The following is a 72,089-nucleotide window of genomic DNA, read 5'->3' on the forward strand; positions in this document are numbered from 1 at the left end:
TTCTCGTGCAGCATCTGTAAGCATAGATAGTAAAAGCCAGACACGTCACCATCTGTGCAAACGGAGCCTACTCCCAGGGTTTGTATAGGGAGTGGAGGGGGGGTCGTTCAGAACATTTAGGTCACAAGAGCGTGCATCGTGCTGCTGGCGCGACCAGGCAAGCAAGTGTTTTCTTTACAATGTCAACCAGAAACTTAGTCCCCTGTTGGAAAAATAAACAGGTAAATTGAGCTGGATCGGAACAAGTTAATGATGCTGCTGTGCAGTTCGCCAGTAAGCACATAATCTGTCACCCTGGTCCAATGGAGTGTGGGCGCGCGCGCCTGTAACTCAGGGTTGTTTTATTTACACTGGCTGAGAACGGAATGTACTGTAGACGGCGCTGCGCTACATGCACTGTTGACCTTCGGTTGCAGTCTTATGATACGGTTTGACACGGGCAACAGACTGCCCGGAGCGTGTTGCTGGCAGGCAATACTGGCATTCAGGGCTTAAGAGGGCCGGGTCTCCGATCGGTAGTTTCGAATGTGTGCCTTCTAGTTGCTGCTGGTGCCAACAAATACCCTCGCACTGCACGGCATGTTTGCTGGTAAAGTGATTTGGACTGAGGGTTAAGTGGTTAAACTGATTGAACTTATATCCTGTAATACATTTTATTTGTCGTCATCTAGAGCAGACGTCACTGCCATTTCTCCAAGATCTGGCTTCCAGGTGATGTGAAGTGATATCTGTGAGCTAAACAGCAAGTGATGTCATTTCTGATGATGTCACATTAAATTGGTTGTGGTTTGGAAACCTGAGAAACCTTCTAAAGTCATCCACTGCTGCCTTCACTTAGCTCTTTGTTTGTTCACAGGAACATTTTACAGCTGTAGTGTAGAAAAGGCACTAGACATGTTTTCATTGAGGTAGCAATTACTAATTATCCAGCAGAAAATACTCCAGTTGGGTAGACATTTTCAGCAAAACTGTGGACTCTTCTTGCAAAAAAAGAGGTTCCATTATGGACCTGATGCTCATTTCTCAGAAATTAAACCCCAACGGGAAGCACTTACAAATATAAATATAGCAGGTACCCCAGTTGAACCTCCACTTCTGTAAAGCACCAATGAACCTACTTTCTTGAGATTCGCAAAGGCAAAGCAAGTGTGTTACCTCTCGTATATCACATTGCAAAACTATATGAAATCCTTAATGGAGGTGAATTCATCATTGCTCTATTGGAGCACAATCTGATCCGTAGTGACTGTGATGAGTGGTTTCTTTCTTGTCATCTCCTGGTGAAAGCAGAGTTCATGGTTCTCACTTTTAAATACCCTAAGTATGCAAATGCCCAAAATCCATAGCACCACTCACACACCCACACACAGACACATAGAAGCGCTCATGCACCCACTCACCGACCCACACAGGAACTTACAGGCCCACTTACAGATCCACACAGGCACTCACAGTCCCACACAGCCACTCACAGACCCAGACAGGCACTCACACACCCTCTCACAGACTTGCACAGGCACTCACACACCCACTCACAGACCTACAGACACACATGCACTCACACATCCACTAAGACATTCACTCACCCATTCACAGACCCATAAGTCACTCACATTCACTCACAGACTCATACAGCCACTCACTCACCCACTCACAGACCCATACAGCCGCCCACATACCCACTCACCACCCCAAACAGCCACTCACACAGCTACTCACACCCACCAAAACACTCACATACTCACTCACAGACCCATACAGCCACTCACACACCCACTCTCAAAGGTGACAGGCTACAGTTAGGAAATCGGAATAAAAAAAATGTAGAAATTCACTGAGAGTGGCGGAGGCAAGATGGGTGCCGCTCTGTTGGCCGAGTGCGCTCTCACATCTAATCTACCCCCCCTCCTCTGAGTCCCATGGAGCGCTATGAAGCGCTATTCTTCACTATAATTGGTTCAATTCAGCCTACTTCGGTAAAGAGAGGATAAGATCCCCCCCTTCCCCCACTACAGAGACATGCTTTGGGATATCCACCTTTTCCAGTGGTGTGTGATCCCGCTTACCTGACTGGCTCTGTGTCTTCTATTTGCTTCCTGCCGGAGCTGGGCACATCCCAGCTTCTCGCTTGGCTGTCATGGCGTCGAAAAACTCCTGAGAGCCAAGACGTGCAATACAGGAGATTCTTCCGGGTCAGGGAGAGCCCCAGAAGAAAAACAACAAACCGGAACAACAGCTGCTGGGGAAGGTGCTCTGGCTTCTGAAAAGATGTGGGCTGCCGGATTGCCCAAGAAAACTACCCCGCGATCTTCCTCCCTGCTAAGAAAGGAAAGATTGCTGGCACCAAGCACGAGGAGCAGTTGCAGGGAGAGGCTGCCCCAGCTGATCTAAACAAAGAGGTGAGCTCAGATAAATTGGGTGGCTCTGGCACAAATGATCTTTTTGGCTCTGGCCAGGAGGGGGGTTCTGATCTGGATGCTGTAATACCATCATCTGCTTTGGACCTAGGGATATATCGGAGTTGACCAAGATGGATGGGTGTAAACATCAGATGGTGGGTGCGAGAGATGTCAGTTCCACAGACCAGGCCGAGACTGATACCGGTGAATATTTCTTTACTTTATCAGACCCTTCAAATTCATCAGGACACAAGTCATTTCAGTTCCTAGAACTGCGCCTAGGGGGGTGATAGAGCACCATGTGGTTTTGAAAATTGTAGGGGTGCATCATAATCAAGTATAGTCCGCACCTACCTATGTATCTTATGTTGTAGGAACAGATGATAATTAGAAGAGTATATGCACTAACGAATAATGCGAGTGTAATGTTAGAAATGTATTTTGCGTTAGTTACAAGAGTTCATGACTTTTAAAATGTAACTGCCTAGCGTAAAAAGCTTAGTAAATTAATTTTGTGAATTGTAATGCATTAGATTTAAACGTGCACCTATCAAAGTTTGCACATGTAGAAATGATTATACATATATTGAATGTAATGAAGTATACCGATTGTAGATGAAATGTTATTAATGTGTGATTTATAATGTGTGAAGGCCTTATCGAAGGTTCATGTATTGCAATGAATGGCCTATTCATTTCTTATGGTAGCTGAATATCGTAGGCCAAAATGTATTTTCCTTGGGAATGCTCTCATTTGGAAAGTCAGCAAGAATGATGTGCGTGCAAGGATTTTACTTTCTCAAGCTTCTGTTGCAGCTGCAAGGACATCCTACTCGTTAGCTAAGACTAACCTTTTGTTTTAGGAGTTAGGTATGGAGGAGCATTTGCTATAAGAGTCTTCAGGAATGCAGATAATGAGAAGCCGATACTTTCGGTGCTGAGGGAGCCTGGGATTCAAGGACGTTCCGACCATTATTGGACGAAGTACAGGTTTCAGTGGAAAATCACCTCCAGGAGGTGTCCAGTCAGGAGACGTGTGGCGAAGGCGTGTCTTCTATGTTGTGCATTTTGTATTAGGGACAGTGTCCAGAGGGAAGAGTTAGGAGATGAGGCAGTGAGGCGTTAGAGGGCAGGAGCAGGGGAACGATACAGAGGGAGAAGACTTAGAATGATGCTGTAGCATTGGTTATCGACCCATGCAAAGTGAGTGTTCTTCTTAGGAAGTCTTCACGAGCTGACACCTTTTCTTGATCTTGCCTTGGGATATATTAAGCAGGGATGTCCCCTTAGTGGTAGAGTAGGGACAGACTAATCAATTTCTTTATAGCTATCCATGAAGACTGATTTAGGTATTGGAGCAGTTATCTTTTGCTTGATATTTTTAGAGTTCATTAATCTTTTTATGCTTCAACGAGTTAGATTACTGCATACATTAAACTTTGTATTAGTTCCCATGTATTTTCTTAACCTCTTCTTGAGGTGCTTGGATGTTCAGTTATTTTTGGCTTTGTAATAAACCCCCTACATTTAATTTGGAGTTAGTGATTTTTTTAGAGTTGTGGTTGTTTAGTTATTGATTTTGTTTGGATGGATTGATTTATCCCCTTTACACTTCACAGAAGATAAAAAGGTCCAGTCGGCCGAGGATTCTTAAGAGTGGTAAGAGATGGTAAGATAAGATAAGAATCCGGCGTTATTAGTTGGTAGCAGAGGATGGTTATCTCTGTAGTAAGGGGAGATCTAGTTTAGGGTAAGTTACTATCGAGTCCCCCTAGAGCCCGAGTGATGGTGATCCAGTGGATCGTGAGCGGAGGAACGGCGCTGATGGAAGCTGATGGAGAGTAACGGTGCGGCGGAAGCAGCAGTTCGTGGGAGAATGAGTATGAACAGGGTTGTGTATCTGTTAGATTGCGGTGTTGTGTTGATTGTGTGCTGTCTTGCTGAGTTGGTGTGAGAGTCGAGAGATTGTGGTTTCGGATTATGAGCGCGCGCGGTCCGTGAGGTTTGACTTTGATATCCCGGGATATGAGATTGTGGTGTAGAAGACACCCAGAGTTGAAATTGTCTGACCAGAGATTGTGGGAGTCTTGAGATGTCATAGACTGACCCACCCATGATAGGGAAATGGGTGTGTGAGTGCGTGAGTAACTGACGCAGATCGTGGGTTACTATATGTGGAATATTGAGTGTTTGATTCCTATCAATTAAGTCCGAGGCAGTTGTCCGGTCGTTTCGCGGACAGACGATTGCCAGAGTTGAGGTCGACAATTTCGCGAGACTGTCCGGTCGTTTGGTGGACAGATAGTCAGAGAAGTGATTGTCCAGTCATTTGGTGGAGAAGACGGTTATTTCAGAGTGTGAAAGAGATGCGTGAAAGAGTGAGAAGCGAATTGTAAAGGAGGGAAACTGCTGCACGCGGAGGAAGAGTGACGTCAGAGGGTGCAGCGCTGCGATAGGTCGTTCGGTGTAAAGCCGCACGTACTGGTATTGGTGGATTGACATCAGGAAGTAGAAGGAAACGCTGGGTGTAAAGAGCTGATAAGTTGATTCCACCATGAAAAGTTTAAAAGATTTACGAGACATGTGTAGAGGAGATAGAGCGGTGGTTACTCGGGGAGGGGAAGAGGCTCCACCCGAAGATACCCCGGCTCATTACATGGCTACGAGTGTGGGTTTGCATACTATACTGTGGCTTGAGAATTGGCATGAAATGATTGAAAAGGAGGGAGAACTGACTTTTCCACGCTATAGCACTTTCAGGTTGGAGGTGTTGTGTCAGTTGAAAACAGTGATGTCCTCATTGCGACCTTTGCCTAGACCGACGCAGTTTGAGGTGTTGCACGCATGGATAAGAGCAGCGTATGACAGGAAGAAAGACAGAAGTCAAGAAAGAGTGAAAAAGTAGATCAGGGCATTTCAGGATGCGCGATGGGATGTCTTGGAGAAAAGATGGAAAGTGGAGACGATTGAGGGGCATAGATTGTTCCCGTTGATGGTGAAGGTGGGCGACACGCAAAAGAAGAGTACGGAAGAAGATGACAGCAACACAGATGATGGCTTGCTAGAGAGGCTACTGCCAGAGAGACCACCTCCATAAAATCCAGACTCAGAAGAGGGAAAATCAGTACCAAAAGAGGGTACTGGGGAATCGCAGACCCAAACCCATGCGAGAGTAGTGGGGAAAATTTCAACATGAACAGAAGGGACGAGGATACAGACATCAGCAAGTACTGAGACTAACGGAACTGCAAGGTTACCGGATGCTCTTACAGTGCCGGTCACCATTGGACCCATAGTGTCCGTTTATGACCCGGATCAGGTGAGGAAAGGGAGCCAGGTGCAGTCAGCAGTTAGGGAAGGGATTATCCCTGAAGGGAATAGTACGGTGAGTGGAATAGCTCACCTTCCGAGACCTGTAGAATCAAGTACGCCATTGCCAGCCACTGCAGACTCCTCTAGAGGACAAGTGGATGTGAGATCAGAAAGACCAAGGCCCCTGGCTGAGTCCAGATCAGATCTAAGAATGTGGGAGCCACCAGTAAGAAACCAGTGTGACAGAATGCAAGGAGACTGGGATCGGGAGGACTCAAGAGGTCGACCAGTTCTTAGGAACATAGCAGAAGCGAACCGGTGTGAAGATCAGAGCAGTGGGAACGAAGAGTCGAGTGGCACATCGAGTCAAGGGACACTGAAAGTTGCTACAAGAGCAAAGATGTTGAACGTGGAGAGGTTGAAGGCAGAGGTAGACGAGATAGTTAGTGGGAATCTGCCTTTGAAAAGAATTTAACTTTATGAGCCAGACGAGTTACTGTTTGCAGGGAAGGACGTAGCTCGCAAAGCAAGGTCCGCACATGAGAAATTGACCGAACTAGCAAAAAGGTATGAAGTGGACCTGTCCAAAACAAAGATGTTGCAGGGAAATCACAGGTTGCAGTACAGTGATCAAGAATTGGAAGAGAAAAGAGTCATTGGGTTGAAGGCCCATATTCGAGAATTGATTATAGGGATACGTGCATGGAGCATGCGTGATAAGTGGGAGGAAAGGAGAGACGCCTCCTCCGGGGGGAGGAATGGTAGGAGTGGAGAATTACCCTTTACGGAGGGTATGTGCATGTGCCTTGGAGTAGAGGTGACTTGGCAGCATTCACTAATGATTTCCCTCGGCTGACGGAGAAACCTGTTGAATGGTACACGCAGGTTGATCGGTTTGTCAAAATCTCGAAGGTGTTGTGGATCAACCTGAATACATTGTTTGACATTGTTGTACCAAGTGATCTGTGGGCAGCTTGTAAAGTTGCAGTTGATTGGCCAACTTCTGAACCAGACAGATTCTATTATCAATGGTCCTTCACCTATGGTCATGAAAAAGTTTGAGCAGGTAATTACATGGTTGAAATCTAAAATCTCGCCTCAAGGTATTGATTGGGTTAAGATAGATTGGACTGTTCAGGAACCGAAGTAGACGGTGCATGAATATTATGAGAGGCTCTTACAAGCCTTCAAACAGTACAGTGGATTGGACACCTTAGACCCCAAGGACATGGGACAGTTTGTCTCGAAGTTTGTTTTGGGATTGAGACCCGAGGTTAGTCTCATGATTCAGTAACATCTGATTTGCTGGCAGAACAAACCGGTTGATGAGATACCGCGGTATGCCAGGTACTGCAGTGATGAAGTAGACTCGAAACACAGGAAGCTGAAGGACAAGCTGCTGCTTGTTCAAATTCAAACCGCTGATAAGGGACTCCAGATTCAGCCCAGTGGAGGGACGCTAGGAAAAAGACAGTGAAACAATCAAGGAAGTAATCAGAATGCACAAGGTAAGGGGAAGGGGAAACCTGTAGACCCCAAAACGGGAGTGGATGTGGCAACCCTGAAGAAGACCACAGCGTGTCATCTTTGTCACAAGATGGGGCATTGGAAACTCGAGTGTCCATTGAACCCAGAAAACCAGGTGCCACAGGAGGTAGAGGTAGTGCAAGTGCCTGAAGTTGTCAATACAGTAACGAGACCTAGATCCATGCAAGGGGGGACGATGGGCCCGCAGGTCCAAGTCCCACAACCTCCAAGGATCCCATAAGGAACTCAGACGTACCAGCAGATGCCTCTCTTTGAAGGGTTTGATAAGTACAGCCCAGACCCTTTGGCATGACGGTGCCTGGGGGGGTGGAAGACTGCATTCTTGGGGCAGTCTTGGAGGTAGACCAGAGGGGACCGTTTGTGGAGGCAGATGTTGATGGTCACCCTACCACCTTTTTGGTTGACACTGGTGCTACCCGTTCTGCTGTGAGATCTGCAGTAGTCCCTAACCTACCCCTCTCGGGACAATCAATCCAAGTCGTAGGAGTAGCGAACAAGAAAATGACAAATCCACTGACTGAACTGATTCCTGTGAGAATAGGAACCTTCCGAGACCGACACCAGTTCGTGGTGTGCGACTCAAGTCCAGTCTGCTTGCTAGGACGAGACCTTTAGTGCAAGTTGAATTGCACCATTTACTGTACACCCAAGGGAGTAGAAGTTCAGACGAAAGACGATGATGCTACCTTTAAGGTTGCGAATCAGCACTTGTGCATAGAGATGTATCCTGTGCTGACAGTGGAAGAGCTCCCACTCAATTTAAGAGACTCCGTTTTATTGGATGTGTGGGATTTCACGGGAGAGGACATTGGGTTAATCAAAGGTGTCGAGCCAGTTAAGATCCAGATTAAGCAGAATGTTTAGTTCCTGAGAACACCACAGTACAATTTGTCACCAGAAACGATCGCAGGGATCAAACCTGTAATTGACTCCATGATTAAGCAAGGAATATTGAAGGAGATAATGGGCAGTCCATGTAACTCACCCATTATGGGATTACAGAAACCAAGCGGGAAATTCAGAATCGTGCAAGACCTGCGAAAGGTCAACACGATTGTTGTTCCATGTTGTCCAGTGGTACCAAATTCACCAGTGATACTATTTCAGATTCCATGCCAAGCCGAGTGGTTTACAGTAATTGATTTGTGTCAAGCATTTTTCTCGATACCTCTTCATGAGAAAAGCCAATTTTTGTTTGCCTTCTGGCTGGAAAATCGTGTGTTAACGTGGTGTTGTATCCCTCAAGGGTATACAGAGAGCCCATCGATCTTTAATCAGATCTTGAAAAAGAATTTGGAGAGTCTTGTGTTGCCGCAGAATTCGGTTCTTGTGCAATACATTGACGATCTCCTTATTGCATCAGAGACTGAGGATGCTTGCAGGATTGACACCATAGCCTTACTGAATCATTTGGCAGAGAATGAACACAAGGTGTCCCCAAACAAGTTGCAGTACTGTTAGAGTGAAGTACAGTATTTGGGTCATCAAATTGCGAAAGGCAAGAGAAAGGTGTCACCAGATCGAATTGAGGACGATCATGAACATGGCAGTACCTACCACTCAGAGGGAGGTCAGAATGTTCTTGGGGATGATTGGCTATTGTCATCAATGGATTCCCAATTTTTCTCTGAAGACGAAGCCTTTACAGAGACTGACTCACAAGGATGTAAGTGATCCGGTACCATGGGACCATGATTGTCTGGTTTTATTCTTGGAGTTGAGAGAGGGCATGTGTCGTGCTCCGGCTCTGGGAATGCCTGACTACAACAAGCCTTTTGCATTGTTCTGCTGTGAGAGAGAAGTTTGCACATTGTCAGTTCTGACTCAGAGTCATGGAAGTGTCCGTAGACCAGTTGCCTATTTCTCAGCTACCTTAGATCCAGTAGCATCAGCATTGCCCGGATGTCTCAAATCTGTTGCTGCAACGGGTGTCAGCATTGAGAGATGTTAAAGCATTGTCATGGGTCATCCACTGATTGTGTATGTGCTGCATTCTGTTGAACTGTTGATGACGAGAACTACAACACAGCACCTGACAAACAACAGACTCACACGGTACGAGACGGTTATACTTGCTGCAGAGAATGTGACTCTGAGGAGGTATTCTGTTTTAAACCCTGCTACACTTATGCCATTGCCGAACACATATAATGAAGATTGTGAGGACCATGACTGTCTTGATGTGACGGAATTTTGCACCAAGCCCAGACCTAAAATTGGCGATGAACGCAGCCTGACCCCGATGAAATTTTCTTTGTTGATGGTTCATGCTTAAGAGACAATGTTGGGCAATTGAGAGCAGCATTTGCTGTATGTACCTTTACAGGAGTGGTTGAAGCGGTTTGTCTAGAGGGAGTGTACTCCGCACAAGTGGCCGAAATCATTGCTTTGACTCGCGCCTGTTTGGCAGCAAATCAGATCCGAATCACCATTTACACCGATAGCCAGTATGGGTACGGTGTGGTTCATGACTTCGGACAGCTATGGTCTCAGAGGGGTTTTATTACATCATCTGGTTCTCCCATTAGGAACGGAGATTATGTTAGACAGCTGTTGGAGGCTTTGCAATGTCCAAAAGAAAATGCTGTAGTGAAATGTGCAGCTCATGCAAAGGGAACTGACTTTGTCTCTCTAGGTAACAGATATGCCAACGAAGTTGCACGTTTTTGCGCTGAACAAGGTTGTATTTTTACTGGAGAGTATACAGGAGAGAGCCAAGAGAGAACCGAACTCAACATGATGTTAGCCATGGCAGACACTTGGGATGAGCTCAAACGCCTGCAGTAAGAGGTTTCAGAACAGGAGAGAGAGATATGGGTCAAAGTAGGCTGTGAGAAGGGAGACATCGACATTTCGGTTTCATGTGATGGTCGAGCAGTGTCACCAGATGACTTATTGAGCCCGATGGCAGGACAGATTCATGGTGCTGTGCATCTTGGAAGGGATGCGATGGTGAGAGTGTTCAGACAGACGTGGTACAACCCACGGTTTCAGACGGTTGCTGAAGCAGTGTGTCAGAGATGTGTTACTTGTCAACAGATGAATGCTGGAAAGAAGACTGTGGTTACACTAAGTCACATTGGGAGGTCGGGAAGGCCTTTCAATAGGATGCAGTTAGACTTCATTGAGATGCCTAAGTGTGATGGATTGAGGTACATTCTAGTGGTGGTGTGTGTCTTCTCACGGTGGGTGGAAGCATACCCGACAAGCAGGTGTGACACTCTCACAGTGGCAAAGCTGCTACTTAGGGAGCTGATTCCTAGGTTCAGTTTTCCAACCTTGTTGGAATCGGATAGGGGGACGCACTTTCACAGCAAGATCATGAAGTTGCTTTGTGCCACCCTAAATGTTGATCAGAAACTCCATTGCAGTTTTCGACCAGAGGCTTCTGGGATAGTGGAGCAGATAAATGGGACTTTAAAGGCACGGATGGGAGAAGTCTGTTCGTCCACTTCTTTAAAATAGCCTGATGTATTGCCTTTGGTGTTGGTGAGTATTCGCAGTGTCCCAGATAGAAGAACGAGTCTTTCCCTACACGAGATCCTGATAGGGAGGGCGATGAGAGTGCCAGCAGTACCGTCAGCCTCTTTGATAAACATCACTGATGACTTAATCCTTGACTACTGCAAAGGACTAGCTGATGTGGTCCGTTCTGTGTCTCAGCAGGTGCAGGCTGCCACTGTTCCAGCTTCAAGTGATCTATGCCACGATTTGTGCCCTGGAGATTGGGTACTGGTCCGTATGCACGTAAGGAAGAGCTGCCTGGACGCTCCGTGGCGAGGCCTGTGTCAGGTGATACTGGTAACAAACACAGCAGTGAAGTGCGGAGGATTGCCAAAATGGGTACATGCTTCCCACACCCGCAGAGTTTTAGCACCCTTGGAAGAAACAGCTCCTCTCACGAATGAAAATCCAGCTGTGGCAGCAGGGCTACAAGAGAGGGCAAACCAAGCTGTGAGGGTTGCTGGAGAAGCTGGTTGTTCATCAGACCAGGCCAAAGAGGGTCACGTTGTTCAGATCCCAGATATTGACTCTGAAGAAGAAAGTGACATTGGGAGTGGCATAGAGTCAGATTCAGCAGAAGGAAGTTGTGTGCAGAGAGACCGAGAAGAAAGCAGAAGGGCTGGAGGCGCAGAAGAAGCCTGGCCCAGGAGACAAAGAAGACTGAATCTGAGATTGGCACCAGAGAGAGATCTTGCCCCTGTGTCTGAGGTCTCTGAATCTGAAGAAAGCGAAGGAGCGCAGGATCAAAGCCTGAGGCGATCGAGGAGGACGAAAGTACCTTGCCAGAGATACGCTAACCCGGAGTGGACTTACACAGTAACAGATGCCGGGAGTAGTGACTTCCGGGAGACTGAGGTCCGTGAGTGTGGTCAGCAGGAATCCGCTACTGAAGATCAAAGTGGTATTGCTGGTGCCTGGTCTTGAAATTGAGGGAGTGCTGACACTCACGGTTCCAAACCCTCCATTTTTGAGCAAGGTGCGAATCTTGGTTTTGCAAAGACTCGTTTTCCCGACGTTTGAATTTGAACCATCAACTCATGAACTGGTAACTGTCCATCTTGAAATTGTGCATCATGTTTTAGCTGCAATTGGATCTGAACTTATTCTGGATTGTGAATAAACTGTGTTTTGTAAATAAGTGCCTAATAGAAGGTAACCTAGGCCCAAGTGGAAGAAGAAGACATTTAGGGATTTTCCATAGAAGTAGAACGAAAGTTAAGGAAGTCTTTTTGCACTGTGTAAATAAGGAGCTAAAAGTACTGTAAAGGGATTTTCCAGCCCTTCCGGAGTGGTGTTTGATTTGGTGAACAGCAACTTGAGGTGGAGAAAGAGACTCTAAGTGTTCGTTGCTGAACCCCAAAGCCGATAATGAAAATGGAGGCTGGAAATCCGAACCGCATGTCCAAATATATGATAGGTACACTCATAGGAGGAGTGATAGTTTCAATAGTTGTTGTTCTTATAGTGTCAGTTGCTATTCCACATGAGGTAGGAGTCGTAGAGGTGAAGGGAACGCCTACACCCAGTACTTCAACCAAGAAAGAGGGTATCATAGGAGCTGAAAAGGATTTGCTAGATCAAGATAGTTGTAGATTGCATGTAGATTTGTCTAGAGGTGACTTTAAGCTTAATGTGTATGCTGAGCTGCTATATGAATATGTGGAGGCGATGGATGCAAAAGATTGTTATGTGTGTATGCAGTTGCCTGCCTCGGTGGACGAGGGAATTAAGTATCACCATCTTCCACTGACGTATGGAATTTCCTGTAGTTTGTTGCTTAGTATGTTTTATGGAAGAGGTCGTTATGAGTGCTTCTTTTCGAATTACGATGCAGTGCTTTCAGAGGTACCAGCTTGCAAGCACCTGAATAAGTATGATTATTACAAGCAGGAGGATAGGATTGGGAAGTATTTCATTCCGACTTCAACCTTAGATACAGCATATGCTCATCGATATAATTTGACCTGTTCATTAACTGAGGTAGAGAAGACATTTGTAGACCAAGTTTAAGATAGATATAGAACACTAACAAAAACACGTGATACTGGGGAGAGTCCAGTAGATTGGACTGAGAAGGAGAGATCTCACAGAGCGAAGGGCAGTTATGGCCCTATAGCATTGGACCTGGTGCAGAAGGGGAAGTTGCGTGTGAAGCGTGTGCAGACCTACTATGATAAAGTCTATGTGGGACAAAGTACGTGTGATCATGTTTTCACTATGGAAGAGTCAGCAAAGAACTTTTTGCAAGGTTCGGTGCAAGTGGTGCCAACAGTATATTATGTGTGTGGAAAGAATGCTTATGTGAGATTGCCTGCGAATGTGTATGAGACTTGTTATTTAGGAATCATTTTTCCCAAAATTTGGATGGGAAGCACTCTAGAGTCAAAAGAGGTTCGAGTGGGGGAGCAGTGATTGAAGATATTTTTGGAGCAGTAATTCCAAGTTTGGGAGTGATTCTGAATGATGTGAAGATTAGGAGATTGGCAACTGTTGTTGATGAGTTGTCAATGAATACAGCTAAGTCGTTGATACTTGTGGATGGAGAGATGTTATCGATAAGGACGATGGAGATGCAGAACCATCTTGCTTTAGATGTCTTACTGGCAAAAGAAGGTGGGGTCTGTAAAATGTTGAAGGTTCAAGAGTGCTATGCTTATATACCAGATAACAGCAAAGATCTGAAAAAGTATGTAAGTAACATCACTGTGATCCACCATGAGATCCAGGATCTGACTGAAGAGGGTGTTTGGGAAAAAGTCGGAAAAGGATTTGGTAAGGTGGGAAGTTGGTTTGCAAATCTAGGGAAAGGCATTCTTGGTTATATTCTGAAGCCTATCAATACCATATTGGTTTGTGTGGTTTGTTTGTGGAGATTTGCCAGAGCTTATCAATGGTACAGAGCGAACCAGGTTAAAAGGTCCCTTAGGGAGCAAGAGATAAGGATGGCCAGACTGCAGGACAGTCACTATCAGAATATCAAGAATCTAGAGAAGTTCCGGCAGGGAAGAGTGGCAACTAGCCCTATTTAGGTTGGTTCTTTCTCCAGGGAGTTGGGATTTTGGTGATGACACTAGTCATCAAAGGGAGAAACTGATAGAGCGCCATGTGGTTTTGAAAATTGTAGGGGTGCATTATAATAATCACGTATAGTCCGCACCTACCTATGTATCTTATGTTGTATTAATAGATGATCATTAGAAGAGTATATGTAATAACGAATAATGTGAGTGTAATGTTAGAAAAGTATTTTGCGTTAGTTACAAGAGTTCATGACTTTTAAAATGTAACTGCCTAGCGTAAAATGTTTAGTAAATTAATTTGTATGAATTGTAATGCATTAGATTTAAGCGTGCACCTATCAAAGTTTGCACATGTAGAAATGATTATACATATATTGAATGTAATGAAGTATAGCGCTTGTAGATGCAATGTTATTAATGTGTGATTTATAATGTGTGAAGGCCTGATCGATGGTTCATGTATTGCAATGAAAGGCCTATTCGTTTCTTATGTTAGCTGAATATCGTAGGCCAAAATGTATTTTCCTTGGGAAGGCTCTCATTTGGAAAGTCAGCAAGAATGATGTGCGTGCAAGGATTTTAGTTTCTCAAGCTTCTGTTGCAGGTGCAAGGACATCGTCCTCTTTAGCTAAGACTAACCTTTTGTTTTAGGAGTTAGGTATGGAGGAGCATTTGCTACAAGAGTCTTCAGGAATGCAGATAATGAGAAGCCGATAGGCGGATGGGTCTACAGATTAATGGAGAGGCAATAAATAATAATAAACACCCAACTCGTGATAAACCGGATAGGAGGGAAGAGCCTGTGGGTCTATCAGTTACTTCTATTAACCTACCGCCAGAATGTAGCCCATATGTGACAGTTATGGTTAATGTCCCACAACTAGAGGTGCAACAAAAAGAAAGCTATGATACCCTAAAAAATAAGGTGGTGCATTGGTTGCACCAAAAATGCGGTTTCCCAGTGGGGCAGGCGGACCAGGTACTTTTTACTAGAAGCGTGAATTGGATAGGGCCCTCTAGAAAGACTCTGTATGGGGACTGTATCATTATTAATTTTAAGAACCCGTCCTGGGTGCGAATGTCCCTTGAGAGAATAGCTTTAAGTCCGCATACCGAACGTTGTGTCTCGCTCTACCCTCTTGGTTATTTTTATAGACATTTAAGTCACCCTCAGACAGGAACACCAGTGCTTGTAGTTCTAATTCAGTATTAAATTTGCAGAAATACCCTGATCTGCCCATACATAATAGATTCCATCCTCTCAGTACCCTAGACTGTAATGATTGACTGGATCCAACTAGTATATATGTAAGGGGGTTGGGAGTTCCTGGGTCCTTGGACACAGACTTGCCCTCAGTAAAGGGGTCCACCAAAGATCCCGATGGCTTCTCCATGTCGAACTGTGTAGCCCGTGATAAAATTGCACCCTTATATCAAGGAGAGCATATAACCTCCCAAAAAGGGGTTAATATAGATCGGAGTAATGGTCACAGTTCAATCGCAAATTCCTCTAGTAGTGCAATATTAGACGACAGTACAAAGGTTCTAGCTGGAGCCCCCATTAGTGACCCTACCCACCAAGGAACCATCCTACCCGCATAACAACAGGGAACACACCAGGATTATGGATATTCTATCATTAGTTGGAACATTGTCGGTATTGCAAGTAAGTCTGGTGTGTTAGGATGGAAGGAATTTGTTAGTTCATTTGATATAGTTTGTCTTCAGGAAACCTGGAGTACCGTAGATGTCTATTTCGATGGTTATGTAGCATATAATCTGCCTGCAACCCCTTCCCCTCGTGGAAGAGCAAAGGGAGGTTTGTTAATTTTATTAAAAAATAACTTACCGATGAAAGTCAAAAGAGGCATCAATATAGGGCATCATTCACAGTTATTATGGCTGCAGCATAGGGAGGTCCAGGATGTGCTCTTGATTAACTTCTATAATAATATTTTTGATTCCACCCGCTATAATGTAGTCATAGAATTAAAACTAGAATTAGACAAAATGGCCAAAAGGAAAGAATTTTATTTGAATATTGTTTGGCTAGGTGATTTTAATGTTGTTACCTGTCCTTTGTCGATGACCAAAGTATGTGGATGTCAAAATGAAGAGGGTAATGATTATCTGCACTTCCCACATACTACCTATGGTAACACTCTAAATGCACTAATGACAGAATTTGACCTGGATATTCTGCAGTGTGCTAAGGATGGGAGCGGACAAGAGATCCCAACCTTTATTGGAAGGTCTGCGCACAGTTGTATTGACCACGTCATAGTTTCTGCCAATATTGTAAATTTATGCTCCACTCCGCAGGTTGTCGAATTGTCTATAAGTGACCATAACTCAATCACTATGTACTTGAATATATGGGGGCGTAAGACAGCTGAACCATGTACAATTGTGAATTACATCATACCGACACGCCCTAATGGTACAAGACTGAAATGGAGAGGTTCCAGCTCCTGTGTGATGCAAAAAAACATTGTACAGACATGTAGTAATGAAATAGATGATTGTTTATCTTTCGGGATGGAACCGCCACAGATTATGTCTAATTTCCTTAAAATCTCCGCACATATCACTAATTTACTGACTGTGTTACTACCCAGGAAACCAACACAGGCCAGGGGCTGGTTTGATCACTTTTGTACTGTTTCCCTGAAATGTTTGAAAATAGCCCTCTCAAATAAAACAAGGGATAGTTCAGTTATCCATTTGCTAAGAGTAGAATATAATCTTAATATAAAACAAAGGAAGAAAGAGCTCCAAAAAGAGGCACGGGACAACCTTGCATTTGCAGCAGAAACCTCAAATAATAAGCTATTCTGGGAAACAGTGAATTCAAAATTACTTAAAATCGAATCAGTCCCAGAGCTTTTAACTCATGCAAGCTGTGAAGAATGGGTGGCCCATTTCTCTAGTATCTTTAGCCCTAGCGATATCCCCTCAGCAAATTTAAATACCCAATGCCTTTGGCCAATTATCTCGCTTGATATAACTTTGGACGAAGTCCTGACAGGAATAGGAAATAGTAAAGGAGACAAAGCACCGGGTGTTGACGGTGTCCCCATTGATGTGTACAAATCAATACCAGAACTGTGGGGACCCATACTTACCAGAGTTTTTAACGCAGCGATAATTGAGGGTTGCCCTTCCTCTTGGGGGGAATCCGTTATTATCCCTATTTATAAAAAAGGTAACAAATCAGAAGCCCAATCTCCCTACTTGACTCCTCAGTAAAAATCATGAGTAGGGTTTTATTGTTAAGATTGGAGGAGTGGGTTTCGGATAATCAAATTATGTCACAGGCACAATATGGTTTCAGAAAAGGGTTAGGCACGTTGGAACAATGTATTAATTTGGAGCTTTTAATCGGTAAATATACCAAAGCTAAGCAGGGTCGGCTTTTTTTTTATGTTTTATTGATTTAAGTAGTGCTTTTGATTTGGTTGATCATGGAATTTTATGGTCTGTTTTACTCAATCTAGGGGCCCCGAAACCAATTATTTATTTCTTGGCCAGGTTGTACGAAAACCTTTCAACCAAAGTTAGATATGGCCAGAAGGGTGAATGCACCCCCAATTTTAATGTAAAACGCGGCATTCGCCAAGGGTGTGTACTAGCCCCACTATTCTTTACTCTGTTTATCAACGAAGTTGATGCTATACTTAAGAGTATACAGGTGGATTTACCGCTAGTGGAAGGCAAAGAAGTACCAGTCCTGCTTTATGCGGACGATGCTGTGCTTTTATCAAGAACACCGGTTGGCCTCCAGAGGTTAATAGATGGGTTTGGAGCTTTTACCAACCAGAGGAAGCTGGTAATAAACAAAACCAAAACCTTTACAATGGTATGTGGCCCAAAATATAAAAGCTTGAAACCGTTTTTTATCGAGGGTAATAAAATAGAAAATGTGGATAATTTCTGTTATTTGGTATCTCTTTCTCATCGGATGGTAAATGGAATTATGAAATATCCCAGATTCGGGCCAAATTGAGGAAAAGTATATATGGTGTTTTTAAATTTGCCATTAATCTAGGGGATCGTCGTATTAAAGACATGATTGAGATCTTTAAAGCTAGATGTACATCCGTTGCCCTTTACGGGGCTGGGATTTGGGGATCAGAACCTTGCCATGATCTACAGGTGGAAGAGAACTCTTTTAAAAAAAAGCTTTTATGTCTCCCCGTCTCTGCCCCCTCTGAACCTATTCATTGCAAGGCTGGTCTTAACTATTTGAGTGATTTAATAGCATTGAGACCGCTTCAGCTTTGGCGTTCGATATGGTCTAAAGACGAGACAACTTTTACTAAGTCTATTATAAATGACTGTCTATGCCTGGAAAATTATCTAAAGATACCATGGTTGAAATATTTAACTCAAACTTATGGGGACAATTTTAATCTATCTGTTCTGGGAAAGAATAACGAGACACCAGTTACATCTAAACAGGAGTTAAAGAACATCTTTTTGTCACATAACAATGCATGTAGGAGGGAATTAATTAAGAAACAAACCACATACCAGTTTTACCACCAATATATGGATACGCTGGGTTTCCAATCCTATCTCTCTTTAGTTACAAGATCTTCCCATCGTTATGTATTAACCAGATTGAGATTAGGCCTCGTGCACCATCTGGTTGCGTTTCCTGTGATGAACCAGCACCCAGTTACCCCTTGTCCTTGTGACGGGACCACAAAACAAAGCACTTTGCACTTCCTGTTTTTATGTGATCTTTTTCTGCCTTTAAGGATTGTCTACCTCAAGCCCTTGTTTAAAAAGTATGAAACCAATACCATCAATGCTGCTATGACCCTACTTTTTGCACTCAACGACACTGATGTATGTTTTTATACTGCTACATTTATTTTAAGTGCAATTAAGATAAGAAAGAGTATGCTGTTCTAACGTGAACTTTTATCCTTCATTAAGTTAGGGACAGTCCTATTGCTCCTGCACTTCATGTGAAACGATACATCGCAACTAATATTGTGTTATGCTGCTATGCACTTTGCACTTTAGCTTTTGTACTTTTTAAGCCTTTGCGAGTTGATCCTTCGCTATCGCTACCAATATCAGGTTACGCTACTATGAGTCCATTGTTTACATCTGGAGTTTTGCTTTAACTTACGCACTATATACCGGACATTGAAAAGCACCGATGGTTCCCCCTAATGTAAATATGCAATGCTATTCTGTGCTTACTGTTCATTTTAAGAGAAGATAACGATATTCTGTCGGATACTGTAAAATGATAACTGTATGTGTTTTAATATTGTATGTGGATCTGTATCATGGTATTTTAGTATGTCATGTGCTATATATTGTGCTTTTATGGTTGTATGTCCCAACCGAATAAAGCTTATTTTTTTTAATTTGAATTTTTGTAGAAGCCAATACTTTCGGTGCTGACGGAGCCAGGTTTCAGTGGAAAATCACCTCCAGGAGGTGTCCAGCCAGAAGAGGTGTGTCGAAGGCATGTCTTCTATGTTGTGCATTTTGTATTAGGAACAGTGCCCTGAGGGAAGAGTTAGGAGAGGAGACAGTGAGGCGTTAGAGGGCAGGAGCAGGGGATCGATACAGAGGGAGAAGACTTAGAACGATGCTGTAGCATTGATTAGGAAGTCTTCACAAGCTGATACCTTTTCTTGATCTTGCCTTGGGAAATGTTAAGCAGGGATGTCACCTTAGTGGTAGAGTAGGGACAGACTAATCGATTTCTTTATATGTATCCACGAAGACTGATTTAGATATTGAAGCAGTTATCTTTTGCTTGATATTTTTAGAGTTCATTATTCTTTTTATGCTTCATCGAGTTAGATTGCTGTGTAGATTAAACTTTGTATTAGTTCCCATGTATTTTCTTAACCTCGTCATGAGGTGCTTGCATGTTCAGTTATTTTTGGCTTTGTAATAAACCCCCTAAATTTAATTCAGAGTTAGTGATTTTTTTAGAGTTGTGGTTGTTTAGTTATTGATTTTGTTTGGATGGATTGATTTCTTCCCTTTACACTTCACAGCAGATAAAAAGGTCCAGTCGGCCGAGGATTCTTAAGAGTGGTAAGAAATGGTAAGATAGGAATCCGGCGTTATCAGGTGAGTCACCAAACACTCCATGGAGTGAGACTAGCAGCACACAACTGGAGGAAGAGGAGCTGGGCAACTCAATTGGTGCATCCGGTACTGGTCAAGTACGCAAGAAGAAATTGATATCTGACCCCGAGGATCAAAAGGAATGTTGCGGCGCTCTCATGGGACTATTCTTTTTCCTCCAATTTGGGAGCAGACCCAGGGGATACAACGAGACAGGCTGCTCTCAAAACTTTGGAGAACCCTGATGATATCTCTCTCTCTGTCATACATCAAACTATAATGACACCTAGAGATGAAACTCGTGTAGAAAGCCAAAAAACACAAAGTGCGTGCTGCAAGCTGCAAAATTCGATACGTCGAGTAGCTAAACCATGCTTGGAATTTGGGTAAAGGATTATTGAAGCTGTGAATAGAATTTCTATGCTAGAGGAAGAGATCATAATGCAGAAAGCTGCCACTGATACTCTGGCGCATCAGAAGAATGACATGGCATGGAAGTATGAGGACAGGGCGAATCGTCTCCGCCGCAATAACCTTAGAGACCTTGGTTTACCGGAGGGCGTGGAAGGGCCCGATCCCCACAAGTTCATTGTGGAACTTTTTTCAGAAGCATTCCCCAAACTTACTCAATGGGCTTGGGACTTGGAGGTTCAATGAGCCCACTGGTTCCCTTTCAGGTGAAACACTAGTTCAGGACCTGGTCACTCAGCCCCCAGACCCAGAGCAATCTTGATCAGTTTAAATCATTTTTTGTCTCAACAAGTTTTGTACGATCTGGCATGTCCAGACAGGAAGAGAAGGGGGAAAGGGATTGAGTTCTTTGTTTGGCTGGATTACTGTCAAACGACTGTTGAAAAACGGTGGCAGTTATTATTATTATTATTATATATAGACTTATTAAGCGCACAGCTACCCGTAGGTTTCCCGGCGCTGGAGGCACAAAAAATGGCACAGGCCAGCAACAGTGTCAAAGCAGGTTACAAGGAAAACAACCAGGTTTTAACTCCTTTGCGGAATTTAAGATAGCAAGTTTCCGTCCGCAAAGGGATGGGAAGCGAATTCCAAAGCGTGGGCGCCAGATAGGCAAAGGAACGGCCACCAACTCTAGTACGCTTGAAACGGGGAACTGAGAATCTACACTGGGAGGAGGATCTGAGAGTACGGGAAGGACAATACTGATGGACTAAGGTGGATAAATAATGAGGGGATTTGCCAGCTTTAATACGATGCATAAAGCATAAAGCTTTGAATTTGGACCTCGATTCAATGCGTAGCCAATGCAGGTCGCGAAGAGCAGAGGAAACAGACATGGTTCTAGACAAATTACAAAGTAAGCGGGCGGCCATGTTCTGAACCACTTGAAGTTTGCGGGAAACCACCTTGTCGGCACCCAGAAGTAAAACATTTCCGTAGTCCAGCCGTGAGGTCACTAAGGCATGGACCACGGATTTCTGCGTGTCGAGAGGAAGCATCCATGTGATCTTCTTCAGCCACCTGATGATGGTAGTACAGGTGGCTGCGACTTTCACCACATGTTGCCTCAAGGATAGTTGATTATCAAGGAGGATCCCGAGATTACGTACAGTAGTTGCTGGAGCCGGCACAGGACCCATTTGCTGAGGCCAATGTTTAGGGCCTCAGAGAGACGAGTCTGGTCCAAACAGAAGCAGCTCCGTTTTATCGCCATTGAGCTTCAATTTGTGCGTTAGCATCCAATTGGCGATAGCAGTAAGGCCAGAGCGCAGAGAGGAGGAGGAAGAATGTTGATTAGAAGAAAGAGAGAAGATGATTTGAGTATCGTCTGCGTATGAGAAAATAGACAATCCAAATTGCTCAGCGAGGAAAGAGAGGGGTCTGACGTAAAGATTAAAGAACAGCGGACTGAGAATAGAACCCTGGGGAACACCAAAAGGAGCGTTATGAACAGAAGACACCGAAGAAGAGGAGAAGACCTGAAAAGTGCGATCCGAGAGAAAATTAGAAATCCAAGCAAGTGCAGAACCACATATCCCAACGGACTCTAGGGCAGACAGAAGTATGGTATGGGAGACGGTGTCAAAAGCCGCACTCAAATCCAGAAGGATGAGTGCCACCGTCTCCCCACCATCAACCCGACGTCTGACTGTCTCCGTGACACCTAGAAGGGTGGATTCAGTGGAAAAGCCCGCCCGAAAGCCTGATTGGGACGGGTGCAGGATGTTAGCTGATTCTATATGAGCGGTTAAGTGACGATTAACATGTTTCTCCAATACTTTGGAGAGGCAGGGAAGTAGGGAAATAGGTCGAAAATTTGTTGGGTTGCTAGGGTCGGCATTAGCTTTTTTCAAAAGCGGAACAACCATAGCATGCTTCCAGACCCTGGGAACAGTTGCCTTACTAAGAGAAGCATTCAGAAGGGTCAAAATGAGATTAAATGGAATAGAAGCTAAAGTGCAGATAAACTGCGGGGGCATGGGATCCAAGGGGGAGCCCGATTTGATTTCTGCCAGCAATTTCTGAAAGGTGGGGATGGAAATGAGTTCCCACTTATCTAGGAGGGGTGATGAAGCTTGGACAGGGTCATCCTGAGGCAGAGTGGAGTCATGCTTCTGTGAGGACGGGCTAAGTAAAGCCGAAGAAGCAGCTCCAAAGCCTGCATAAATGTTATCAATTTTCTGCGTAAATTTACCACAGCTGATACTACGTTTCACACTAAGGGAGCTCAGGCCTTCCTTCTTTATCCTGCCAAACTTAAGGTCATACATAAAGATCAAAATCAGTTCTTTACTTCTGAGGCAAAGGCCAAAGAATTCTTACAGGCAATCAAAGTCTAAAGACGTTTGATCAATGCCAGGTAGATGGGGGGGCATAAGTGATGCAAGGTGGTGGTATTTGTTCTTTTAATATCTGTTTTCTCTTTTCTTTATTGCACCATAGGGCAGGATAAATCAGGTGGGAGGGGGTGGTCGATCGGCTGGTGTCGTGAGGCTCTCCATCACATTAGACCTAAGGGTCTGTTTGCTTCCATGATTGGGGTGGTAGGGGGGCTCCAATTCGCAGGAGAAGATCCAGGCTGGGTTTGAGAAGGTCTTCTAGGGGTGGTGCAGCTGAAGAGATGTGGTGTGCCTTCAAGAGAGGCACATACCCTGGGGAAAACATAGGGTTATATTCGAGTTAGGGTTCACATTGCTAGCCTGTAAAAAGCAAGGTTCTACTATTAGAGGTGTGGCTATTCTTGCAAAACCAAATATACAGTCCACTGGCAGAGTGCTTGCTGATAAATATGGCCAGTGGGCTATAGTGGGACGAGTGGCTGGTATTAGCAAATTTGTAATATGTTCCGTTTATGGATCTAATGTTGACGAAGCACAGATATTAGACTTTATCAATTTAGAGCTGACGTCCTGGTCCATGCCGCTGATAATGTGTGGGGATTTCGACATCCAGTTGGAAGATATTACTGTGCGAGCAGGCAGAGATATATATGTTGGTCTGAAACCCAAAGTCTTCAGGGCCCTGCAGCAGCTCCTACATGATCATTGCTTAGTTGATGTTATTCATGTCCATACCAAAAGCTTGCTAGACTTGACTATTTTTTTGTAACTAAAACACATGTAGCAGATGCACATTTACAGGTCTTCCCCAGAGTTACATTGGATCATAATCCTCTGCTGCTGAATCTTGCAATGCAAGGTCTGGTACGACCGTGTGGGTCTTTTTCATTCGACAGGAAGCTATAGCTCAATGAGTCTTTTGTCAGCCACATATGTCAGTCACTGAATCAATCTTTTGCTATTAGTCGGAACTCTACCACTCATATAGTAGTCTGGGATGCCTTAAAAGCAGGGCTCCGGGGAGAAATCCTCAGTTTTGGTTTATATAATAAGAGACAGCAAAGGCAGTTAATTTAGGGCCTATACGAGGATCTCCGGAAGGCAGAACAGAATCTCATACAATCTCTTCAAGGGAATCTAGACATTACTCAGGCGCAAACTGATGTTGCCCGTTGCAAGGCCAGGATAAACGTGCACTGGTCTACGGATAATGCTAATAAATATTATCTTTTTAAAAGGGAATGCTATGAATTTGGGGAGGCTACTGACAAATGTTTGGCAAAAAAGAACAGGTGTAAGGAGGTCAAGTGCGCAATTATCGCTGTTGAAGACTCAGCTGATAGGCTGGTTGAAACACCAGCTGAGATTCCTAAAGTATTCAGGGCATTTTATGAAGATCTATATACTGAGGGCCAGAATGGTAATGAGAGACACGAGTCTTATTTTAAGGACCCACATAGAAGGATTCTTAGCCCAGAAAACCGGGAGTATTTGGAGGAGCCCATTACATTAGAGGAGCTTGTGGAGGCTGTTAGCTCTTTAACAGCAGGCAAAGCTGCCGGTCCCGACAAGTTGCCTCTAGAAATTTACAAAACTTTTTTACCAGAGCTAAAATTAGATGTGCTCACAACCTTTCTGGATGCACAAAAAGGGCAAGCTCCAGCATCCTGGGATTCTGCCAATATAAAAGAAACACAGAGAGAGAAAGGGATTTATAGTGGAGCCACTCTTGGTCCCCTTGTAATCAAGTGCCTCTCGGGTGTGCTTCAACGCCTGCTTACAGCGGAGCGTTTTTTTTTTGACTGTGCAGTGTGTGAATAAGTGACACCGTGATGGATAAAATTACCTTTACTTATCCTAAGTGTATTTAATAGTGGAGAAGTAAGGTAAGATTAAAAGGAAGGTGATAGTGGATGTTTTAGCTGGTTAGATTGGCCAGTATCATCCTTATAAAGTGATGCTCGGTCTACATGTTTCAGCCTCCTATCGCAATTTGCAAGGCTGAAACATGTAGACCGAATAAGTAATGTAATTTTATCCATCACGGTGTCACTTATTCACACACTGCACATTCCCCCCCCAAAAACTGTAAGCAGGCATTGAAGCACACCCGAGAGGCACTCGGCCTCGTGGGTGGGAACCCATTGACGAAGCATGTCACCAACTAGGTTCTTTTAAAACTCTTGTGTAACTCCTCATACAATGTTTATCATTTGGAATCACTCTGCTTTTGTTTATTGATTCTGCCAATATACTCATCTTTAAAAAGAAGGACAAATCTCCCATACTACCGTGGTCGTATAGACCAATCTTGCTATTAAACTGCGACGGGAACATTTATGCAAAGATCTTTGCCGCGCGATTAGCAAGAGTTATTTCCAATTTAGTGTCTGTCCACCAGCACAGTTTTATCCCAGGAAGAGGCACGGTCAATCACATAAGCAGGGTGGTCACCTTGCTGGATTTGGCTAATGTCCGTCATGCTCCATTTGGAATGGTGCTACTCGGCGCTGAATAGGTGTTTGATCGTGTCTACTAGAAGTTTCTATGGGCAACCATGTGCTGGCAAGGCTTTGGACCAGGTTTTATTAGTGCAATCAGAGCCATGTATAGATCTCCTGTGGCTCGAATATGTGCGCTTGGGCTAGAATCTGGTCCAGTGTTGTCGATATCTAGAGGGACCAGACAAGGTTGTCCAGGTTACCCTTCATTGTTTTCCCTTTATAGTAATCCATTTTTGAACCTGTTGGAAAATAGCCCAAATATTAAACTGGTGCAACACAGCAGGAGCAGTTTAAAGTCCTAGCTTACCCGACAACATAGCTGTTGTCTCCCCTGAACCAGCCTCAGCATTATTGGAGATTGAACGGCTAGCAATGCAATTTGGGCTATGAATTAAATATAGCTAAGACTCAAATTATATGCACTAAACAAGCTTTTTTTAAAGATCCTAGGGATTGCAGTGTATCTTGGTGTTCGAATTAACACATGTTTGGATAAAATGGTATTGGTCTACTGGGATCCTATGCTGCAAAAAATTGAGAGTGCGTTAGATAGAATGGAATGTTTGCATCTTTCAATAGTTGGAAGATGTAATGTCTTAAGAATGAATATATTGCCAAAGGTACTTTATTATTTTACTAAAAACACAATTAACTTCTCGGGTCTAGACAAGCTTTAAACGTGGGCATGAAAAGAAGAATGCAATGATCAATCAGTGTCTCAATAGCAACAACCTGATGGGGGAAGAATCCCTTTGTAGGATGAATGCCCTCACTCACCAAAGGTGACATGCTTCCTCATTTGGGCTTTCTCCTCTCAGTGGGAAATCCTAGTCCCACTGAGGGCTACAACCACCTCTCTGAGAGGTGGGAGCTCAGGGATGTTTTCAATTGTATGGAGAATTTGGATGCGAAGATCCCAAAGAGGAGCAATAAAGTGATGTGAAGGTGTAGCTTGAGAAAAATAATAATGAGTGAGTGTGATCTAAAACTGACTAGTGCTGATGAAAATAATTTTATTAGCTCATCTGCACTGCCAGGGATAAAAAACAGTGCAAAGCAGTGCCTATTGAAAACTGCTTGATGAAAAAAAGGTCAACATGTTTCAGCCATCAACCATCTAAAAAGTATGTCTGGCTTTCGTCAGGACCAAAGAAACAAAGCTGCTGCAATAAAGTGTAAAAAATAAATAACAATTTATAGAGAAATAGTTTGAGATACAAAACCAGTCATCCACGTGCGGATTCAATATCGCTGGAACTTGTCTAAAATAGAACAAAGAGACACAGAAAAACAGTATAAACACTCTGATGTCATGCTAAATAAATATTCCGTTTGAGGATAATAATGTAAATGCCTCAGACGCAATTGATTTTTGAGTCCTGTAGGATACTCAAAATGTATTCACTCACCCAATTTGAAGGACAAGTAGGCCCGCCTCAATCTGGTTACAACTCAGGGAAGGGAGCCCGCTCTATAAAAACAAGCAAACATAAGATAATCAATACGTTTTGCTATGTAAAGTATCAGGATGTGTAAATAGTGTAAGTGACCACCAACAGAAATGGTCAAATTCAGAGGTGTAGAAACAAAACAATGGCAATGCTGAATCAATTCAATAATCTGGACCGTTATTCAAAGTGTCCAAGCTTTATCATGCTTAGTGACGTCACATGAGTATAAACAACTGACTATAAAGCTCATCGCTGTCCTTAACTGTGGCATAACGGTGAACAGCGAAGGACTACAATTTCACTCATATGCGTGCATTCGGCAGTAGTCTAAACATACAATAAGGCGAACATAACAAGACTCAGCCTTAAATATATGTGCCTATTCGAAACGCACTAGCTTAAAAAAGGTGTATTCTACTAATATCACCTAATCTATCAAATATTCCGTATGGCCGTTAAAATACCAGCGGAGAAACAGTCTCACAGAGCAGCAAGGCACTCGTCTAACCCTCCCAAACTCACCTCTCCGTCGGTACTCCGTCATAGTACAAAAGTTGCAACCGAAGGTACCGACGGGGGTGATGAAGTGGTGTTAAATACCTGCACTGATTATCTACATCGTAATGACTCAGGCCCCCGTAGGTGTCTATCTGGGGTGCCTGTCCAATTTCTGAAAGCATGTCTCAAACCGTAGTGTTTTTTACTTAGCGCATGCGTATTATTGCCGCATATACTGTCCGTATTAATGCGGAAATAGACTTCAATTGGTGTCAAATGTACGCGCTGGTATAAAGGACCTGCGTTGAAGAGTAGTGTTCCTAACGCATACATGCGTGAAGAAGTTGTTGTTAACCTTTTCGCACAAGAGCTAATTTAAGCAAAAACTTTATCCCTATCTTACACGATCGAAACAACACCAAAACGCACTCAAAGCACTGCGTAATGTCACAGTCCTAAGACCAAAAATAAATTAAAGTGAGAGAAACTGCTCCTCACTATAATCAGTCCTGGGCTATCTCAAAGAGGCTTAAAAATCCCCCCTAACTAGAATTAGTACAAATTGTGGTAAATGCAAAACAGTCTCACTTTTATAAATAATTCATCACTCATATGAAGATCTAGTGTTTATTGCAAGAACTGTATGTGATGTCCCCCTTCATAGTCAACCAAGCGATGTCTCTTGCTGGTTCCAAAGTAGATATACCAAAGCATATAATCATAATTTAGCCAGCCCACAATAATATAATTCATGTGGGAAAAATAGCATTTGTGATAAAAAATTATCATATGCTCATTCATATTTTGCAAAAGGACAACACCTCTTGAATATAACAAGTGTTCCTAGCAAGATCGAAACACCTATCGTCTTATAAGGACAACCAGGGAATGTCTTCATTGAGTCCTAATGTGTCACTTTTGATACGAAACACCCACCGCTGTTCTTTTCTAAATAAAAATTTAGAAATGTCTGTAATATGTTGGGGTATAAGAGGTTGCTCAAGAATTGTCCATCGAAGATCATCTGCTTGATGATTGAAATCTAAGAAATGGTTTGTCATTTTGGTTGATCTCCTCTTACGCCGAATGGTGCTTTTGTGTTCCAATATTCTTGTCTTGACCTTGCGCGTGGTCATACCCACATACCGCAAGGAGCAAGGGCACGTGATTAGATAAATGACCTTTTCACTGTTGCAATTTGTATGTTTTTTAAGCACCCAAGATTTATTAGTGCCGATGTCTACCTCTGCCATGTGTGTCGTCTGTGGGCAGGCTGCACATGAACCGCAAGGATAATGTCCTACCACTGGCGGTAACCCCCATAGTGACAGTTGTTCAGTGGTCTTCTGCATGACTCTAGGTCTGGTATGGACAATGCGGTCTTTGATATTGGCACTCCTTTTAAAGGCAAAGAGTGGAGGGGCTAAAGACTCAGTGCCAATATTAAGAGTCTTCCAATGTTTAAGGATACTACTCTTGATCTTGTTAGAGTGAGTACAAAAGGTATTAACACAGGTTAGTCTACCTAGGGGTTCTTTCGGGCTGGTCAAATCAATAAGAGCTTCCCGGTTGTTGTTGGCGGCTCTTTTACGGGACTTTCGGATAATTTTGTGAGGATAGTTCTTGTCTTTGAGTTGAATACTCAATAATTTAGCATGTTCATTGTACTTTTCCATTGTAGAACAATTCCTCCTTATCCTTAAAAATTGACCAAAGGGAAGATTCTCCCTAAGAGCTTTAGGGTGAAAACTTTCGAAAGACAGCAACGAGTTGCGAGCCGTGGGTTTTCGATAAAGTTCTGTGCCTAGCCCTCCTCCATCAGGGAAGATACGGATATCCAAAAATGGTAAACTACTATTTGAATATTCAACCGTAAATCTCAGGTAGTGATTTTGTGTGTTAAGCAATGCATGAAAAGCAACAATGGTATCGGGGGTACCTCTCCAAATGACAAACATATCATCGATGTATCGCTTCCAGGTGCATATATGTCTCTTGAAGGGATTGTCTTCTTTAAGGACGACAGGGAGGGTTAGACAAGTGCCTTGCTGCTCTGTGAGACTGTTTCTCCGCTGCTATTTTAACGGCCATACGGAATATTTTAAAGATTAGGTGATATTAGTAGAATACACCTTTTTTAAGCTAGTGCGCTTCGAATAGGCACATATATTTAAGGCTGAGTCTTGTTATGTTCGCCTTATTGTATGTTTAGACTACTGCCGAATGCACGCATATGAGTGAAATTGTAGTCCTTTGCTGTTCACCGTTATGCCACAGTTAAGGACAGCGATGAGCTTTATAGTCAGTTGTTTATACTCATGTGACCTCCACTAAGCATGATAAAGCTTGGACACTTTGAATAACGGTCCAGATTATTGAATTGATTCAGCATTGCCATTGTTTTGTTTCTACACCTCTGAATTTGACCATTTCTGTTGGTGGTCACTTACACTATTTACACATCCTGATACTTTACATAGCAAAACGTATTGATTATCTTACGTTTGCTTGTTTTTTCAGAGCGGGGCTCCCTTCCCTGAGTTGTAACCAGGTTGAGGCGGGCCTACTTGTCCTTCAAATTGGGTGAGTGAATACATTTCGAGTATCCTACAGGACTCAAAAATCAATTGCGTCTGAGGCATTTACATTATTATCCTCAAACGGAATAATTATTTAGCATGACATCAGAGTGTTTATACTGTTTTTCTGTGTCTCTTTGTTCTATTTTAGACAAGTTCCACCAATATTGAATCCGCAAGTGGATGACTGGTTTTGTATCTCAAACTATTTCTCTATAAATTGTTATTTATTTTTTACACTTTATTGCAGCAGCTTTGTTTCTTTGGTCCTGACGAAAGCCAGACATACTTTTTAGATGGTTGATGGCTGAAACATGTTGACCTTTTTTTCATCAAGCAGTTTTCAATAGGCACTGCTTTGCACTGTTTTTTATCCCTGGCAGTGCAGATGAGCTAATAAAATTATTTTCATCAGCACTAGTCAGTTTTAGATCACACTCACTCATTATTATTTTTCTCGCGCTGCACCTTCACATCACTTTATTGCTCCTCTTTGGGATCTTAGCATCCAAATTCTCCATACAATTGAAAACATCCCTGAGCTCCCACCTCTCAGAGAGGTGGTTGTAGCCCTCAGTGGGACTAGGATTTCCCACTGAAAGGAGAAAGCCCAAATGATGAAGCATGTCACCTTTGGTGAGTGAGGGCATTCATCCTACAAAGGGATTCTTCCCCCATCAGGTTGTTGCTATGGAGACACTGATTGATCATTGCATTCTTTTTTTCATGCCCACGCTTAAAGCTTGTCTAGACCCGAGAAGTTAATTGTGTTTTTAGTGAATATTCATTGGGGTAAAACTTCTTGAAGGTCTATAAACACATATTCCCTTGGACCCCCTACTCCTTTTTGTGTGTTATTAACTTTATTATTTTACCCTTGGAGCTCAGCAGAAGTCAACTCCAGAAACTGCAGTCCATCTGTAGCAGTTTTATTTGGGCACAGGGTAAACCACGCCGGGCAATAAAGTACATGAATCTACCCTGCTGTCGTGGGGGCTGGGCGGTAACCAATTTTATGTTTTACTACTGGGCCTGTCTTCTCCAACATATGCGCATTCTACTCATAGGTGAAGGGAAAACGAAATGTTGCTGAGGCTCCGCCTATTTTCCAAATGTAGCTGTGTCCAGAGGCTGAGAGAGGCGTTTTCCAATGTCTAGAACCTAGCTACTATAAAAAAAAACTCGATTCAAGGTCGTTCAAGCTGCCTGTAAGGTATGGCAGCAGGTTCGGGGATGCAGATCAGTAGGATCTGCCACTATACACCTACTTTAGCATCACTAATATTACAATCTATCTTCTGGGATGCCACTATTGCCAGATGGAGATGACAGGGTATAATTACTCTGGGGGACCTTTTTGATAGCAGTGGTGCCCTGCCTTACTTGCGCCTGGCTGATTTTTTAAAAGTAATTGCAGATTCGAGACTATCTGCAGAGGAAATCAAATCAAGAATTGATAGCCCAAAAAAATAACCTATAGAGGCAGTTAGGGGGTACAGGAGGATTGGCATTTTATATCAAGACCTTATTGAAACACAGTTGGATGATCTGGAAGTACAAAATCATAAATGGAACACTAGATTGTCTCAGGGAGGCGACACCACCATTGCTTAAGGTGAGAAGATTTTGATATCCTACAATCTCAAAGCACAGCATTACAAGACCATCTTCAATTTATACTATACCCCTGCTAAAATCTCTTAATGGGGCGGGTCAAATGATGGTAAATGCACATGTTGTGGGGCTGATCAGGTAGACAGCCTCCACATGTTTCATGCATGCACAAAGCTGAGACAGCTGATTGGGTGGATAGAGGCCTTCTTGACGGGAATAATCGGGGCACAGACCTCTAATACACCAACGGTTATGCTCTTGGGAGTTCTGGATGAGTCCACGACTAGCTGCGGGACATATCACTCTAGGTATTTAATTTTTATAGGAGTAGCAGTGGCCTGACTATGCATAACCTCACTCTGGTGGCAGAAAGAATCTCCCGTCATTTGAAATGTTGAGAGGAAGGCTGTATGCCATTTGTAATTTAGAGCATAGTCTGTATTCCCTCAAAGGACTCCAAAAACATAGAGTTGGCATAAAGATCTGGGGAGCCATGGTAGATCATTTGGCACATACCACGGTATGAAACTCTCCTTTGTTATTATTGACTGTGTAGATTTCTATATTTTATTTAGCTCGCTCTCATGAATTATATGATGCATGATTTTTAGGCAATAGTGATTGTACACAATCCTGATGTATTTTTCTGTATTACTGATTTGCTCTAATCCTAAATTATTCTTCTTTGTATACCTATGTTATTTATTGGCTTATTAAAAATAAAAAATAAAAGAAATTCACTGAGAAAACAAAGTTTCAGGGACATTATATTTAGGGAATATAATTTTTTTTTAAACATGGAAATTCACTACAAAAACCAAATGTTACTGGGACACTATAGTTTGGCTCAAATTTCACTCATACAAAATCATAGAAATTTGGCAGTTATAGTTACCTCAGCTAAATATAACTTACGCCCCCACAATGCACTGCTTATGACTTCACATATTTCAGTCTGCGACTTTTATGAAAGATTCTCCCTTACCTTCCCATCAAGTATCGAAGAACGCTAGTTCAGGCAATGGTGATCTGCCGCCTCGATTATGGCAATGCCATGCTCGCTGAACTTGGCCCGTCCCTGTTAAAGAAACTACAGGTCATCCAGAACACCGCGGCCCGAATGATTTTTGACCGTCCGGCAGGTACGCCTTCAGCCCCTCTCCTATTAGAGCTCCACTGGCTTCCCATCGTGAAACGATCCCACTTTAAGACCTGTTGCCTTACGTACAAAGCTTTGAATGGTACAAGTCCCAAATACCTGGCGAACAAATTTAAAAAAATGACCTCCACTCTTAATCTTAGATCTAACGCCATGGAATTCTTGGAAATCCCCAGAATTCGCCGCTCTCGTGCAGGGGCTAGGACTTTCTCATGTCTCGCGCCGCGCTACTGGAATTCGCTTCCCATTGCCATTCGAAACTGTCCCTCTCTCACAATTTTCAGGAAAAAATTAAAAACATTTCTATTCACTACCTCCTAGTATTTGTCTTGATGTTTCTCCCACTCTCCTTCCCTCTCAGTGATTAACTAAGCATAGCGCCGAGATGCCCCCGGGTGAGTCGCGCGCTCTAGAAGTACCCTTAACATAACATAACATAACATATTACATTGCTCATGACATGGTCAGTGACATCCCTGATGACATCTCAAATTACATCACTGTTGAGATCATCCACAGAACCACTCACACCCCCACAAAGCCTCATACACCCACACAACCACTCACATACCCATTCACAGACCCATACAACTAGTCACAAACCCACTCGCTCATCCATAGAGAAACTCACACATCCACTCGCTCATCCATAGAGAAACTCACACACCCACTCGCTCACTCATACAGCCACTCACAAAGCCACTCACTCGCCCATACAACTACTCACACAACCACTCACTCACCCTTTCAGCCACTCACACAGCCACACACACCCATACAGCTAAGAAGACATTCACTTATTCACATTTGCAGCCACTCACACACCCACTCACACAACCACGTACATACCCATTCACACATCCATACAGCCACACACACACCAGCTCCCTCACCCATACAGCTACTCACACACTCACTCTCCCATACAGCCACTAAAACACCAATTCACTTAACTAAACACCCACTCAGATAGCCACTCACTCATGTATACAGCCACTTACACACCCACTCACACACACATACAGTCATTAACACAACGATCACTCACCCATACAACCACTCACACAGCCAGCTGCAGACCCACAGAACCACCCCCCACACAATCACTCATAAACCCACTCTCACACCCACACAACCACTCACACACCCACACAGTCATTCAGACACCCACTCACACACAGATACACATAGTCACACAGCCACTCACATATTATATGTTAGAAGTAGTATCATTTATTAGAAATACACAAAGTATAGTAATTTAACTTTGGAGTAGCTTAGTACGTATCTTTAAGCCTCAGAATGTTTCACAAAAAACTAACACTCACTGAATGATACCATCATTAATGTCATCAGCGATGTCATTTGAGATGTCACCAGTGATGTGATTTGAGATGTCATAACTGATGCCATCAGTGATGTCACTGACCATGTCATGAGTGAAGTAATATGTAAGGTCATAAGCAGTGCTTTGCGTGGGCATTAGTTATAGTTAGCTCAGTTAACCATAACTGCTGAATTTCTATGGTTTTGTATGAGTGAAATCTGAGCCTAACTATAACGTCCCTGTAACCTTTGTATTTTTTTAGTGAATTACTAAGGTTTTTTAAAATTCTATTTACTAACTATAACATCCCTGTAACCTTTGTGTTCTTTAGTGGAAAAAAAAAATATATATATACATTTTTTACCATTGGTATTTTATGGATTTTGCTGCTTTTATGAGATTTTTTATATATCTGAAGTATTTATTTCAATGCAAATATTTATTTTTGTAGATGTGTATATTTATTGATATATTTATATATTTATAGATGTATAAATGAGTCGAGATATATTTTGTTTCATATTGTGCAATATATTTTATTCACCAGCATTGTAAATAGGAGTTCATACTTGTGAGAAGTTTCTTAGTTGAGTAACTCTTCACTGTCCATGTTTACTTTGCACTAAGGTCACACCCGGATGTACTTCACCTTTAAAAGCTGCTATTTCCCTTTGCAACGCGTCATGTGATCAAGGCCCGAGTGGGGGCAGAAACGCGTCATGTCGGACAGGCTCGATGTAATTCTAATAAATCAACTTTGATTGGCACTGATTTCGGGTTCGTTCCTCGTCTTTTCAACAGAGACAGCAACTCAGACGATTTTACCTTCATCTGTTTACCGAGGAGCTTCAGCGGTACGAACGGAACCCCTCCCCCTTGCTTTGGGCATAGCGGCAGGAAGCAGTTGATTCCGGTTTCCGGAATTTCTTTTGGATACTCTTGTGAGGAGGAAGCCGCCTTAGCCCCTGAGAACTGTATTATTTACCCACCTCTGCCGATAAAGCTGGGACGTTCATGGTCGGCTGACCGGAGAAGTATTCCTGGCGTTTGGTAAAGGTAGGGGACTACGGATACCTCAGTGGGGAGAGTGCACAGTTAGGGATTGGGACATTGTGCCGCGTATCCACGACCGCAATCAAACGAACTTTATACATCATCCAATTAGAGCCAACATGTCCGCCGCCGCGTTGCGGCATCGAGAGGAGGCAGCTAGCTCTATGTTTCTTGACTCCCCGGCTGGGGAGGCAGTACGGAGTGAAAGCCCTATCAGCCAACCAGAATGTGCCAATGTTAGAGAGCAGTATAAAAGACTAGAGAAACTCATGCGAGCAGAGCAGTCCAAGTGGTGGGAACACAGATCCTTATCCCGCTACTTGGACGTAGGCAGAGTTCCCAGGGGTCTGAGAATTACCCTGGCGCCGAGTTATGAAAATCCAGACCCGGAAATGCTCGCGGAGTGGGCAGAAACGAACCTGGCATCTTCCAGCAAATTAATGATGATTTTAATCAAATATGCGGAAAGTGACCGATCAAAACTTCAAACACAAATTGACGCTCTAGAGATGGAAATAGATAAAATGGAAAAGAGCGAACAAACAAAGAAATTCAGGGATGACATGCTGGCCCGCCTGAGCAAAGATGAAGACATAATCAAACGTAGGAAGACTTTCAAGTTTGAAAGGGACCGCGTTGACTACCAAAACGGTCAGATTTTTACGTACGCACGCAAATTTGATGCAGTCAAAGCACGGGGAACCAGGCCCACACAGAGAAACATAGTGGAAGCAACTGCATTATCCACTTCGGCCTCAGAGCTCAGTTCGGCTGCGGAAAGCGATCTTGAAGGGGAGGCCACTAGAGGACAACAAGTGGGGTTTATCAAACTATCCCTCGCTCAGGAGGTAGACTGCCTATGTCACGACAGACGGGAAACTTTAAGACCCCGTGGACCTTTGGCAACAAAAAACAAAGAAACAACTTCAAGCGCCACCAGAGAAGAAAATGCGCCAAAAGAAAACAAAAACAAAAATGTGGGCAGAAAAGCGCCAAGGGGGAGATGGAACCGCTTTCAAAACAAAAATTAAAGATCAGTAACAACTCAAACGCAGTAATCAATCTAACCAATATACAATTATCTTCTGCTGAGGAGAATATATTGAGTTTGGGATTAACCTTCTGTCCACCATGTGACTTTAACTATGTGGACACCAGATTGGATACTTTTCGTTTTGTAAGAAAGCTCAAGTTACACAAATTCCATTTACTCCAACCCAAAAAGGCCACAGCTCTTGCCACGTCTAGTCCGGTCAGTCCTCCTTTACTCACAGCGGGGGATGCAGCTTTGTTTCAGGATGCCTGGTCTCTAGTTGCAGAACAAGCAGAAGGGAGTACATCAAGAGAACCAGGATTAAATTTTAATGAAAGAACGTGTAAAACCCCGTTCAAACCTAAATCCACCTTTCAGCCCATTTCGCTGCATGATAATTTGGATGTTTACCACGAGTTGGTGACTCAAGATCTGAAAAAGCTATACATAGCATCCAACAGGACATTTCGCAGCAGAAACAAGCAGAACCTGAATTACCAAAATCTTATAAAAAAACTGGGATCTGACACAAATGTAATTGTGAGACAGGCTGACAAAGGTGGGAACGTGGTTCTGTGGCCACGACAGCTTTACATGGATGAAGCAAAAACACAACTTGGTGACTTGGCATGCTATCGGAGGAGCAACATCAATGTGGTTAAAGCGGCTTGGCAAGAACATTATTTGAAACTCCTTGCATGGAAAAGTGGGGGTCTGTTGACAGAGGCTGAATACCGGTTCCTAAAGAAGGAACACCCAGTTATTCCTACATTTTATCTCATCCCCAAGGTTCATAAGAGTACCACAATTCCACCGGGTAGACCGATAATTTCAGCCATCAATAGCATAATGGAAAACACCTCCAAGTACATAGACTTTTTCCTACAGGAGTGGGTTCGTAATTTACCCTCATATATACAAGACACTTCGGATTTTCTCCGCAAAATTGAACACGTAATGTGGGGTGATGATATGTTCTTGATGACTTTGGATGTCACATCCCTTTATACTTCAATCAGGCATTGTGATGGTCTCAAAGCAACTGAACATTATTTAAATTTGAGACCTATGAATTGTGTGGTACATAACAAAATGCTTATGTCAATGATTTCCGCTTGTTTGGAACAGAACTTTTTCCTGTTTGACAATCAAATTTATCATCAGGTTAGAGGCGTTGCGATGGGGGCCTGCTTCTCCCCCAGCTACGCATGTTTACACATGGGGCTGTGGGAGGAGCAGGTCCTGATGGGTGACCACCTGGCTATCATTAGGGAACATGTAGTGATCTATTTGAGGTATATTGATGATTTGTTTTTTGTTTGGAGGGGCACTGTCAAGAATTCCTGTCATACGAGGGGAGGAAAACGGTAACCAGCGAAAACGGACTACATCTCCCAGGATGCTTAGCGGTTGAGAGGTTATGTAAACAGGAGAGCTGTTACATAACTCAAGGGAAACACGCCCTTATGTAAACAGGAGAGCTGTTACATAACTCAAGGGAAACACGCCCTTATGTAAACAGGAGAGCTGTTACATAACTCAAGGGAAACACGCCCTTATGTAAACAGGAGAGCTGTTACATAACTCAAGGAAAACACGCCCTATAAAGGGAGGAACCGGGAGGTACAAGGCTGTCGGATATTGTGTTTACACCGACGTACCTGCTTCGTGAAGAGCAGTGTTCCGGAGTGGTGCTCCAGTAAGGCAAGAACGGAGGTAGGTCGAGTCGTTACTCCCTGGGCCGTGTCTTGCCCCATCGTCACCTGTGAAGGACCCGGAAGCTCTACCGGTCAACCATTGAGCTTCGCTTTTTGACTCGGCTGAGTCCAAGCGCAGTGGCGCTTTTGCTGGTTGGAGTCGTAACTCCCAGCCCGACCAGAGACACAGGGACTGCCAGCTGTAACGCACACCAGGAGGTGTTTGCCGCGTTACAGACTCGGAAGTCCACAGGATCGATCGAGCGGCTGCTCTCAGTTCAGTCTTCTTGCTTGTGATTGGGGTATCGGTGACGCATCACCAGGAGGTGACTCCGCGTCCCGGTGCAGTCTGAGGAAGAGGTTGAGCGGCTGCTCCCTTCAGGTAGAGACCCCGGGTGGGTGTTTCCCTGACTCCTCGATTCTCCCCAACACTGTTCGTGCCCCTCACAGCCTACCGATTGGCATTGTCGGCCATTTCATTTCTGCCCTCTGTTGGCATACGCCAGGATCGGCGTATATGCAGAGGACGGTTAGGACCATCCGTGCTGTGGGCTGGTAACGTACTTAGCCTGGAGGATTCCAGTGACTATAACTTTTGTTTGTTCTTTGTATTTTATTTGCCTTCATTAAAAGAACTAACCCTTCACAAGTGGTTGCGTCCTCATTGTCGTGTCTGTTAAACGATCCTGAGACGTTCAGGGCGTTACAAAATATCCGACCTTAATAACACTAACTGTCTCCCGGTCGATAACAGACATGGCAACACTTGATGATGTGCTGGCTGCTTTAGCCGCCATGCAAGTTGAAGTGGCTGCCTCTAGGCAAGAAACAGCCGATGTAAAAGCCAGACTGGATGCTATCCAATTGGACCCGCTCACGCCCAGCACCTCCCTTACGAACCAGACCCCTGCGGTAGTAGTGGAAATGCCGGTAGCCATCCCCTTGGCAACACCAGAGAGGTACAGTGGGGATCCTAACACAGTGCACGTATTCCTCACACAAGTGGCGCTACATTTATCGTGCAAACCAAAGGCGTTCCCCACGAGTCAGGCTCGTGTGGCTTTCCTTATATCCTATTTGGCTGGAAACGCGGCACAATGGGCCGTACCTCTGGTGAGCAGGGACGACCCCCTCTTATGTGATTGGGGTGCTTTTCGCGAGGAATTCCTGAAGGTATTCGACAGAAGGGCTGACTCGTACACGGCGGACCGTGAAATGCTTGAGTTGAGACAGGGATCCAACGACCTGGTGCAGTATCTCAACGCGTTCCGAAGGCTGGTTGCGGAAACCAAGTGGCCTGTTGCTAAACAGACGGCGCTCTTCCATCAAGGGCTGTGCGATGAGCTCAAGGACGCCGTGGCTCATATTGACCCTCAACCCAAGACATGTGAGGGCCTTATCAACCTGGTATTACGGCTGGAACATAGGCTAAGTGAAAGAAAGGGGGATCATGGGAGAAAAGGAAAATCCCTTCCATCCTATGTGACGGTGGGAAGTCCTGAAACTTCCACCGCATCCAAGGGAGAACCCATGGACATCGGCGCAATACGAGCGAGCCTCACAGCCACGGAGAAAGAGTCACGCCGTAAACAAGGATTGTGCCTATATTGTGGCAAAAAAGGCCACTACGTACGTGAATGCCCTGCCAAACCGAAGACGTCACGTTATCGGGCCAACCGGTCGGTAACAGCCGTGGTGGACATACCGGCGGAAAACTAGAGGACTCCAAGACCAGAGAAGGGGCATCTCGGAGTCACTCATCCATCCCTTCACTTTCCAACTCGGTCACTAAGGGACAACGACACCTGTTTATCACGGTGCACGTGGGAGTGCATGACCAGTGGATACCCGTTGTGGCCATGGTGGATTCAGGGGCCACTGGCATGTTTATGGACCACAACGAGGCATGCAGGCTAGGGCTAGTGCTTCTTCCCAAAGCAGTACCCGAAGACGTCTATGCGGTAGACGGAAGGCGATTGGTGACGGGGCCCATCGGACAGCACACGGGGGTCCTTCCGATGAGATATGGGAGGAACCATTTGGAACAAATCGATTTTAACATCATCCGAGCGCCCCAATATGGCGTCATATTGGGATTGCCGTGGCTACAGAAACACAACCCCTTTGTGGATTGGCCAACACATCGCATCGAAATGACGTCACCGTATTGCATCCTGCATTGTGGAATAAGAACGGAATCCCTTGACGCAGATGAGAGCGGGAGTCAGACGGTGGCTACAGCGGCAGAAAAAGATGTGGCTCTCCCCCAGGCTTATCACAGTTTTGAGGATGTATTTGATGAGGTGAAGGCGGAAGTGCTACCACCACATAGACAGTTTGACTGCCAGATCGACCTGGTGCCAGGGGCCAGCGTTCCCAGCGGCAGGCTGTATGCCCTGACGGAGCCTGAAAACGTGCATCTCCGGGGGTACCTGGATAAACTCCTCAAGCTAGGATTCATCCGCCCGTCCAAGTCTCCGGCCGCCTCGCCACTCTTCTTCATCCCGAAGGCTAATGGGGAGCTGAGAGCCTGTGTGGACTTTAGGGCATTGAATGCGATAACCATAAAAAATCGGTACCCCTTGCCTCTCATCAGTGTACTTCTGGAACAGGTCAAGAAAGCTCGTATCTACACCAAGTTGGATTTGAAAGGGGCATACCATCTGGTGCGCATGAGGGACGGAGACGAGTGGAAGACCGCCTTTAAGACCAGGTTCGGCCTTTTTGAGTACCTCGTCATGCCGTTCGGTCTGTGCAACGCCCCGGCAGCCTTTCAGTACTTTTTGAATGAGGTATTCAGAGAGGAGTTGGATATCTACGTGGTCGTATATATCGACGACATCCTCATCTATTCGTCCAGTGTGGAGGAGCACGTACACCACGTCAAAGCTGTGCTCCAAAAGCTGAGGGAAAACATGCTGTTTTGTAAACTCAGCAAGTGTGACTTCCACGTCACATCCGTGGAATTCCTCGGAGTGATGCTGAGTCCAGAGGGACAGGAGATGGCAGAACGAAAGATCAAGGCAGTGAAAGAATGGCCGGTGCCCCAAAGCGTGAAGGACGTCCAAAGTTTCATTGGCTTCGCCAACTTTTACAGGCGGTTTATAGATGGATTTTCAGGAGTGGTGGCCCCAATCACACAGCTACTGAGGAAGTCCAAGGAGTTTGTCTGGTCCCCTGAAGCGAACAAAGCCTTTGAGGCCCTGAAAAGCGCCTTTGGTAAGGCGCCGGTGTTGGCTCACCCCGATCCGGATCTCCCCTACGTGGTGGAAGCGGACGCGTCGGATGTGGCGCTGGGGGCTATCTTGTCCCAACGCAACCACGACACAGGGGTGCTTCATCCCGTTGCGTACATGTCCCGCAAACTCAACGACGCCGAACGCAACTACCATATTGCGGAGAAGGAGCTTCTCGCAATCAAGGACGCCTTCACCGAATGGAGGCATTGGTTGATGGGGGCAAGACATGTGGTATCGGTGTACACGGACCATCGGAACCTACAGTTCATGACGGCCACTAGACACCTTTCTCCCAGGCAGCTGCGGTGGATGATCTTCTTTGCGGGGTTCAACTTCCGCATCACATATCGGCCGGGGACGGAAAACCGGAAGGCGGACGCCCTGTCCCGTCAATCTGCAGTTAAGGAACCATTGCCTGCGACCGAGCGTTCCATCATTTCCCCGAGGATGGTATTGGGGGTTATCCAACCGGATACTTTCCTGAGGGGTATAAAGAGAGGGATCAGGTCATTCGCATGGCGGAGGTGGCTCCTCAGTCACAGAGAATGGCAGCTGAAGGACGGGATACCCCTGAAGGGCAGGTGCCTATTGATACCCACGCCTAGGCTAAGGAAACAAGCATTCATCTGGTGCCATGACTCTCCATGCGCAGGTCATTTGGGCTTTGAAAAAACGGTGGCTAGCATGGGACGGCATTTCTGGTGGCCAACCATGAGAGTGGATGTCAGGAGGTCGGGACAGGAGTGTCCTACGTGTGCTACCATGAAGGCCGACCATGGCCGAACCCAAGGGCTCTTACATCCACTTCCGACCCCGGATAGACCATGGGATAGCATATCACTGGACTTCGTGGTGGGCCTACCGGTAGACCAGGGGATGACGGCAATACTGGTGGTGGTGGATTACTTGACGAAAATGGGGCACTTCATCCCCTGCAAGAGAGTCCCTACGGCCGGGGAATTGGCGTCACTACTCCTAAAGAATGTGGTACGACTGCATGGATTACCTGGGGTGATCGTGTCGGACCGGGGGTCGCAGTTTACTGCGCAATTCTGGAAGACTTGGTGCACTGCGCTGCATGTTAAGACCGCCCTGTCCACCAGCTACCACCCTCAAACGGACGGCCAAACCGAGCGCCTAAACCAAACGCTCAAACAGTATCTGCGATGTTTTGTGGACCAGGGCAGGGAAGAATGGGTCGACTTGCTATGGGTTGCAGAGATAGCCTATAACAACGCCACTCACAGCTCCACACAGTCATCTCCGTTCTATAGCAACTATGGCCAACATCCCAGGTTCTTGCCATTTCTACATCCGTTCAGAGAGGACAGGATTCCCGCCACAGCGGACAGGGTGGCACACATAAAAGACACGTTGATGCGCTCAAGGGCTGTCCTAATAGAGGCCAAGAGAAGATACAAGGCTGCGGCAGATAGGAAGAGAAGGCCCGGGCCACTGTACCGCACTGGAGACTACGTCTGGATATCCACAAGAAACATGAGGTTTCGAAAGAACAGTGTGTTCCATCCCAAGTACATGGGCCCCTATCGAATTACCAAGTGTATGGGTCCCGTAAACGTGAAGGTGTGCTTGCCCCAGTCATTGCGGATACACCCTGTCTTTCAAGTATCATTGCTCAAACCAGCACCCTCCAAGCCGTCTGGGACACCTAGGCCGGTATGCGTGGAGTCGGAGGTGGAGTATGAAGTGTCGGGCATACGGGCGTCCAAATGGCGCAGGGGGAAGCTGTGGTACCTGGTTGCGTGGAAAGGCTATGGCCCGGAGGAGCATTCATGGGAACCGGCTGAAGGGGTTCATGCTCCGCGCTTGGTCTCCTTGTTCCATCGGCGTTTTCCTGCCAGCGCTGGACCCGTGGGGAGCCGCTGAGAGGGAGGATGTACTGTCAAGAATTCCTGTCATACGAGGGGAGGAAAACGGTAACCAGCGAAAACGGACTACATCTCCCAGGATGCTTAGCGGTTGAGAGGTTATGTAAACAGGAGAGCTGTTACATAACTCAAGGGAAACACGCCCTTATGTAAACAGGAGAGCTGTTACATAACTCAAGGGAAACACGCCCTTATGTAAACAGGAGAGCTGTTACATAACTCAAGGGAAACACGCCCTTATGTAAACAGGAGAGCTGTTACATAACTCAAGGAAAACACGCCCTATAAAGGGAGGAACCGGGAGGTACAAGGCTGTTGGATATTGTGTTTACACCGACGTACCTGCTTCGTGAAGAGCAGTGTTCCGGAGTGGTGCTCCAGTAAGGCAAGAACGGAGGTAGGTCGAGTCGTTACTCCCTGGGCCGTGTCTTGCCCCATCGTCACCTGTGAAGGACCCGGAAGCTCTACCGGTCAACCATTGAGCTTCGCTTTTTGACTCTGCTGAGTCCAAGCGCAGTGGCGCTTTTGCTGGTTGGAGTCGTAACTCCCAGCCCGACCAGAGACACAGGGACTGCCAGCTGTAACGCACACCAGGAGGTGTTTGCCGCGTTACAGACTCGGAAGTCCACAGGATCGATCGAGCGGCTGCTCTCAGTTCAGTCTTCTTGCTTGTGATTGGGGTATCGGTGACGCATCACCAGGAGGTGACTCCGCGTCCCGGTGCAGTCTGAGGAAGAGGTTGAGCGGCTGCTCCCTTCAGGTAGAGACCCCGGCTGGGTGTTTCCCTGACTCCTCGATTCTCCCCAACACTCTTCGTGCCCCTCACAGCCTACCGATTAGCATTGTCGGCCATTTCATTTCTGCCCTCTGTTGGCATACGCCAGGATCGGCGTATATGCAGAGGACGGTTAGGACCATCCGTGCTGTGGGCTGGTAACGTACTTAGCCTGGAGGATTCCAGTGACTATAACTTTTGTTTGTTCTTTGTATTTTATTTGCCTTCATTAAAAGAACTAACCCTTCACAAGTGGTTGCGTCCTCATTGTCGTGTCTGTTAAACGATCCTGAGACGTTCAGGGCGTTACAGGCACAGAGCAGAGTGCACAGGATTTTGTAAACAATCTCAATATTAATTGTTTCAACCTTGAATTTACGTCCCATATCAGTAACAAATCTATGTGTTTCTTAGATGTCGAGATCTTTGTGGATAGCAATGTATTAGCCACTAGACTATACAGGAAGTCGACTGCGGGCAATACTATTTTGCATGCCTCAAGTCATCACCCTCAACACCTCATTCGCAGCATCCCCTACGGGGAGATGCTCCGCATCAGGCGTATTTGTAGTTCAGATTCAGAATGTGACACAGCCCAGGAGGCAAGTAAGCTAAGATTTCTTGCTAGGGGTTACTCTCTCAAAACAGTGGTCCATGCCATTCAGAAAACCAAACTCATTTCTAGAACGGAAGCATTAACACCCAAGGCCAGACCAGAAAAGTCATTGGAAATAACTTCCGGTTTCCAATCGAGAGTTATTCTCTCATTCAGCAGACAACATCTAGAATTAAGAAAGATCTTTAATCGGAATTGGAACTTGATTCAGGGCGACCCAGTTATAGGTGGTACTATGAATAGTAAACCGGCCATAACATTCAGAAAAGCGTTTTCAATGAGTGATGGGTTAGTAAAGAACAACAGTCCTGACACTGTTCCAACTGCCACCTGGATGTCCAAAATTAAAGGCTTCAGGAAATGCCCTAGCTGTAAGGCATGCAAATTTGGTTGCAGTAAGACTCACTTTCTAAGTCCATTCAAATCGACACCAATTGAGATAAATAAACAACTCACGTGCAAGACTGATTTTGCAATTTATGTGCTCGAATGTCCCTGTGGGCTTAGATACGTGGGCAGCACTAAGCTGCCGGCCCACAAAAGAATCTTGCAGCACATCAGGGCCATTTCGAACAAAGATCAGGCCTACCCTGTGGCTAGACATTTTGAACATAAGCATAATGGCAACCCCAGTTTCCTCCAGTATTATGTCATTGACACAGTATTACCCATGAAACGGGGTGGTAATCGGGAGGCTAAACTCCGATTACTTGAAACTAGATACATTTTAGAACTGGACACAAAAAATCCGATAGGTCTTAATTCAAGTGAGGACTTTTTTACCTGTTTATAGCTCTCTCTATCTGAAGCCATTCCTTGGAGGTTAGACCATGTGGGCCCATTTGGTAACTCTGTAAGGAACGGTAGAGTTTTTTTATTTTATGTACGAAAGGAGTTCCTTCCATCTTTCCCTACCTCTATTAACAGAAGCAAGCAGGAACTTTATGTAGCCTTCTTTTAAAGTCTATTATGAGAAGGGACACAGCTTGTATTTGAGTAGAAATTATGTAATATACTTAAATTAGTATTGCTGTAGGGAAAACAGGAACATTAGGAATGAATAACAACAATAAACAATAAAGAATAATAAACAATGTATAAAAAATATATAACAAAAATGTGAGAATTAGTAACTATGGAAAATTGTAAGAACTCCAATCTTGACAGTAACAACTCATGGATAGTTTTTTTAGTTGGATTAATTGTTTTACTCTCGATGAGGGAATTGCTACAAGACGGGGCGGATACTCCTTGTTTTGTTTGCAACTGGGTGTTTTTTTCATACATTTATGTCTATGTTGGTTCCATCACACCCTATGGGCTTAAGCAGGGGATTTTGGGATTAAATAATAAGGTGACCTTACGGCCAATAAGGCCTGCATCAGCCCACTTGGGCATGAATCAGCCAACAAAAGGACAGCTTGCATGTTAACTCCTGCCATTATTGGTGGCCAATGCCGTTACGAACTAGCATATTTGCACATTAGTTTTTCTAATTTAGTCTTAACTTACAGACTCATGTGGTTTATATGTATATATATATACTTATCTTAACTATAATTACCTTGCTTGGTTACTTATCTTAACTATAATTACCTTGCTTGGTAAAGGCATATGCGTGGTAAAGATATGCGTGGTCAATGATGTGTGGAAAAGGCGTTTCTTAGTAAAAACAGCATGCTTAGGCAACTCCCAAATGATGCCCATGGACAATTGTATTTTCGTCTGCTCCCCCCTCTCTCTTCTTATCTTAAAATGCCCCACCCCAATAACTTCTAACCACCATTGAATTAGGACAACCCTGCCCTATCATGTAGTTTTATACTTCCTCAGCCATCCCTTCTACCCTTGAAATATCTACACTGACCTATGATTCTTCTCGCTTCTTGGATAAAAAACACATTTTCTCCATCCACAAACTTTCTTAACATTAAAACTAACTTAGCATATATTTTGTCTCTGCATAGGGCGAGACCGAGATTTGTATGAGGTGGTGGATGAACTCCCCTCTAATCCTTCTGAGAAGATTTGATGTGTCCCCTTCTGCTTTGGAAGAGTACAAACTTGCTGCCATCTGAATGTGTCATGTATCTGCATGCTACAGTGGGCTTATAAAATATGTGCTGGTCCTTTAACAGGGACCTGGAGGCACTTTGCGTTTAAAGGGCAGATGTCACGAGTAAGATGAATAAATCTGGTCAGAAGTTGTGTGCAATCAGTACAGTGCAGGTGTCTCCAACCAGTCGACCACGAGCTACCAGTTGCTCCCAGACACCTTCAAAACAGCTCGCAGCCTTGAGATAATTTTTAAATAAGAACAGCGTCACCTTTTACTTTTGAATTTAAGGGGAGGCTGTGTTTAATTTAAATTTTTATCATCAGGCTGTAGACAGCTGGGCCTGATAATGAGTAGTGGTCAGTCAGATTTATGGCCCAGACTGGGGCTGGAGCAACGAGGTGAAGAACTGAAGCACCTGGATATTTAACCCCTCAATAAAAGTCCTTGTCAAGTAAATATTGAAGCCTAAGAACAAAATGATATTTCTGAATGCTTTTAAATGGAAGAACAGCAACATGAAAAATTAACTTGAAGATTGTGTTTACTCCTCATTGTAATTTTTTGCCATTTCAAAGTGTGGCATTTACAAACATGAGGCCTCTTGCTCCCAGTGCCCAGTTGACACTGTGCCATATGTATATCTGAAAAATACAGTCATTTTGTTAAATAGGAGAAATTTAAAGTGCAGAAAAATGTTCCATATTCTGCACATTTTTGCAGAATAATTTTCTGCACTTTCAATTTTTCCCATTTAAAAAAATGGTTGTATGTTTGTGTTATACATGTAACTGTGCCACATATGGCAAAAAGCATGTCCTGTGCCACAAGTACGTATGACATAGGCTCTCTGTCAACCATACACTTATATCCCATTCATACGCACACATGTTCATACATCCCCAGAGACTAGGCTCTCACTGACATACATAGCAGCCCTGTCATAGTACCCCTAGTCAAGGTATTTTGTTTACATTATAGTGATGGAGCGCGGGTCACCAGCTCTGGTCACACATACACCTAATACTCACCTCGGCCCAAACCACATTCATACAGTAAGCTAGTAAAAACCCCGCTGACATCAATTTTGTGTAAAATACCTTTACCAAGTCTTACCAACTCGATAAATATAGTTTCCTTCCTCAATGAATCATGTTGCTGAGGTAGTTTAAGGTAGAATGACATTTACCTCTTTACTCTGAATAACCACAGACTCAAGAAGTTTTGAAAACCTTTATCTAAATTAATTTGTGAGTCAAAATTCAATTACAGTAACCAACTTCATTTTCAAGAGGCAGAATACACTTAAACAATTTCATAGCAAAACTAAAATTATCAATAATGACGGACCTGAAAGGGAGGGAGGGGGATAGAAAGCAGGCATAAAAGACAGATTTGCTGATTATATTTACCTATGGTCTAAGATGAACCCAACTCCGTAATGGGGGCCAGATAGAATCTCCAAGACAGATCACAGGAATAAGAATGGACAGATTCAGATTAGGCCTGTGCCAAAATTCCGTTCTGTTCGCGGAAATTGCGATATCTTGGCATTTTCGCGTTCCGCGGAAAGCGCGAAAATGTCAAAATTTCCGCATTCGCAGCTTAGCGATAATTTGTTTCTTGCTCGCGCTGTAAAAAAATACATTCTTGCGTGCGCGCGATCGCCTTACCTGAATCCCCGTGTTCGCCGACAAGTTTTCCAGACCCGGTCGCGTTCTCCACGAGATGTTGGATTGTTGGTAGCCATTTTGCGCTGTCTCGCGACAGTTCGCGGCCGCATTAACGTCATTTGTCGCGCGATCACGTCATTTATCGCGCGATCACGTCTTTCTTCTCGCGATCTTGCACCGCGCGAGTATGAGAAGATTGAGATCTCGAACACGTCATTCTACATCGCGAGCGAGAAGGTGAGGACGCGGGCACGTCTAATCGAACGCGAACAGGAGAAAGAGACCCCGAACACGTCATATCCAACGCGACAGGGACAAAGAGAACGCGATCATGTCATTTTCGACACGCCGGCGGAAGTAATGTGAAGCTCGCGATTTCGAACATGTAAAATTTTCAATTTGGAGAGGAATATCAGCTCTAGCAGCATGAAAAGTTCTGCAAATGCTGATTTTGGATGAAAACAACTCCTTACATTGACATTTGGCTGTCCTTTTTTGTACAAGGAGTCCTTTTTAGGTCTCGGGACCATCCGGTCGGCAGACCGGAAGTCCGGAGATTTAATGTCATTGAGAAGAGGGGCTTGCACCCGCCCCTCTTCTATCCTGTTCTCCATTGGCTGGCCTCTTAAATGCTGGCCAGCCACTGGAGAAGAGGTCCAGTCACTCCGTTGAAGCCCCGTCTTTTTCGGATCGGGGGGCGTGTTTTTTGCGAGAAGTCTCAGGGAGGAGACAACAGCAAAACACGCCCCCCAATCCGAAAAGGACGCTGCGTTTCTCCGAGGCAGTTCTTCTCAGCCTCGGAGAAAGGCGGTGGTGTCTTCCGGTGCCCTCTGCTTCTTTATGTTACTTGGGAGTTCCGCCCGTCCGGAGTAGGAAAAGTAGCGCATCCAAGCCAGGGAAACCGAGGAAGTCACATCCAGGTACCGGTCGCGTAACGCGCCGCCCGAACATTTGGTCACTAGAATCTCCCCGACAACTTCATCACAATGCAACGCAGCAACTCTGGAACCCCTTAAAGAGAACTTCCCGGCTCGGGTTTCACTGGGCGACGTGCCCTGGCGGAGGGAGCGCTGCACGTCGAAACTCGAGAACTGAGGCCCCCCACTCACTCTTCACACCGAGCTGTCTCCGAAGACAGACGCACGTGGGTCCTGGAGACACTCCCGGCTTGCAAGGCGGAGAGCGGAAACCTGCTGTTAACCAGTCTGTCTTCCGGATTGACCGCCGCCGGCTGCCGTAGCGAGGGGACGTTCAGGACGAGTGGGTTTCCGTCCTGTCAACAGGCGCTGCTGCGGTTCATGAACTGCAGTCCCTTTACAATCAGCTCAGCGGGAGGATCGTTGCAGATGTGTGTTGAAATAAATCGATTTTCGTCTCCCCTCCCCCCCGCAATCAACAGTTAATAGGATTATAGGTAGTGCTGCAGAAATTGTTGCATAGGTAATAATTGCAGCCGCTTCTGTTTTGGAGACACAAGTTACATGAAACAAGTTTGGATTGATTTTTTTAGGCGGGCAGTCCCTAAGAAACGGAGGTCTGGCTGGTTAATGCACCTGCTGCTCGTGACAGGTGTGTAGCCAGTGCCTCAACTTGGCCCGTTAAGGGAATGATTATTATTGACTTAAGGAATCATAGCTTTTGTTCTGTGTGCCACGTTAGCCGTGGGCTTGTTTATAAATTCACTTAAAGTTCTGTTAATTTTTTAATTTTTGCTTTTCAAACTTCCCCTTTAACTGACTTCTAATTCTAGTGTCTATCTAGTGGACTATACTCGGGCCACCTTTTTCCTGCACAAACATGATTTTTCCTCAGTTTCTGCATATTCAGCCACCCGCGGCGTAATTTGCAGATGTTAACAAAAGTAATTGTAGTTCAAAGTCATCAAAGTGCTGCACAAGGGGTGCAGCGCCACACCTGACCCATTACACATTTTAACTGGTCACCTCTCCGTTGGTGTACACCTTATTCAGGCATTTAAGGAGTTAACAATGCTGTTCAGATTCCTCAAATATCCACACTTTTCTGGGCTGAAGTGAGGAATTTAACATGCAGCAGGAATACAAAACATATGGTAGTTCAATATAGTTCAAAGAGAATGGAAAGAAATTATTTTTCATGAACATGTTTTTTGCACAATTTGCACATTCATGTTGAGATCACAAGCTTTGCACTGGAAGCAGCACATCTTCCAGGAGGGCAATCCGTATTTAGAAGAATTCCAGACATATTGTATTGTAATTGCATTTATATAGCGCTTACTACCCCTGACAATGCGTCAAAGCGCTTTTTCGGCGAGTAGCGCGCTACTCAGGGACCCATAAAGGATTAGTGTTGAATTAGTATTGTGAAATAAGAAGTCATTTTAAGTGGTGGATAAGTTAGTCAGTTATTTGGATTCGGAAGGACAGAAGAGGAAACAAGCATTTACAATGCAACGGTCTCGGCATTGTTAAAGTTAGAGCTATTGGCATTGCTCATGACAATGCCGTTTCTTTAAATGTTTTAAAAACAAAAACATAAACAAAAATAATGTCATGAGCAATGCCAATAGCTCTAACTTTACCAATGCCGAGACCATTGCATTGTAAATGCTTGTTTTAAAAGGTGGAGAGAGGGAGGAAGTGACACAGAATCTCCAACTTCCTGTTCCTGTCCAGCAGGCTCCTCCCAGTGCTTTGTCCATCTCCTGCTCATTCTGCCTTTGGATTTGGAGCTGGAAAGATCACTCTTTTTGTCTGCTGCATCATTGCAATTGGATTTGAGGATTTTTTGAATAGGATATTTTACAAGTAAGTGGTTGTTGTGTCTGTTTGATTGTGGGCATTGCAGTTGTTGTAACTACTATTTATTTTTGATAATTATTATCATCATTCCTTTTTTTTTTTTTACATTTTGTGGGTAGTAGTAGTAGGCCCGAGCTAGCCATGGGCATGGCCTCATGGGTGTGTGCATGATGAAGCAACTGTTCCTTTTGTAGTTTTTTTTAATGTATTTCAATTTCAAGCACATTTAGGGCATGGATGGCATAGGATTGAGTGGGGGAAGTGTGCTTTTTGGGGGTGGCCTTTCTGATGTTGTTGGGCCTGGCCATGTGGCTGGTGGCCATTTTGAAGCCTAGGCCTGCAAGCTTGCCTGGCCTTGTCCGCCAACAGGCCTGCTTTCATCCACTAGGACCAGAGCAGGTAGCCACAGCTTTATTAATCTACTGTTTTCTGTGTGGTCTGTTGAATTTAGACTTCATTTAGGGCATGGATGGCACTGGATTGAGTTGGGGAAGTGTGCTTTTTGGGGGTGGCCTTTCTGATGTTGTTGGGCCTGGCCATGTGGCTGGTGGCCATTTTGAAGCCTAGGGCTGCAAGCTTGCCTGGCCTTGTCCGCCAACAGGCCTGCTTTCATCCACTAGGACCAGAGCAGGTAGCCACAGCTTTATTAATCTACTGTTTTCTGTGTGGTCTGTTGAATTTAGACTTCATTTAGGGCATGGATGGCACTGGATTGAGTTGGGGAAGTGTGCTTTTTAGGGGTGGCCTTTCTGATGTTGTTGGGCCTGGCCATGTGGCTGGTGGCCATTTTGAAGCCTAGGCCTGCAAGCTTGCCTGGCCGTGTCCGCCAACAGGCCTGCTTTCATCCACTAGGACCAGAGCAGGTAGCCACAGCTTTATTAATCTACTGTTTTCTGTGTGGTCTGTTGATTTTAGACTTCATTTAGGGCATGGATGGCATTGGATTGAGTTGGGGAAGTGTGCTTTTTAGGGGTGGCCTTTCTGATGTTGTTGGGCCTGGCCATGTGGCTGGTGGCCATTTTGAAGCCTAGGCGTGCAAGCTTGCCTGGCCTTGTCCGCCAACAGGCCTGCTTTCATCCACTAGGACCAGAGCAGGTAGCCACAGCTTTATTAATCTACTGTTTTCTGTGTGGTCTGTTGAATTTAGACTTCATTTAGGGCATGGATGGCATTGGATTGAGTTGGGGAAGTGTGCTTTTTGGGGGTGGCCTTTTCGGTTGTTGTTGGGCCTGGCCATGTGGCTGGTGGCCATTTTGAAGCCTAGGCCTGCAGGCTTGCCTGGCCTTGTCCGCCAACAGGCCTACTTTCATCCACTAGGACCAGAGCAGGTAGCCACAGCTTTATCAATCTACTGTTTTCTGTGTGGTCTGTTGAATTTAGACTTCATTTAGGGCATGGATGGCATTGGATTGAGTTGGGGAAGTGTGCTTTTTAGGGGTGGCCTTTCTGATGTTGTTGGGCCTGGCCATGTGGCTGGTGGCCATTTTTAAGCCTAGGCCTGCAAGCTTGCCTGGCCTTGTCCGCCAACAGGCCTGCTTTCATCCACTAGGACCAGAGCAGGTAGCCACAGCTTTATTAATCTACTGTTTCCTGTGTGGTCTGTTGAATTTAGACTTCATTTAGGGCATGGATGGCATTGGATTGAGTTGGGGAAGTGTGCTTTTTGGGGGTGGCCTTTCTGATGTTGTTGGGCCTGGCCATGTGGCTGGTGGCCATTTTGAAGCCTAGGCCTGCAAGCTTGCCTGGCCTTGTCCGCCAACAGGCCTGCTTTCATCCACTAGGACCAGAGCAGGTAGCCACAGCTTTATTAATCTACTGTTTTCTGTGTGGTCTGTTGAATTTAGACTTCATTTAGGGCATGGATGGCATTGGATTGAGTTGGGGAAGTGTGCTTTTTAGGGGTGGCCTTTCTGATGTTGTTGGGCCTGGCCATGTGGCTGCTCGCCATTTTGAAGCCTAGGCCTGCAAGCTTGCCTGGCCTTGTCCGCCAACAGGCCTGCTTTCATCCACTAGGACCAGAGCAGGTAGCCACAGCTTTATTAATCTACTGTTTTCTGTGTGGTCTGTTGAATTTAGACTTCATTTAGGGCATGGATGGCATTGGATTGAGTTGGGGAAGTGTGCTTTTTGGGGGTGGCCTTTTCGGTTGTTGTTGGGCCTGGCCATGTGGCTGGTGGGCATTTTGAAGCCTAGGCCTGCAGGCTTGCCTGGCCTTGTCCGGCAACAGGCCTGCTTTCATCCACTAGGACCAGAGCAGGTAGCCACAGCTTTATTAATCTACTGTTTTCTGTGTGGTCTTTTTAATTTAGACTTCATTTAGGGCATGGATGGCATTGGATTGAGTTGGGGAAGTGTGCTTTTTGGAGGCGGCCTTTCTGATGTTGTTGGGCCTGGCCATGTGGCTGGTGGCCATTTTGAAGCCTAGGCCTGCAAGCTTGCCTGGCCTTGTCCGCCAACAGGCCTGCTTTCATCCACTAGGACCAGAGCAGGTAGCCACAGCTTTATTAATCTACTGTTTTCTGTGTGGTCTGTTGAAATTAGACTTCATTTAGGGCATGGATGGCATTGGATTGAGTTGGGGAAGTGTGCTTTTTGGGGGTGGCCTTTCTGATGTTGTTGGGCCTGGCCATGTGGCTGGTGGCCATTTTGAAGCCTAGGCCTGCAAGCTTGCCTGGCCTTGTCCACCAACAGGCCTGCTTTCATCCACTAGGACCAGAGCAGGTAGCCACAGCTTTATTAATCTACTGTTTTCTGTGTGGTCTGTTGAATTTAGACTTCATTTAGGGCATGGATGGCATTGGATTGAGTTGGGGAAGTGTGCTTTTTGGGGGTGGCCTTTTCGGTTGTTGTTGGGCCTGGCCATGTGGCTGGTGGGCATTTTGAAGCCTAGGCCTGCAGGCTTGCCTGGCCTTGTCCGGCAACAGGCCTGCTTTCATCCACTAGGACCAGAGCAGGTAGCCACAGCTTTATTAATCTACTGTTTTCTGTGTGGTCTTTTTAATTTAGACTTCATTTAGGGCATGGATGGCATTGGATTGAGTTGGGGAAGTGTGCTTTTTGGAGGCGGCCTTTCTGATGTTGTTGGGCCTGGCCATGTGGCTGGTGGCCATTTTGAAGCCTAGGCCTGCAAGCTTGCCTGGCCTTGTCCGCCAACAGGCCTGCTTTCATCCACTAGGACCAGAGCAGGTAGCCACAGCTTTATTAATCTACTGTTTTCTGTGTGGTCTGTTGAATTTAGACTTCATTTAGGGCATGGATGGCATTGGATTGAGTTGGGGAAGTGTGCTTTTTGGGGGTGGCCTTTCTGATGTTGTTGGGCCTGGCCATGTGGCTGGTGGCCATTTTGAAGCCTAGGCCTGCAAGCTTGCCTGGCCTTGTCCACCAACAGGCCTGCTTTCATCCACTAAGACCAGAGCAGGTAGCCACAGCTTTATTAATCTACTGTTTTCTGTGTGGTCTGTTGAATTTAGACTTCATTTAGGGCATGGATGGCATTGGATTGAGTTGGGGAAGTGTGCTTTTTGGGGGTGGCCTTTTCGGTTGTTGTTGGGCCTGGCCATGTGGCTGGTGGGCATTTTGAAGCCTAGGCCTGCAAGCTTGCCTGGCCTTGTCCGCCAACAGGCCTGCTTTCATCCACTAGGACCAGAGCAGGTAGCCACAGCTTTATTAATCTACTGTTTTCTGTGTGGTCTGTTGATTTTAGACTTCATTTAGGGCATGGATGGCATTGGATTGAGTTGGGGAAGTGTGCTTTTTAGGGGTGGCCTTTCTGATGTTGTTGGGCCTGGCCATGTGGCTGGTGGCCATTTTGAAGCCTAGGCCTGCAAGCTTGCCTGGCCTTGTCCGCCAACAGGCCTGCTTTTATCCACTAGGACCAGAGCAGGTAGCCACAGCTTTATTAATCTACTGTTTTCTGTGTGGTCTGTTGAATTTAGACTTCATTTAGGGCATGGATGGCATTGGATTGAGTTGGGGAAGTGTGCTTTTTGGGGGTGGCCTTTTCGGTTGTTGTTGGGCCTGGCCATGTGGCTGGTGGCCATTTTGAAGCCTAGGCCTGCAGGCTTGCCTGGCCTTGTCCGCCAACAGGCCTACTTTCATCCACTAGGACCAGAGCAGGTAGCCACAGCTTTATTAATCTACTGTTTTCTGTGTGGTCTGTTGAATTTAGACTTCATTTAGGGCATGGATGGCATTGGATTGAGTTGGGGAAGTGTGCTTTTTAGGGGTGGCCTTTCTGATGTTGTTGGGCCTGGCCATGTGGCTGGTGGCCATTTTTAAGCCTAGGCCTGCAAGCTTGCCTGGCCTTGTCCGCCAACAGGCCTGCTTTCATCCACTAGGACCAGAGCAGGTAGCCACAGCTTTATTAATCTACTGTTTCCTGTGTGGTCTGTTGAATTTAGACTTCATTTAGGGCATGGATGGCATTGGATTGAGTTGGGGAAGTGTGCTTTTTGGGGGTGGCCTTTCTGATGTTGTTGGGCCTGGCCATGTGGCTGGTGGCCATTTTGAAGCCTAGGCCTGCAAGCTTGCCTGGCCTTGTCCGCCAACAGGCCTGCTTTCATCCACTAGGACCAGAGCAGGTAGCCACAGCTTTATTAATCTACTGTTTTCTGTGTGGTCTGTTGAATTTAGACTTCATTTAGGGCATGGATGGCATTGGATTGAGTTGGGGAAGTGTGCTTTTTAGGGGTGGCCTTTCTGATGTTGTTGGGCCTGGCCATGTGGCTGCTCGCCATTTTGAAGCCTAGGCCTGCAAGCTTGCCTGGCCTTGTCCGCCAACAGGCCTGCTTTCATCCACTAGGACCAGAGCAGGTAGCCACAGCTTTATTAATCTACTGTTTTCTGTGTGGTCTGTTGAATTTAGACTTCATTTAGGGCATGGATGGCATTGGATTGAGTTGGGGAAGTGTGCTTTTTGGGGGTGGCCTTTTCGGTTGTTGTTGGGCCTGGCCATGTGGCTGGTGGGCATTTTGAAGCCTAGGCCTGCAGGCTTGCCTGGCCTTGTCCGGCAACAGGCCTGCTTTCATCCACTAGGACCAGAGCAGGTAGCCACAGCTTTATTAATCTACTGTTTTCTGTGTGGTCTTTTTAATTTAGACTTCATTTAGGGCATGGATGGCATTGGATTGAGTTGGGGAAGTGTGCTTTTTGGAGGCGGCCTTTCTGATGTTGTTGGGCCTGGCCATGTGGCTGGTGGCCATTTTGAAGCCTAGGCCTGCAAGCTTGCCTGGCCTTGTCCGCCAACAGGCCTGCTTTCATCCACTAGGACCAGAGCAGGTAGCCACAGCTTTATTAATCTACTGTTTTCTGTGTGGTCTGTTGAAATTAGACTTCATTTAGGGCATGGATGGCATTGGATTGAGTTGGGGAAGTGTGCTTTTTGGGGGTGGCCTTTCTGATGTTGTTGGGCCTGGCCATGTGGCTGGTGGCCATTTTGAAGCCTAGGCCTGCAAGCTTGCCTGGCCTTGTCCACCAACAGGCCTGCTTTCATCCACTAGGCCCAGAGCAGGTAGCCACAGCTTTATTAATCTACTGTTTTCTGTGTGGTCTGTTGAATTTAGACTTCATTTAGGGCATGGATGGCATTGGATTGAGTTGGGGAAGTGTGCTTTTTGGGGGTGGCCTTTTCGGTTGTTGTTGGGCCTGGCCATGTGGCTGGTGGGCATTTTGAAGCCTAGGCCTGCAGGCTTGCCTGGCCTTGTCCGGCAACAGGCCTGCTTTCATCCACTAGGACCAGAGCAGGTAGCCACAGCTTTATTAATCTACTGTTTTCTGTGTGGTCTTTTTAATTTAGACTTCATTTAGGGCATGGATGGCATTGGATTGAGTTGGGGAAGTGTGCTTTTTGGAGGCGGCCTTTCTGATGTTGTTGGGCCTGGCCATGTGGCTGGTGGCCATTTTGAAGCCTAGGCCTGCAAGCTTGCCTGGCCTTGTCCGCCAACAGGCCTGCTTTCATCCACTAGGACCAGAGCAGGTAGCCACAGCTTTATTAATCTACTGTTTTCTGTGTGGTCTGTTGAATTTAGACTTCATTTAGGGCATGGATGGCATTGGATTGAGTTGGGGAAGTGTGCTTTTTGGGGGTGGCCTTTCTGATGTTGTTGGGCCTGGCCATGTGGCTGGTGGCCATTTTGAAGCCTAGGCCTGCAAGCTTGCCTGGCCTTGTCCACCAACAGGCCTGCTTTCATCCACTAAGACCAGAGCAGGTAGCCACAGCTTTATTAATCTACTGTTTTCTGTGTGGTCTGTTGAATTTAGACTTCATTTAGGGCATGGATGGCATTGGATTGAGTTGGGGAAGTGTGCTTTTTGGGGGTGGCCTTTTCGGTTGTTGTTGGGCCTGGCCATGTGGCTGGTGGGCATTTTGAAGCCTAGGCCTGCAAGCTTGCCTGGCCTTGTCCGCCAACAGGCCTGCTTTCATCCACTAGGACCAGAGCAGGTAGCCACAGCTTTATTAATCTACTGTTTTCTGTGTGGTCTGTTGATTTTAGACTTCATTTAGGGCATGGATGGCATTGGATTGAGTTGGGGAAGTGTGCTTTTTAGGGGTGGCCTTTCTGATGTTGTTGGGCCTGGCCATGTGGCTGGTGGCCATTTTGAAGCCTAGGCCTGCAAGCTTGCCTGGCCTTGTCCGCCAACAGGCCTGCTTTTATCCACTAGGACCAGAGCAGGTAGCCACAGCTTTATTAATCTACTGTTTTCTGTGTGGTCTGTTGAATTTAGACTTCATTTAGGGCATGGATGGCATTGGATTGAGTTGGGGAAGTGTGCTTTTTGGGGGTGGCCTTTTCGGTTGTTGTTGGGCCTGGCCATGTGGCTGGTGGCCATTTTGAAGCCTAGGCCTGCAGGCTTGCCTGGCCTTGTCCGCCAACAGGCCTACTTTCATCCACTAGGACCAGAGCAGGTAGCCACAGCTTTATTAATCTACTGTTTTCTGTGTGGTCTGTTGAATTTAGACTTCATTTAGGGCATGGATGGCATTGGATTGAGTTGGGGAAGTGTGCTTTTTAGGGGTGGCCTTTCTGATGTTGTTGGGCCTGGCCATGTGGCTGGTGGCCATTTTTAAGCCTAGGCCTGCAAGCTTGCCTGGCCTTGTCCGCCAACAGGCCTGCTTTCATCCACTAGGACCAGAGCAGGTAGCCACAGCTTTATTAATCTACTGTTTCCTGTGTGGTCTGTTGAATTTAGACTTCATTTAGGGCATGGATGGCATTGGATTGAGTTGGGGAAGTGTGCTTTTTGGGGGTGGCCTTTCTGATGTTGTTGGGCCTGGCCATGTGGCTGGTGGCCATTTTGAAGCCTAGGCCTGCAAGCTTGCCTGGCCTTGTCCGCCAACAGGCCTGCTTTCATCCACTAGGACCAGAGCAGGTAGCCACAGCTTTATTAATCTACTGTTTTCTGTGTGGTCTGTTGAATTTAGACTTCATTTAGGGCATGGATGGCATTGGATTGAGTTGGGGAAGTGTGCTTTTTAGGGGTGGCCTTTCTGATGTTGTTGGGCCTGGCCATGTGGCTGGTGGCCATTTTGAAGCCTAGGCCTGCAAGCTTGCCTGGCCTTGTCCGCCAACAGGCCTGCTTTCATCCACTAGGACCAGAGCAGGTAGCCACAGCTTTATTAATCTACTGTTTTCTGTGTGGTCTGTTGAATTCAGACTTCATTTAGGGCATGGATGGCATTGGATTGAGTTGGGGAAGTGTGCTTTTTGGGGGTGGCCTTTTCGGTTGTTGTTGGGCCTGGCCATGTGGCTGGTGGGCATTTTGAAGCCTAGGCCTGCAGGCTTGCCTGGCCTTGTCCGGCAACAGGCCTGCTTTCATCCACTAGGACCAGAGCAGGTAGCCACAGCTTTATTGATCTACTGTTTTCTGTGTGGTCTTTTTAATTTAGACTTCATTTAGGGTATGGATGGCATTGGATTGAGTTGGGGAAGTGTGCTTTTTGGAGGCGGCCTTTCTGATGTTGTTGGGCCTGGCCATGTGGCTGGTGGCCATTTTGAAGCCTAGGCCTGCAAGCTTGCCTGGCCTTGTCCGTCAACAGGCCTGCTTTCATCCACTAGGACCAGAGCAGGTAGCCACAGCTTTATTAATCTACTGTTTTCTGTGTGGTCTGTTGAATTTAGACTTCATTTAGGGCATGGATGGCATTGGATTGAGTTGGGGAAGTGTGCTTTTTGGGGGTGGCCTTTCTGATGTTGTTGGGCCTGGCCATGTGGCTGGTGGCCATTTTGAAGCCTAGGCCTGCAAGCTTGCCTGGCCTTGTCCACCAACAGGCCTGCTTTCATCAACTAGGACCAGAGCAGGTAGCCACAGCTTTATTAATCTACTGTTTTCTGTGTGGTCTGTTGAATTTAGACTTCATTTAGGGCATGGATGGCATTAGATTGAGTTGGGGAAGTGTGCTTTTTGGGGGTGGCCTTTTCGGTTGTTGTTGGGCCTGGCCATGTGGCTGGTGGGCATTTTGAAGCCTAGGCCTGCAGCCTTGCCTGGCCTTGTCCGGCAACAGGCCTGCTTTCATCCACTAGGACCAGAGCAGGTAGCCACAGCTTTATTAATCTACTGTTTTCTGTGTGGTCTTTTTAATTTAGACTTCATTTAGGGCATGGATGGCATTGGATTGAGTTGGGGAAGTGTGCTTTTTGGAGGCGGCCTTTCTGATGTTGTTGGGCCTGGCCATGTGGCTGGTGGCCATTTTGAAGCATAGGCCTGCAAGCTTGCCTGGCCTTGTCCGCCAACAGGCCTGCTTTCATCCACTAGGACCAGAGCAGGTAGCCACAGCTTTATTAATCTACTGTTTTCTGTGTGGTCTGTTGAATTTAGACTTCATTTAGGGCATGGATGGCATTGGATTGAGTTGGGGAAGTGTGCTTTTTGGGGGTGGCCTTTCTGATGTTGTTGGGCCTGGCCATGTGGCTGGTGGCCATTTTGAAGCCTAGGCCTGCAAGCTTGCCTGGCCTTGTCCACCAACAGGCCTGCTTTCATCCACTAAGACCAGAGCAGGTAGCCACAGCTTTATTAATCTACTGTTTTCTGTGTGGTCTGTTGAATTTAGACTTCATTTAGGGTATGGATGGCATTGGATTGAGTTGGGGAAGTGTGCTTTTTGGGGGTGGCCTTTCTGATGTTGTTGGGCCTGGCGATGTGGCTGGTGGCCATTTTGAAGCCTAGGCCTGCAAGCTTGCCTGGCCTTGTCCGCCAACAGGCCTGCTTTCATCCACTAGGACCAGAGCAGGTAGCCACAGCTTTATTAATATACTGTTTTCTGTGTGGTCTGTTGAATTTAGACTTCATTTAGGCCATGGATGGCATTGGATTGAGTTGGGGAAGTGTGCTTTTTGGGGGTGGCCTTTCTGATGTTGTTGGGCCTGGCCATGTGGCTGGTGGCCATTTTGAAGCCTAGGGCTGCAAGCTTGCCTGGCCTTGTCCGCCAACAGGCCTGCTTTCATCCACTAGGACCAGAGCAGGTAGCCACAGCTTTATTAATCTACTCTTTTCTGTGTGGTCTGTTGAATTTAGACTTCAATTAGGGCATGGATGGCATTGGATTGAGTTGGGGAAGTGTGCTTTTTGGGGGTGGCCTTTTCGGTTGTTGTTGGGCCTGGCCATGTGGCTGGTGGGCATTTTGAAGCCTAGGCCTGCAGGTTTGCCTGGCCTTGTCCGGCAACAGGCCTGCTTTCATCCACTAGGACCAGAGCAGGTAGCCACAGCTTTATTAATCTACTGTTTTCTGTGTGGTCTTTTTAATTTAGACTTCATTTAGGGCATGGATGGCATTGGATTGAGTTGGGGAAGTGTGCTTTTTGGGGGTGGCCTTTCTGATGTTGTTGGGCCTGGCCATGTGGCTGGTGGCCATTTTGAAGCCTAGGCCTGCAAGCTTGCCTGGCCTTGTCCACCAACAGGCCTGCTTTCATCCACTAGGACCAGAGCAGGTAGCCACAGCTTTATTAATCTACTGTTTTCTGTGTGGTCTGTTGAATTTAGACTTCATTTAGGGCATGGATGGCATTGGATTGAGTTGGGGAAGTGTGCTTTTTGGGGGTGGCCTTTTCGGTTGTTGTTGGGCCTGGCCATGTGGCTGGTGGGCATTTTGAAGCCTAGGCCTGCAGGCTTGCCTGGCCTTGTCCGGCAACAGGCCTGCTTTCATCCACTAGGACCAGAGCAGGTAGCCACAGCTTTATTAATCTACTGTTTTCTGTGTGGTCTTTTTAATTTAGACTTCATTTAGGGCATGGATGGCATTGGATTGAGTTGGGGAAGTGTGCTTTTTGGAGGCGGCCTTTCTGATGTTGTTGGGCCTGGCCATGTGGCTGGTGGCCATTTTGAAGCCTAGGCCTGCAAGCTTGCCTGGCCTTGTCCGCCAACAGGCCTGCTTTCATCCACTAGGACCAGAGCAGGTAGCCACAGCTTTATTAATCTACTGTTTTCTGTGTGGTCTGTTGAATTTAGACTTCATTTAGGGCATGGATGGCATTGGATTGAGTTGGGGAAGTGTGCTTTTTGGGGGTGGCCTTTCTGATGTTGTTGGGCCTGGCCATGTGGCTGGTGGCCATTTTGAAGCCTAGGCCTGCAAGCTTGCCTGGCCTTGTCCACCAACAGGCCTGCTTTCATCCACTAGGACCAGAGCAGGTAGCCACAGCTTTATTAATCTACTGTTTTCTGTGTGGTCTGTTGAATTTAGACTTCATTTAGGGCATGGATGGCATTAGATTGAGTTGGGGAAGTGTGCTTTTTGGGGGTGGCCTTTTCGGTTGTTGTTGGGCCTGGCCATGTGGCTGGTGGGCATTTTGAAGCCTAGGCCTGCAGGCTTGCCTGGCCTTGTCCGGCAACAGGCCTGCTTTCATCCACTAGGACCAGAGCAGGTAGCCACAGCTTTATTAATCTACTGTTTTCTGTGTGGTCTTTTTAATTTAGACTTCATTTAGGGCATGGATGGCATTGGATTGAGTTGGGGAAGTGTGCTTTTTGGAGGCGGCCTTTCTGATGTTGTTGGGCCTGGCCATGTGGCTGGTGGCCATTTTGAAGCCTAGGCCTGCAAGCTTGCCTGGCCTTGTCCGCCAACAGGCCTGCTTTCATCCACTAGGACCAGAGCAGGTAGCCACAGCTTTATTAATCTACTGTTTTCTGTGTGGTCTTTTTAATTTAGACTTCATTTAGGGCGTGGATGGCATTGGATTGAGTTGGGGAAGTGTGCTTTTTGGGGGTGGCCTTTCTGATGTTGTTGGGCCTGGCCATGTGGCTGGTGGCCATTTTGAAGCCTAGGCCTGCAAGCTTGCCTGGCCTTGTCCACCAACAGGCCTGCTTTCATCCACTAGGACCAGAGCAGGTAGCCACAGCTTTATTAATCTACTGTTTTCTGTGTGGTCTGTTGAATTTAGACTTCATTTAGGGCATGGATGGCATTGGATTGAGTTGGGGAAGTGTGCTTTTTGGGGGTGGCCTTTTCGGTTGTTGTTGGGCCTGGCCATGTGGCTGGTGGGCATTTTGAAGCCTAGGCCTGCAGGCTTGCCTGGCCTTGTCCGGCAACAGGCCTGCTTTCATCCACTAGGACCAGAGCAGGTAGCCACAGCTTTATTAATCTACTGTTTTCTGTGTGGTCTTTTTAATTTAGACTTCATTTAGGGCATGGATGGCATTGGATTGAGTTGGGGAAGTGTGCTTTTTGGAGGCGGCCTTTCTGATGTTGTTGGGCCTGGCCATGTGGCTGGTGGCCATTTTGAAGCCTAGGCCTGCAAGCTTGCCTGGCCTTGTCCGCCAACAGGCCTGCTTTCATCCACTAGGACCAGAGCAGGTAGCCACAGCTTTATTAATCTACTGTTTTCTGTGTGGTCTGTTGAATTTAGACTTCATTTAGGGCATGGATGGCATTGGATTGAGTTGGGGAAGTGTGCTTTTTGGGGGTGGCCTTTCTGATGTTGTTGGGCCTGGCCATGTGGCTGGTGGCCATTTTGAAGCCTAGGCCTGCAAGCTTGCCTGGCCTTGTCCACCAACAGGCCTGCTTTCATCCACTAGGACCAGAGCAGGTAGCCACAGCTTTATTAATCTACTGTTTTCTGTGTGGTCTGTTGAATTTAGACTTCATTTAGGGCATGGATGGCATTAGATTGAGTTGGGGAAGTGTGCTTTTTGGGGGTGGCCTTTTCGGTTGTTGTTGGGCCTGGCCATGTGGCTGGTGGGCATTTTGAAGCCTAGGCCTGCAGGCTTGCCTGGCCTTGTCCGGCAACAGGCCTGCTTTCATCCACTAGGACCAGAGCAGGTAGCCACAGCTTTATTAATCTACTGTTTTCTGTGTGGTCTTTTTAATTTAGACTTCATTTAGGGCATGGATGGCATTGGATTGAGTTGGGGAAGTGTGCTTTTTGGAGGCGGCCTTTCTGATGTTGTTGGGCCTGGCCATGTGGCTGGTGGCCATTTTGAAGCCTAGGCCTGCAAGCTTGCCTGGCCTTGTCCGCCAACAGGCCTGCTTTCATCCACTAGGACCAGAGCAGGTAGCCACAGCTTTATTAATCTACTGTTTTCTGTGTGGTCTGTTGAATTTAGACTTCATTTAGGGCATGGATGGCATTGGATTGAGTTGGGAAAGTGTGCTTTTTGGGGGTGGCCTTTCTGATGTTGTTGGGCCTGGCCATGTGGCTGGTGGCCATTTTGAAGCCTAGGCCTGCAAGCTTGCCTGGCCTTGTCCACCAACAGGCCTGCTTTCATCCACTAAGACCAGAGCAGGTAGCCACAGCTTTATTAATCTACTGTTTTCTGTGTGGTCTGTTGAATTTAGACTTCATTTAGGGTATGGATGGCATTGGATTGAGTTGGGGAAGTGTGCTTTTTGGGGGTGGCCTTTCTGATGTTGTTGGGCCTGGCCATGTGGCTGGTGGCCATTTTGAAGCCTAGGCCTACAAGCTTGCCTGGCCTTGTCCGCCAACAGGCCTGCTTTCATCCACTAGGACCAGAGCAGGTAGCCACAGCTTTATTAATATACTGTTTTCTGTGTGGTCTGTTGAATTTAGACTTCATTTAGGGCATGGATGGCATTGGATTGAGTTGGGGAAGTGTGCTTTTTGGGGGTGGCCTTTCTGATGTTGTTGGGCCTGGCCATGTGGCTGGTGGCCATTTTGAAGCCTAGGGCTGCAAGCTTGCCTGGCCTTGTCCGCCAACAGGCCTGCTTTCATCCACTAGGACCAGAGCAGGTAGCCACAGCTTTATTAATCTACTCTTTTCTGTGTGGTCTGTTGAATTTAGACTTCATTTAGGGCATGGATGGCATTGGATTGAGTTGGGGAAGTGTGCTTTTTGGGGGTGGCCTTTTCGGTTGTTGTTGGGCCTGGCCATGTGGCTGGTGGGCATTTTGAAGCCTAGGCCTGCAGGCTTGCCTGGCCTTGTCCGGCAACAGGCCTGCTTTCATCCACTAGGACCAGAGCAGGTAGCCACAGCTTTATTAATCTACTGTTTTCTGTGTGGTCTTTTTAATTTAGACTTCATTTAGGGCATGGATGGCATTGGATTGAGTTGGGGAAGTGTGCTTTTTGGAGGCGGCCTTTCTGATGTTGTTGGGCCTGGCCATGTGGCTGGTGGCCATTTTGAAGCCTAGGCCTGCAAGCTTGCCTGGCCTTGTCCACCAACAGGCCTGCTTTCATCCACTAGGACCAGAGCAGGTAGCCACAGCTTTATTAATCTACTGTTTTCTGTGTGGTCTGTTGAATTTAGACTTCATTTAGGGCATGGATGGCATTGGATTGAGTTGGGGAAGTGTGCTTTTTGGGGGTGGCCTTTTCGGTTGTTGTTGGGCCTGGCCATGTGGCTGGTGGGCATTTTGAAGCCTAGGCCTGCAGGCTTGCCTGGCCTTGTCCGGCAACAGGCCTGCTTTCATCCACTAGGACCAGAGCAGGTAGCCACAGCTTTATTAATCTACTGTTTTCTGTGTGGTCTTTTTAATTTAGACTTCATTTAGGGCATGGATGGCATTGGATTGAGTTGGGGAAGTGTGCTTTTTGGAGGCGGCCTTTCTGATGTTGTTGGGCCTGGCCAAGTGGCTGGTGGCCATTTTGAAGCCTAGGCCTGCAAGCTTGCCTGGCCTTGTCCGCCAACAGGCCTGCTTTCATCCACTAGGACCAGAGCAGGTAGCCACAGCTTTATTAATCTACTGTTTTCTGTGTGGTCTGTTGAATTTAGACTTCATTTAGGGCATGGATGGCATTGGATTGAGTTGGGGAAGTGTGCTTTTTGGAGGCGGCCTTTCTGATGTTGTTGGGCCTGGCCATGTGGCTGGTGGGCATTTTGAAGCCTAGGCCTGCAGGCTTGCCTGGCCTTGTCCGGCAACAGGCCTGCTTTCATCCACTAGGACCAGAGCAGGTAGCCACAGCTTTATTAATCTACTGTTTTCTGTGTGGTCTTTTTAATTTAGACTTCATTTAGGGCATGGATGGCATTGGATTGAGTTGGGGAAGTGTGCTTTTTGGAGGCGGCCTTTCTGATGTTGTTGGGCCTGGCCAAGTGGCTGGTGGCCATTTTGAAGCCTAGGCCTGCAAGCTTGCCTGGCCTTGTCCGCCAACAGGCCTGCTTTCATCCACTAGGACCAGAGCAGGTAGCCACAGCTTTATTAATCTACTGTTTTCTGTGTGGTCTGTTGAATTTAGACTTCATTTAGGGCATGGATGGCATTGGATTGAGTTGGGGAAGTGTGCTTTTTGGGGGTGGCCTTTCTGATGTTGTTGGGCCTGGCCATGTGGCTGGTGGCCATTTTGAAGCCTAGGCCTGCAAGCTTGCCTGGCCTTGTCCACCAACAGGCCTGCTTTCATCCACTAAGACCAGAGCAGGTAGCCACAGCTTTATTAATCTACTGTTTTCTGTGTGGTCTGTTGAATTTAGACTTCATTTATGGCATGGATGGCATTGGATTGAGTTGGGGAAGTGTGCTTTTTAGGGGTGGCCTTTCTGATGTTGTTGGGCCTGGCCATGTGGCTGCTCGCCATTTTGAAGCCTAGGCCTGCAAGCTTGCCTGGCCTTGTCCGCCAACAGGCCTGCTTTCATCCACTAGGACCAGAGCAGGTAGCCACAGCTTTATTAATCTACTGTTTTCTGTGTGGTCTGTTGAATTTAGACTTCATTTAGGGCATGGATGGCATTGGATTGAGTTGGGGAAGTGTGCTTTTTGGGGGTGGCCTTTTCGGTTGTTGTTGGGCCTGGCCATGTGGCTGGTGGGCATTTTGAAGCCTAGGCCTGCAGGCTTGCCTGGCCTTGTCCGGCAACTGGCCTGCTTTCATCCACTAGGACCAGAGCAGGTAGCCACAGCTTTATTAATCTACTGTTTTCTGTGTGGTCTTTTTAATTTAGACTTCATTTAGGGCATGGATGGCATTGGATTGAGTTGGGGAAGTGTGCTTTTTGGAGGCGGCCTTTCTGATGTTGTTGGGCCTGGCCATGTGGCTGGTGGCCATTTTGAAGCCTAGGCCTGCAAGCTTGCCTGGCCTTGTCCGCCAACAGGCCTGCTTTCATCCACTAGGACCAGAGCAGGTAGCCACAGCTTTATTAATCTACTGTTTTCTGTGTGGTCTGTTGAATTTAGACTTCATTTAGGGCATGGATGGCATTGGATTGAGTTGGGGAAGTGTGCTTTTTGGGGGTGGCCTTTCTGATGTTGTTGGGCCTGGCCATGTGGCTGGTGGCCATTTTGAAGCCTAGGCCTGCAAGCTTGCCTGGCCTTGTCCACCAACAGGCCTGCTTTCATCCACTAGGACCAGAGCAGGTAGCCACAGCTTTATTAATCTACTGTTTTCTGTGTGGTCTGTTGAATTTAGACTTCATTTAGGGCATGGATGGCATTGGATTGAGTTGGGGAAGTGTGCTTTTTGGGGGTGGCCTTTTCGGTTGTTGTTGGGCCTGGCCATGTGGCTGGTGGGCATTTTGAAGCCTAGGCCTGCAGGCTTGCCTGGCCTTGTCCGGCAACAGGCCTGCTTTCATCCACTAGGACCAGAGCAGGTAGCCACAGCTTTATTAATCTACTGTTTTCTGTGTGGTCTTTTTAATTTAGACTTCATTTAGGGCATGGATGGCATTGGATTGAGTTGGGGAAGTGTGCTTTTTGGAGGCGGCCTTTCTGATGTTGTTGGGCCTGGCCATGTGGCTGGTGGCCATTTTGAAGCCTAGGCCTGCAAGGAGAGGAAATGGAGGGCGTCCTATTCAGCTTCCTCTAAAGTGATTTACAAAGAAGAATTAAAACTTTATCATGCAAACTGCAAACGTGCTAAGGCCTCCTACACTGTTTCCGCAATCACTTCAGTGCAAAACTGTCCCCGAACTCTTTTTGCCACAGTTAAAAAACTCACAGGAGCTGATACTGTCCCCGCACTGCCGGCTTTAGATGCCACACAATGTAATGCCATTGCTGACTTTTTTGTATCTAAGGTTGAGGGCATCCATCAATCTCTTGCTTCCCTTCCCTCTCCAACTGATTTCTCTCTACACGGTTTGTATTGTAATACCTCCACCTTCCCCACTGAGTTTATTTACAACTGGACACCATTTGACGACTCTTCCTTCCTATCCTGCTTAAAAAGCATCAGGTCTGGATCTCCGCGGGACCCAGTCCCCATGAAGATACTCAAACAACTTGACCTTGAACCACGAAGATTCCTAATGAAGCTATTAAACGTCTCGCTCACCGAATCTCGAGTGGAACAGGATTGGAAACATGCCATGGTCGTCCCCCTGCTTAAAAAATCTGGTGCTGACATCACAAATCTTGCCAACTTCAGGCCTATATCCCTGCTGCCAGTCTGTTCTAAAATTCTAGAACGCCATGTTAACACCCAGCTTAATGAGTTTGTTGAAAACATGGGATATCTCCATCCGTCCCAATCAGGCTTTCGCGCCAATTACTCCACCGAATCCGCACTCCTAGGGGTAACTGAGCGACTCCGACACGGTATCGATGGCGGTGAGACCTTTGCGCTGATTCTTCTTGACTTAAGCGCTGCTTTCGATACCTTGTCCCACTCCATCCTATTGGAGTCTCTCGGTTCCCTCGGTGTTGCTGGATCTGCGCTCGCCTGGGTGTCCTCATTTCTTAATGAGCGCACCTTTCAAGTTTTCTCAAACAAAGCTGAATCTGCGATTCATTCCTCTGCCTTCGGCGTCCCCCAAGGGTCTATATTGAGCCCTCTGTTGTTTAATATTTACATCAGACCACTTGCTTCTATCGTAGAGGACGCCGGTCTGTCTATATACTCATACGCAGACGACACGCAGATTGTGTTCTCTTTGTCTAGCAGCAGAGCTCAGGACACCTCTGCCCTCAAAATCGGCCTCTCTCGCGTTGCAGCTTGGATGCAAATGCATCTGTTAAAGCTCAATGGAGACAAGACCGAGGTGATCATACTAGGCAAACAAAAAGATCTTTGGGGTCCACGACATTGGCCCAGTGACATGGGTCCTCTGCCTACCCCCGTGCCTGTTGCTCGCAACCTCGGTGTCCTAATCGACGACAAACTCTCGATGAGGCAGCAGGCAACTAAGGTTGCTGCGATCTGCTTTAACACTCTTCGCTGGTTGCAAAAGATCATATGGATGCTGCCTGAGTCCACTCGTAGAACTGTCGTACAGGCCCTTGTGATGTCCCATATCGACTATGGCAATGTGCTTTATCTAGGAGCAGATAAAGCTACAATCAATAAACTCCAGGTTGTACAGAACTCAGCCGCCCGCCTGTTGCGTAATGTCCCAAGGAGAATGTCCGCAATGCAGGCTCTATATGACCTCCATTGGTTAAAAATCTCGGATCGAGTGGCCTTCAAAACTTTGTGCATCCTCTTCAAAATTCGCCAAGGCTCCGCTCCGGCCTACTTGCACAATCTTGTGCAGCCATATCAGCCTGGCCGCCTTTTGAGGTCATCCAACAGTGGCAATCTTGTGATTCCCAGAATCCGACTGACAAAAATGGGAGGCCGTTCATTCGCATATCTGGGTCCCAAGATGTGGAATGCTCTCCCATTGGCGCTTAAAACAGAAACCAGTCTTCTGGTTTTCCGCAAAAAACTGAAGACCCTCCTGTTCTAGTTCCTGATTCCTCCGGTCTAGTGTCTCCCTTTTGCAATTACTTGTTTTTCGATTTCTCCTCCAGTCTATCCCTGGCGCCGGGAAACCCACTGCGGGTAGCTGCGCGCAATATAAGTTCAATAAAAAAAAAAAAAGCTTGCCTGGCCTTGTCCACCAACAGGCCTGCTTTCATCCACTAGGACCAGAGCAGGTAGCCACAGCTTTATTAATCTACTGTTTTCTGTGTGGTCTGTTGAATTTAGACTTCATTTAGGGCATGGATGGCATTGGATTGAGTTGGGGAAGTGTGCTTTTTGGGGGTGGCCTTTCTGATGTTGTTGGGCCTGGCCATGTGGCTGGTGGCCATTTTGAAGCCTAGGCCTGCAAGCTTGCCTGGCCTTGTCCACCAACAGGCCTGCTTTCATCCACTAAGACCAGAGCAGGTAGCCACAGCTTTATTAATCTACTGTTTTCTGTGTGGTCTGTTGAATTTAGACTTCATTTAGGGCATGGATGGCATTGGATTGAGTTGGGGAAGTGTGCTTTTTGGGGGTGGCCTTTTCGGTTGTTGTTGGGCCTGGCCATGTGGCTGGTGGGCATTTTGAAGCCTAGGCCTGCAAGCTTGCCTGGCCTTGTCCGCCAACAGGCCTGCTTTCATCCACTAGGACCAGAGCAGGTAGCCACAGCTTTATTAATCTACTGTTTTCTGTGTGGTCTGTTGATTTTAGACTTCATTTAGGGCATGGATGGCATTGGATTGAGTTGGGGAAGTGTGCTTTTTGGAGGCGGCCTTTCTGATGTTGTTGGGCCTGGCCATGTGGCTGGTGGCCATTTTGAAGCCTAGGCCTGCAAGCTTGCCTGGCCTTGTCCGCCAACAGGCCTGCTTTCATCCACTAGGGCCAGAGCAGGTAGCCACAGCTTTATTAATCTACTGTTTTCTGTGTGGTCTTTTTAATTTAGACTTCATTTAGGGCATGGATGGCATTGGATTGAGTTGGGGAAGTGTGCTTTTTGGAGGCGGCCTTTCTGATGTTGTTGGGCCTGGCCATGTGGCTGGTGGCCATTTTGAAGCCTAGGCCTGCAAGCTTGCCTGGCCTTGTCCGCCAACAGGCCTGCTTTCATCCACTAGGACCAGAGCAGGTAGCCACAGCTTTATTAATCTACTGTTTTCTGTGTGGTCTGTTGAATTTAGACTTCATTTAGGGCATTGATGGCATTGGATTGAGTTGGGGAAGTGTGCTTTTTGGGGGTGGCCTTTCTGATGTTGTTGGGCCTGGCCATGTGGCTGGTGGCCATTTTGAAGCCTAGGCCTGCAAGCTTGCCTGGCCTTGTCCACCAACAGGCCTGCTTTCATCCACTAGGACCAGAGCAGGTAGCCACAGCTTTATTAATCTACTGTTTTCTGTGTGGTCTGTTGAATTTAGACTTCATTTAGGGCATGGATGGCATTAGATTGAGTTGGGGAAGTGTGCTTTTTGGGGGTGGCCTTTTCGGTTGTTGTTGGGCCTGGCCATGTGGCTGGTGGGCATTTTGAAGCCTAGGCCTGCAGGCTTGCCTGGCCTTGTCCGGCAACAGGCCTGCTTTCATCCACTAGGACCAGAGCAGGTAGCCACAGCTTTATTAATCTACTGTTTTCTGTGTGGTCTTTTTAATTTAGACTTCATTTAGGGCATGGATGGCATTGGATTGAGTTGGGGAAGTGTGCTTTTTGGAGGCGGCCTTTCTGATGTTGTTGGGCCTGGCCATGTGGCTGGTGGCCATTTTGAAGCCTAGGCCTGCAAGCTTGCCTGGCCTTGTCCGCCAACAGGCCTGCTTTCATCCACTAGGACCAGAGCAGGTAGCCACAGCTTTATTAATCTACTGTTTTCTGTGTGGTCTGTTGAATTTAGACTTCATTTAGGGCATGGATGGCATTGGATTGAGTTGGGGAAGTGTGCTTTTTGGGGGTGGCCTTTCTGATGTTGTTGGGCCTGGCCATGTGGCTGGTGGCCATTTTGAAGCCTAGGCCTGCAAGCTTGCCTGGCCTTGTCCACCAACAGGCCTGCTTTCATCCACTAAGACCAGAGCAGGTAGCCACAGCTTTATTAATCTACTGTTTTCTGTGTGGTCTGTTGAATTTAGACTTCATTTAGGGTATGGATGGCATTGGATTGAGTTGGGGAAGTGTGCTTTTTGGGGGTGGCCTTTCTGATGTTGTTGGGCCTGGCCATGTGGCTGGTGGCCATTTTGAAGCCTAGGCCTGCAAGCTTGCCTGGCCTTGTCCGCCAACAGGCCTGCTTTCATCCACTAGGACCAGAGCAGGTAGCCACAGCTTTATTAATATACTGTTTTCTGTGTGGTCTGTTGAATTTAGACTTCATTTAGGGCATGGATGGCATTGGATTGAGTTGGGGAAGTGTGCTTTTTGGGGGTGGCCTTTCTGATGTTGTTGGGCCTGGCCATGTGGCTGGTGGCCATTTTGAAGCCTAGGGCTGCAAGCTTGCCTGGCCTTGTCCGCCAACAGGCCTGCTTTCATCCACTAGGACCAGAGCAGGTAGCCACAGCTTTATTAATCTACTCTTTTCTGTGTGGTCTGTTGAATTTAGACTTCATTTAGGGCATGGATGGCATTGGATTGAGTTGGGGAAGTGTGCTTTTTGGGGGTGGCCTTTTCGGTTGTTGTTGGGCCTGGCCATGTGGCTGGTGGGCATTTTGAAGCCTAGGCCTGCAGGCTTGCCTGGCCTTGTCCGGCAACAGGCCTGCTTTCATCCACTAGGACCAGAGCAGGTAGCCACAGCTTTATTAATCTACTGTTTTCTGTGTGGTCTTTTTAATTTAGACTTCATTTAGGGCATGGATGGCATTGGATTGAGTTGGGGAAGTGTGCTTTTTGGGGGTGGCCTTTCTGATGTTGTTGGGCCTGGCCATGTGGCTGGTGGCCATTTTGAAGCCTAGGCCTGCAAGCTTGCCTGGCCTTGTCCACCAACAGGCCTGCTTTCATCCACTAGGACCAGAGCAGGTAGCCACAGCTTTATTAATCTACTGTTTTCTGTGTGGTCTGTTGAATTTAGACTTCATTTAGGGCATGGATGGCATTGGATTGAGTTGGGGAAGTGTGCTTTTTGGGGGTGGCCTTTTCGGTTGTTGTTGGGCCTGGCCATGTGGCTGGTGGGCATTTTGAAGCCTAGGCCTGCAGGCTTGCCTGGCCTTGTCCGGCAACAGGCCTGCTTTCATCCACTAGGACCAGAGCAGGTAGCCACAGCTTTATTAATCTACTGTTTTCTGTGTGGTCTTTTTAATTTAGACTTCATTTAGGGCATGGATGGCATTGGATTGAGTTGGGGAAGTGTGCTTTTTGGAGGCGGCCTTTCTGATGTTGTTGGGCCTGGCCATGTGGCTGGTGGCCATTTTGAAGCCTAGGCCTGCAAGCTTGCCTGGCCTTGTC

Source organism: Triturus cristatus, chromosome 1_2 (genome assembly GCF_964204655.1).
Source record: "Triturus cristatus chromosome 1_2, aTriCri1.1, whole genome shotgun sequence".
Lineage (NCBI taxonomy): Eukaryota > Metazoa > Chordata > Amphibia > Caudata > Salamandridae > Triturus > Triturus cristatus.